Source organism: Pseudopodoces humilis, chromosome 28, assembly GCF_049639895.1.
Source record: "Pseudopodoces humilis isolate 2021_Gansu_Grassland_sample_001 chromosome 28, ASM4963989v1, whole genome shotgun sequence".
In the NCBI taxonomy this organism is placed as follows: Eukaryota; Metazoa; Chordata; class Aves; order Passeriformes; family Paridae; genus Pseudopodoces; species Pseudopodoces humilis.
In genome coordinates this window covers 4,304,060-4,365,007 of record NC_142227.1, presented here as the reverse complement: position 1 = coordinate 4,365,007, position 60,948 = coordinate 4,304,060, and the positions used below count along the sequence as shown (strand labels likewise).

Sequence of the window (60,948 nt, the reverse complement as noted above, 5' to 3'; positions counted from 1 at the left end):
CGCGGGTTTCCATCCCCGTCACCGCTCCCCGTGCCCGGGGATGCTTTTCCTGCGTTCCAAAGCGAGCCGGAGCAAACGGGGTTCGGAAGGAAGGACGCCCCAAGCCCCGGCGGCTCCGCAGCCGCTGCAATCCAATCGCCGAGGGCGAGCAATGCCCGGGCGATGGAAAAGTGGGTCAGGCACATTGGACACCATGTGCTCCTCCTCTCCTTTCACACTCCTTATCGCAGACCCGATGGTAAATAAACCAGCCCGTCGCCCCAGCAACCCAGCCGGGCGCTGGGCTGTGCCGGGAGCGGAGTCCAAGGTGAGCCACGGTGGCAGCCAAGGGAGCCAGCCCGGCCAGCTGGGAGTCAGGGATGAGCAGAACCCCCAGCCCACGGGCACAGAGCGAGAGCAGGGTCTGCCCGGCAGCCGGGGAGCACCGTCCCGCTCTGGTGGGGTGGGAAATGTGCTGAAGGCCCATGTCTTGGTGTGATGCTGCCTCTGCAAAGGGCACCGAGTTCTCCCAAGCCGTTCACTGGTTCTGGCAGAACCCAAGATGAAAAAACCCAAGAAAATGGGAATATTTGCCACCAGGAAGCATAGTGAGGTATTTGAGGCATCTTGTCACCCTTGGGATCTGTCAGCAGGAGCAATGGCTGAGAGCATCAGAGCATCCCTGACCCACTGACCTGCAAAAACGAGGCATCCCACAGGGGCCCCACCCTGCATCATCCCACTGAGCATCCCCCTCCTCAGGTAACCCCAGTGGCTCCCCCGAGGCAGGGCTGGGTTGCTGCCACCCCACCTCCAGCTGCTTAAATCAAGCAGAGCCCTTTGTTTTCTCCTTTCATATTATTTAATTCTCTTCTCCTCACTTGCACTGCAGGGGCAGTGGCTAAGCCCGGGGCTTTGCTAAGCCGGGATCGTATTAAAAGAACAGAGAGGAAGAGAGTTTCTGGTGCTAAGCTGCTTGTGGTAACAAAGATGGATTTAAGGAAACTGCTTCCATAGCGATATTATTGCCCAAAAGCACCCAACCCCAAGGGAAAACAGCTGGGGACACAGGGAAAGGCCCTGGAAGGTTCCTGTTGGGATGCACCAGCAGCAGCACTGGCACTGCAGGGCTGGGAGCCTTGTGTGGGGCCACCGGGTGAAGCCCCTGGAGGCCACAGCTGGAGCTGGGACCCATAACCAGAGCTGAGCCCCATAACCAGAGCTGAGCCCCATAACCAGAGCTGAGCCCCATAACCAGAGCTGAGCCCCATAACCAGAGCTGAGCCCCTCAGCCGGGGCTGGGACCGGCCCGTTGGTGCCAGCGGCGGTGGGTGGCTCACCTGGGCTTTGGCTGTATTAAAAGCTAAGCCCTCGGGCATGGCTTTTTCCAGAGCAGCAGCCAAAAAGGTGCTTACGGGGCCAAGGCGGGCGCCTGCCAAGCCCTAATTAGGGCTGCTCAGCAGCGCAGGCATTAATGCGCAACCTTTCGCCTCTGGAGACCGGGATTTAACGCACCGGGATGGCCTCGGGGATGCGAGGGCTGGGCTTGGGGTGTTTGGTGAGAGGGGAAAAACCTTCCTTCCTTCCCAAAATTGCACCAGACCAGGAGCTGCCAAACCTTCCTGGGCCACCAGTGCTTGGCATCCCCAAAACATCGGGATGCAGAGTGAGCAGAGCCCGGGCACGGGGCGGGCCAGCAGCAGACCGCTGGGCACTTTCCTCTTCCCTGCTCTTCACCTCGCCTCCTCTCTGCATTAACATGTTAACTTTGGCCAAGAGCTTTTCCCACTGACCTACTGATCTTTCCTATTTTGGTCCCTGGAATTAAGAGATTGCTGGGATTAACTTGCACTAAAGCCTCCAGATCAGCTCTGGAACGGGACGCCCAGGTACGGGCACCACGGGCAGCCCGGGGCACCGGGGGCAGGAGGAGGAAGCCCGGCAGTGGCTGCAGCACGGCTGGGATAGGGCAGCACCACACACTCGAGCAGCTCAGGTGCTGTCAGCTCCTCTCCCTCTTCTCCCATTCCCACTGTGGTCAGGGCTGGGCATCCACACAGGTGATGGGGAGGGTGGGTGCCCAGAGCCCCCCAGCAGGGATGAATGGGTGCTCTGAGCACCAGGGTCTGTCCTGGCAGCAGGGATGGTGCTGAGGGGCTGTGCAGCTTCCAAGCCCCTTCCCCAGGGAGCAGCTACAGAGCCCTGAGTGGGCAGCCAGGACAGGACCTCGACCAGCACCATTTTCCTGCCACCAGCCCCAGCCTGGGGTCCCACAGTCATCCCAGCTGAGCCCTGGAGGGGGGGATGCTCCTGACACCCAGTGAGCACCTGCCTGCGCATCCTGCACATCCTCTGCCTCCCCCCAGGGTGACACTCCAGTGTCACCAGCCCCCACAGCCTCACTATTGGTGGTAAAGACAAGGCCACCATCGTGGTGGCCCTGAGCCATGGGCTATCTTTTTGCAGTATTTCCACAATATTCCAATTTGGGGGCAAAATAAAATCTCCAAATAATCCCTTTTCACCCCAGATTGGAGGATCCCCTGAAAGGCAGGTGGCATTTCCACCTGGAGGGACCATCTCACATCCCTGCCCCAGCCCTATGGACTGTGCTGCTGCCAAGTGCCCCCATCTGCCCCGGGACCCCCACGCTCGCCGCCAGGCGCGGGAGAAGCAGCACCACATGAAACTCAGCAATTTTGTGGCTGGGAAGTTCAAAAAGATGGAGGTGAAGGAGGGGCTGGGGGGGGGCAGGAACAACCCAGCTTTGAAGGTGCCTGGAGATTAACTCAAGGCCATGGTTGAGGCTCGGAGACTTTTACAGCAAAACCTCATTAAGGCGGGAGCGGGGGGAACGGGGGGAGTCAGGAAATCTTCTAAGCAGGAGGAAAAATGTTTGATTCAGCAGAAACAAGTGGGAAAAAAGCCCTCTTGAGTCCCCCCACTCCGCTTTTATCTGTCCCGGGGGGATAGGGGCGGAATATGAAATCTGCCCCTTTCCTCTTTCCTGTTTATCTCCTAATTATTACGCTGGAGATTCGGCAGCGCCGCGCGGCGCCCGGGACGGTGCCGAGCGGAGGCTGCGCCGCCCCAGCCGGGGGCGAGTGCCGGGGGGAGCTGCCCGGGGAGCCCCCTGCACCCCACGCTGCCGGGCTGAGCCCCCGCGGCACCAGGGAGGGAGGGGGCGGTGGGAGGGCCAGGATTGTCCTTCAAGTGCCAATTTGGGCATCATTTGTGCAATGAGGTCAGTCGGGGCTCTGCAGTCTGGGCCAGGGAGACGCTACCTTTGCCACCTCCCTGGGGACCACAGAGCCCAGTGGGGTGGGCAGGGGGGTGAAGGCCAAGGCCCAGGGCAAGCAGGGATAAAGGGAGCAAAGCCCCCCAGGGTGGGTGCTGCAGCCACCCACAGTCACCCAACACCGCGGCCCACTGACCTACTTGGAGCATCACTGCACCATGGGAGCACAGGATGGGGATGGAGACAGGGATGGAGATGGGGATGGGGATGCAGGAAGGGATGAGGATGCAGGAAGGGATGAAGGTGCAGGTGGTCAGGGATGCAGGAAGAGACAGGGATGCAAACAGTGATGGGGATGCAGGCAGGGATGGGGATGCAAGCACAGACAGGGATGAAAACAGGGGTGGGGATGTAGGAAGGGATGGGGATGTAGGAAGGGATGGGGATGTAGGAAGGGATGGAGATGCCGAGCTCCACCTCAGTGGACACCCACAGCCGCTGCCAGGGGCACAGTGGGGTCCAGCCCAGCTATGGTTTCTGCCACCCCCAGCCCCTAAGGAAGGCTCAGCAGTCACTAATTGCTTGGGACACCCCTCGGGGTGCAGGGGGAGACTGAATGTTCCTCCCGCGGCAGCTCTGCTGGCCACAGCTCCAATTAGCCTCGTTATCCTGCGTCGCTGCTGATTAGGGGCCGGGTAATTGCCGCGGCGTTGGGTGTCCCTTAGAGCCACATGGCAGCAGCTGTTGCATAAGCACCGGCAGGCGTTGCGTGAGCCGCGAGCGGGTCAGGCCAGCCCGGGGGCTCCGGTTACACCCGGCCCTGCTGCCCCCCAGCCCCCGGCCTCGGGCAGGGACAGGGACAGGCCGGTATGGGCCGCAGGACTCAGGGGTGCAGGACTCAGCACCCCACTGCTGCCTCAGTTTCCCTCTTCTCCATGCTCTGCTTTGCACTCGCAGTGTGCCCAAATGACCCCCACCCTGCACCCAAGGCCCCATGGCCCCATAACCCCATGCCGTGGCCCCTGAACACCACAGCCCCACACCACAGCCCCACACCATCGCCCCACAGCCCCACATCACAACCCCATGGCCCCACAGCCTCACACCACTGTCCCATCCCATGGCCCCACAGCCCCACAGCCATTTTCCATGGCCCCATTACCCATGGCCCCACAGCCCCACGCCACAGCCCGTGCCAGGGTTTGCATAAGCAGCACCGAGGTGCAGTGACTCACAGCATTGCAGCAGGGCCTCGTGCCCAGCACCATGCCCGATCCCACTGGCTGCCAGGACTGGCACAGCTGGCAAAGCCACATCTCCTCCCCATGGTCTGAGGGCACTGCCCCGTTTGGTTTGGCACAGCTCAGGTGGCTCATCCTGCACCTCTGAGGCGCTTCAGCAGCAGGGTAGGAAGGGTGACACTGACACCGTGGAGAGGACAAAGCAGTGGGACCCAGCCCCTGAGCAGGGGGTGTCCCCTTGTATCACCCCCACAGCCGGGGGACACAATAAGGCTCAGTGGTTGCAAGTGCTGCAGGTCCCCTGGAGCCCCTCCGGCCCCCACTGCTGCCCCCGTCCCCAACCCCGTATGGAGGGACATGGATGGATCCCCATCCAGCCCTGGGACGGGGGCACAGGATCCCCATCCAGCCCTGGGACGGGGGCACAGGATCCCCATCCAGCCCTGGGACGGGGGCACAGGATCCCCATCCAGCCCGGGGACTGAGGGACAGGACTCCTGGCCAGTCCTGAGGCTGGGGGCTGCCATGGGGCACATCCCCATAGCAGCACCTGAGCGTCAGATGCGGGGACACCAAGGCTGTGGCCCCTGTCAGTGGGTTCACCCCGTGACCCACTCCCGGCCGGGCAGGTCAGCCATTCCACATGGGAAACTGAGTCACGGCAGGCGCCTGGCAGTGCCCCTGGCAGGGAGCCCACGGCAGAGGCACCGCGGGGTCCGGCTGTGCCAGCCCGGGGCTGGGCGAGCTCGGGGCTGCTGGCACAGCCCTGGCGGTGGTCCCCAAGCTGGGCTGGGGGGCTCTGGGTGTGGGACGGGCGATGCTGGCAGAAGGTTCCCCTCTCGCTGGGTGGGGCACGAGGGAGAGCAAACAGCGATTAAAGCGCGATGGTGTCATCCGGAATTCCTGCTCACCTCCGGGCCAGCCAGGGGCCGCCTGGGCTGCTCCTGGCGGCAGAGCCGTGCCAGCCGTGGCCACTTCAGTGCTGCCACAGGTTGGCAGTGCCCCGCCGCCTGCCCTGGCCCCGATTGCAAAGGTTCGGCAGCGAGGCTGGGCCAGGAGGAGAAGAGCTGGATGGTGGGAAGTGTCAGGTTTTGGTTCCTTATCCCTTCCTGGTGGCCATTTCCTTCCTCTGCCACTGGTGCCACCTGTGCTGGGCTGGACCTGTCCCCCAGCATTGTCCCGGCGGGTGCAGCTCCTGGCACCGAGCCCAAGGCTGGCAGCACCCAGGAACCAGAGGCAGCTCTGGCCCTCCAGCGCCACTGCTTCCCATCACCAGGAGCACCAGCAGACACTGGGGTGAGGGTCTCTGCACCAGCCAGCTGTGAACAGAGCTGCAGCGGCTCCTGTCACAGCGTGGGGATGGGCAGAGCATTTCTAGGGGACGTTCTGTGATCTCCACTGCTGCCACAGCAGAAACAGCCCTGCTCAAGGCCTCTCTTAGGAGCAAATGTTTCTCCAGGGGCTCAGCACCACCAAACTGGCTCCACCTCTCTCTGGTGGGACCAGGACCCCAATTTAAACATAGACAAGTCCATGGGGTGAGACCCCGCTCACGAGAAAAAGGGGTCCTGCTCTGGTAGAGCCTCTCCAACTCCACCCTTGTGGCTCCAAAACCATGGGGCTGTCCCAGAGCTGCAGCACCCAGCACACGCTCAGGTAACCCTGCAGCATCTCCTTCTCCCCTGGGCCTGTCCCCGGGCTGTTCCCGAAGCTGCCGGGGCCGGAGCGGGCTCCGCACGCCAAGGGTTAAGGGGACGGCGGCGGGAGCGGGTGCGTGGATGGTGCGTGGGTCCCGCGTTGCTCACGGCAGGTGTGGCGCCGCTTATGTAACCTCATACTTTTGGGTTGCGCTGAGCACTCGGGAGTATTTTCGCTCTCGCTCTGGCGCGATTCAGCCACGACTGTCCCAACAGCAGCAATCGGCGATCGCCTTTTGGGAGGGGCGAGTTCGCCGGGGCCGGACCCTGCGTGCCACAAAGAGTCACTCCGCTGCTCCCGGTCTCAGTTTCCCCATCTGAAATGGGGCTAATGAGGGTGACCTGCTTCGGGCAGCTGCCGTGACCCCGGGGGACGGCAGCGCTGCCTCCGGCGCGGGGGCTGCCCCCGACCGGGGCCGCTCGGGATGCGCACCGGGCTGGGATCTCTGGCTCCATCCGGGGCTGCGCTCGCAGGAGCCGTGCTGGAAGCAGAGCCTGCGAAGAGCGAGGCGAGATGTCGCCCCGCGTCCCGTCTGCGTGCCCATCCATGCGGAGGAGGCAGGAAAGCCGGGAGGAAGGAGCGAATCCGACCGGCGAGAGCAGCGAACCCGCTCCCAATCGCCATCAGCAAAATCGTGTCAGACAGCAGCGCTGGAGCGCGCTGGGCTGCTCGGCCCCTCCACCCCCACTCCTCCCGCCCCCAGCCCCGGCCCCCTCCCCGCCGCCCTTCTCTGCACATGGGTGGGAGCACACAAAATGCCACCACGGCTCAGCCCCAGCGTCCCTCTGCCACAGCCACCTGCCTGTGCCGGAGTAGGGGGACAGCTCCAGGAACAGCAGGGGAACCCCTCTGCCAGTGGCGCGTTGTCATCTCTGCACCCTCGGCCCAGCTCAGCGTTTGGGATGGGTGCAGGTCAAAATTGCCCCCTTCAGCTGCGATTAAATGGTTTGATTTGATTGTTGGGGGGCTGAGGCGGCCCCCCAGGGCCCAGCTGTGAGGGCAGGAGGCCATCCAGGGAGGAGGCAGTGATGCCACATGTAGTGGTGGTGATGGTGGCTGCACAGTGCCTCTGGTGGATGTTGTCCCCTCATCCGTGGTTGATGTGGCTGTGCCACGCTTGTGACCACGACTGGATGCCACGCTCGCGGCAGACGCCACACTCATGCCTGTGATGATGCCAGCTCCACGCCCATGCTGGGTGCCAGATCCGTGTCTGCAGTGGGAGTTCTGCTCATGCCTATGGCTGATGCCTTCTCCACACACATCGGGTCTCCAGGCCAGTGCCGCTGTCCCCAGACATCTCTGGGCACTGCTGAGCACTGACCCTGGCACCTGAGCCCTGGCCCAGCGTTAGCAGGACCAACCAACGCCTCCACCCCTGTGATGTGGCACCGGGGAGGACTCTGGTGACCCTGTGCACCACAAACCCCAGCCAGGGGACTTTGCCCTGTGCCGACATCTTGAGCTGTGCACGGCAAGGCTGCGTTGCGTGGTCCAGAGCCACCATCCCTTTGCACATCGTGGGCAGAGTCTCCGAGTGTCCCTTTAACTGGGGTACAACCCCGGGACCCAAAACCACCTGTGTGTATGCCAGCATGAAGGACGGGGTGGGAATGCCTCCCTGCCACCTTCAGAGCTTCCCAATATTCCATGACACCATTCCCCACCCGCAGGTCTCCAGGTGGGATGTGCCCCCAGACCTCAGCATCTGCACCCTGGCATGGGCACACTGGGACGCCGCACGGGGGTCCCCGCTCTCCCCACATCCCCCAGTACCGGGTGCCGCCCTTTCGGCAGAGGTCCCCCGCCCCGTCCTGTCCTGCCGGGGGTTTTTTGGGGTCCCCGCGCCGAGCGGGGTCCCTGGCGGGGACAGCGGGGCTGCACGGGAGCGAAGTGAAGCAAGGGAGCAGTGATTCAGCGGGACACGCAGCCGGCCCCGTGCCTGGGCGAGCCGGGGCAGGACGGGCACCGGCACGGCCCTCCCGGGGGCGGGCAGCCCCGGGGGCGGCTCCGAGCGCCCCGCGGCCACAGCCGGGCGGGGGTCGCGCAGACCCCGGTCCCAGGGAGGCGCCGGCAGCGCCGATCACCGGGCGGCGGAGCGGCGGGGATGGGGATGGAGCAGGAGGAGGAGGAGGACGAAGGGCAGGAGGTGGGGCTGGAAGTGAAACCGATTGGGGGGGGCGGGGCGGGCTCGTCATGTGAACGGCCGCATGCTCGGGCAGAAGTGGGTCACGGCGCGGCGGAGGGGCAGGTGCCAGAGCCGCCCGGTGCCGCCCGGTGCTTCCCGGTGCCGCCCGGTGCCTCCCGGTGCCGCCGCTCCCCGAGCCGCTCCGGACCCCCGCGCTGCCCCATGCGCCCCCCGGCGCCCTGACCGCGGCGGACACGATGCGAGGTGGGTCCAGGGGGCTGCGGGGGGCAGCGGCACGAGTTGGTCCCGGTGGGGATCGGGGAGAGCCGCAGCAGCCTGGCAGAGGGGAGCGGGGAGGACCCGACGTCAGCCCGGACGGGGATACGGGGGATCCGCATCAGCCCCGCCGCTGAGGGACGGGGGACTCGGTGTCAGCCCGGACAGTGACAAGGGGGGACCCGCATCGGCTTTGCCGGAGCGGGACGAGGGGAGCCGTGTGAGCCCCGCGGAGGGGATGGGAAGGACCCCGCAGCAGCCCCACTGGGGACACGGGGGGATCCGCATCAGCGTCGCTGGAACGGGACGAGGGGGGCCCGCACCAGCCCCGCGGAGGGGAACAAGGGGGGAACCAGCACCAGCCCCGCCGGGGCCGCTCTGGCTCCTCCAGCTCCCCCTTCGTTAGGAACAAAATTCTTGTTTATTTTGCTTTGCTTTCCGACGCCGGCTTAGACGCACTCTTAAGCTTTTCCCCGCACTAAACCCCTTAATCTCCTCTTCAATATGTTGCTCCCACCAGGGCTGGATTTATTGTAGTTTTTTCCCCCTTTTCCCCCTCCCCACGGCGTGGGGGGCAGTTTGGGAGGCTGCTGTAGGGACGGGCAAGGGATCAGGTGCAATTTTGGGTGCCCCATGTCCAGGGCAGGGGTGAGCTGTGCCAGCACCTGCCTGGTTTTACGCGTTACCGAAGGCAATCCCTACTTTTCACCCCTCTGCCTTGCCAAGCAGGCGGTGGGGAGGAGGAGGATGGAGGGAGGAAGGCTCCAGCGGGACAATCCAGCGGGGCCTGGTGATGGTGACGCAGCGGTGGCCGGACTCAGCTCTGTTCCCAGCGTGCTGGGAGCACCGCTGCACCCTGGGCTGGGATTTTCATCCTCCTTTAAATCATTTTTCCATCATCCCCTGCCTTCCCCCAGCCCTTCACCCTGCCAGGACTCCTTCGTGCCCCTCCATAGGTGTGTTTTGGGGGTGCAGGTCCTTAGGCACATTTTGGGGTGTGGGTACCAGGACGTTCATCCCCGAGCTCCCCAAATCCTGGTTCCTCCTTGCGCCGCGGGTGCTGCGGCTCTGCCCCCGCCGCACTCTTGTGTAACGGTGGGGCCGGGGTGGGTGACGAGGGCGACGTGAGCCCCCCACATCTCCTTCCTGCCCCTCGACATCCTGGATTTTCACCTTTATTAGGACGGAGGAAAGCATTAACGCCTGCCTAATTGCGAACACGCCTGGCTCTTACGTAGCACTTGCACAGCCAGCACCGGCTTAATTAGCAACTGGGCGAACTTTTCCTTTTTAAAAAATATTTTTCCTTTCCCCCGTGAATTACTGGTGTTGACCCTAATTTAGGGCCAAACCCTCCTGATATCTCACTATTCCCCCCGGCCGGGCGTTTTTCCCGCAGTCCCACGTCCTCATCTCTCTCGAAGCCCAAATGCCGCATGGCGACGCCAAATTGATTCAATCTCCATTTTCCTTCCCAAAACCGCCACCGCTCTGCCCCGTTTCCCCGGGGGCCACAGCAGCTCCTCTCCCCTGTCCTTCCCTGCGCCGCGGCTGCGCCGGGGCCGGGGATGAGGCTTTGCCTTGTATAATCCTATACGGTTTCCAGCCCTCCTGCTCACTTGTTTTGCAAGCAGCGTGGCGAGGAGCGTGCGGTGGCTCGGCAGCCTTTGCGACTTGTCCTAGTGACCTAGATCTGTCATTGGAAAAATCAGAGAGGGCGGAGGAGGAGCTTCCCTGCCCGTTTCGGCGGCGTGCACACGCTGGCTCGGCCGAGGGCGGCCGGCACCCACCGGCCCTCCCGCACGACGGCCGCGCCTGCCCCGGGTACCGCAGCCAGGGCACGGCCGTGCCTGTCACTTCCCAAAAAAACAAGCCCGGAGGATAAAGCTGTCCGATGGATTTATGGGGTCCTGAGGGGTCCAGACGGGATCTGGGATCCCCCACTCTGATAACTCCAGGGAGAGTCAGCACCTGGAGAGCCAAGAGCAGGGATGGGGAGCCGGTGGTCCCTGTCCCCAGCCCATCGTCCCCGTCCCTGCTCCCTGTCACGTTTAACTTTGAACTCGCGGCGGCTATTTAAAGAGCTGCTAATGTCTAAATCAGTCCTGTTTATCGGATGTGGTGAGCAGAGCTGCTCTCCTGCCTTTTTTTAGCCCCAGGGAGATAATTCCCCCCGGTTTAGCAGCAGTGCCGGAGGGGTTCTCCCACCTCAGCCCGCTTCGTCCCCACCCCGGGCTGGCAGGTCCCCCTCCCCGCTGCCTCACCTTTGCCACCCTTCTGCAGCAGGCAAAGTGCAAAGGGCTGCGTCCTGCGCCGGCGGGGCCGGCCTTGGCACGGAGCTGCGTGGCACGGGAGCTGCTGAAGCGGAGCTGCTGAAGCGGAGCGGCCCGGGGGGAGCCGCATTTCCCGTCCGGGGCTACGCTCCCCCTGTTGGGGGCACACGCTGCTCCCGGGAAAAACAGCGCTTTGCTGGGGATGGGGAGAATGCAAAACCTCCGTTCGCGTGCCTGCGAGGGAACGTGGCCAGAGGTTGCCCCAGGGCAGGGTGAGAGCAGCCGAGCGCTGTTCTGGCCCAAAGTTTCCAGGAAATCTTTGCTAATCAATTAGGAAAGGAGTTCCCCCTCCAGCATCCCAGCCCGGCACGAGACGTGGTTGTGTCATTTAAATTTTCCCTACTGCCCTCTTGGCCTCGGGTGCTGCCCCCGTGTCTGGAGCCGGGGCTGTGAACACCCGGCACGGGCCTGGATTGTTTGGGGCTCCCCGGGTGCATGGATGGGGATGGATGGGATTTTTTGGCAGCGACGGCCGAAGTGCCGGGAGACCCCGAGGCGCTGCGGCACTGCAGGATATTTAATAGCAAAGCCAACAGCAGATGTAAAGGGGTGATAATTCCCTTTATTTCCGTATTTATTCCTACCCCAACAGCAAAACACAACTGTGGGTGGTGGCTGTGGGGGAGTGCAGTCACTCCTGGGGCTGGAGGTTGCTGCAGGGGATGCAGGAGCACAGCTGGGGTTTAGGACAGGAGTGGGAAATGGGGTGGCATCGTCGGTCCCTGCGTGTCCCCGTGGATCCCTGTGGGTCCCTGTGCAGCCTGGACTCGTGCTCCTCTCCCTGCTCTGGGTGCACCAGGAGGATGCTGAGGCCCCCTGGAAGGGGGGAGGTGGTGGAGGTGAAGCATCCCGGCTGGGGCTGGGGGATCCTGGGGGGCTGCAGGGCCGCTGCCAGGGGTGCCTGTCCTGCGGCATCGATGGAGCCTGGCACAGGGATGGGGCACGGTCCTGCTTTCCCAGCAGCTTCACTGGGTGGCGAGCCAGGGCACTGGGGAAGCGCCGGGGGGTGTTTGGGGCAGGGATGGCCCCAGAGGCACGGAGCCACCTCTGAAATACTCAGAGCTGGGATGCTCGCCCCACTGCCTCCAGCAAGGGCACTGTGGCCCCCCGGGGGAAGGGGTGGCCATATTCTGTCCCTGCGGGGTGACAACTGGGCAGGCTCAGCCTGGGGACCGTGCAGGGATCTGCCAGGGCACCCCAAACACGCCCTCCCAAGAGTCCTCACCCCGCAGCCAGGGGCACCCACCGATGGGAGCGGGGGCAGCTCCAAAAAGCCTCCAGCAGCAATGGGATCACAGCACGTCCCGAGGTTCAATGGGGTGCTGAGGGTTTTGGGGTAATTCCCCCAAAGCAGTGAGATCATACGGCAGAGGGGAGTGATGGGGGGAGGAGGAGGATGGGGCCACCACCCTCTCTGCACCACAGAGGGAGAGTCCGGCCCCCCGTGGCTGCATCCTGCAGGTCCTGCCTTGTTTTGTTTTGGGGTGCAAGAGATGCCCGCCCTTGGGGCGGAGGCGATGGAGAGGAGGGTGTGCCGGCGTGGCACCAGGGCCGATTCCTGCTCCGGGGCGGGCGGTTCTGGCTCTGCCGAAACCACCGGAGCCTCCAGCGTGGTCTGGGGTGGGCGGTGCTGGGCTGGGGGGACACACATGGCTGGGTCTGGGGGCGATCTGGGCGCTGTGCAGGGACAGACCTGCGTCCCTCACCTGGAGCTGCAGCTCAAGGTGACAAATGCGTGTCCCCAGCTGGAGGTATCACCCCAAAACACCCCAAAATCCCCACTCCCGGTGGCGGGAGGTCGGGGTGCCGCCCTGAGCAGCAGCCCGGGCCCGGAGTGGCCGCGGGCCCGGAAGGGTTAACGGCGGTGGTTACACAAGCGCCCGTGGCCACGGGCAGGAATTGTGTCAGTGGGACAGGATGGCTCCGAACGCGGGGCCACGCGCAGCCGCCGCACCGGGGCCATCGCCCCGGGCCCCGGGGCCGGACCGTGCCACAGGGCCACTTACATAAGGGCCGGCCGGTGGCAGCGGGCCGGGAGTTGGGCAAGAAGTGTTTACAGTGGGAGGAGAGCAAATACCACTGCCGGGACATTTTAATTGCCGGCTGGAGATCATTATTACTTATTTTTTTTAACCCTTTTGTTGTTTCTTTTATCCTGATCCCTATTTTAGCCCCGTCGGCCCCAGGGTGGAGTTTCCCTGCTTCCTCCCCCAGAGGGGCAAGAGGTTCACCCCTTCCTAAATGTCCCCCCGTTCGCAGTGTGGCCGATGGTGGCACGGTTGTGGTGGGAGAAGATACCAAACTCTCCGGTGGGGAAACTGAGGCAAGGAAGGGCCGGGGTTGGAGTGGAGGAATATCCGGGGTTTGGGGTCTACTGCGATGCTTTCCCTGATCACAGTGAGATTTGGGGGATGCGGGAGCTGCTGTGGTCACCTCACCCGCACCCACTTTCCTTCTCACCCTTCTGGATTTGCCCCAGGAGCGCCTTTGGGGGTCGCAGGGGAGATGGGGAGATGGGGTCCGGCCGCCTCGGGGGTCCATGGCTGCGGCACGAGGGGACACTGCTGGAGCCGACTCGGTGATTCAGCCGGGTTTACAATCAGAGCAGCAATTAACCGTGCTGGGCTGTAATTGGCATCGCCAGGTTACGGCCGTATCTCCACGTCAGTTATTTGGGGCGAGCGTCTTACGAGCGGGTCAGGTGCCAGTGGCGGGCACGGCCGGGTAATTAGCAGGATGGTAATTAGAGCCCCAAAATGCTGCGGGCACACGGCGGGTGGTCAGGGCTTCTCCTTCACCAGGACAGCATCGTCCCCATCCCCCTCGGCTCCGGGGGGCTCTCGGGGGGCTGCCCTGCGGGGCGGATCTGGCCATGGGCATTGCACGAAGCCTTTGGGATCCTTGGGGCTTTTGGGGTGGCATTGCTGGGCTGTGCTGGGTGGGTGCCGGCGGTACCGGGCCGTGCTCAGCCCCGCTGTTTGCCGGTGCCGGTAATTCCGGGTACCGGAGTATCGGGGCGTGAGGGCGCGGTGCCCGCGATGCATCACCCGCGCTGCCGGCGGCTGCAATTAGCGTTGCATAATGAACCGACGCCGCTTCCTGCCGGGGGTGGCACCCCCTCCCTGTGCCCCCCGCCGTGCCACCACCTCGCTCCCATCCCGGACAGGGCTAGGGTGTTGGAGAGAGGAGCGCTCCCTCCTCTCTCCGGATGGCAGCGAGACCCAGGGAATCGGGGGGTGTCTCGGTCATCGGAGCTGGGTGGTGATTTGGGGGTGGCCACACTTGGCCCTCCTGGTGTGTCCAGTCCCCTGTGAAAGGGGTGGTCCTGGGGCTGCGGTGTTGGTGCAGCTGCGGGGGATGTGAGGATGCTCTGGACATCCCTGCCCTGCCCACCGCAGGGAAATCAGCTCTGCTCTCCCAGGCCCAGAACCACGGCAGAGGAGTAGGCAGAGGATGTGGGGAGGGACAGGGATGGGATGTGACTCCCTCGAGTTGGGGGACAACGCACAGCCCTGGGAGAAGCCCAGCTCAGCAGCCTGGGGAAGGAGGGCTAAGCCCCAAAATCACCTGGTGCATGCGGGACATTGGGTTAATCAGTGAATCAAAGGATGGAGGAGGGATCCATCCCTCTGCTTACACCTGGATTTGGAGTGAGTCCTTCCCCAGAGTGGCTGAAAGCAAATCTGCCCCACTGATGGCATCCCTGGGGGTACCAATGGCATCCCTGGGACATTAAGCATCCCTGGGGGAACTGATGGCTTCCCTGAGGGACTGAGCATCCCTGGGAGGGACCAATGCCATCCCTGAGGGACTGAGCATCCCTGGGAGGGACCAATGCCATCCCTGAGGGACTGAGCATCCCTGGAGGACCAATGGCACCTCGGCTGCCCCTCTGCCCAGTGAGGCTTCACTGCCCCATCCCAGCCTTCCCCAAGCAGCAAGAGATCCCAGGGTGCCGGGGTACAGGTGGCCCTGGCCGAGCACTGGGACTGTCACTCACAGAGGTGGCCCTGCAAAACACATCCCTCAGCCAGAGCCGATGGCTCCCAGGGGAGAAGAGAAGCAGAAGGGAATTACCCGAGCGGGGATTTGCACAGGCCCAGGAGATTGGAAATAACCATAATCTGGCCGTGGGGGTTATTTTGGCGCGGCAGTGGCTGCCCAGCACCCTCGAGAGCAACGCCAGGCTGAGCCTGGCCGGGGGGTGCGGGGGCTGGAGCGGGGATTAGAGGGTGCAGAGATGCCGGGAGGCACGTACGAGTCCCAGGGGTGCCTGGTGTCCCCCCCCCGCACGGGCTGGGAGGGCAGAGCCAGCCCAGATCTGGAGCAGCTGGAAAATGAGGAGGACGAAGCCTATTAGCAGCTCAGTGCCAGCGAAGCAGAAGCGGGGAGGGAAGCGGATTTGTGGGGGGAAGGGGGCCAGGACCTTGAGCTGGGGATGGCTGTATCGGTCCTGGGTTTCAAAGGAGCTGCTGGGGGGGCCCAGACCCTCTGCTTGGGCCAGAGCAGCTGCAGGGATGGGGATGGTCCCTGTGCTAAGGCTGTCCCTGTCCTGGTGCCCACATCAGTTGAAAAGTAAGGGGAATGATTCCAAAACAGAGTCCTGGGCAGGCTGGGGCAGAGACATTCCATGCTCTCCTGGATCCAAGGGCTTTCCTACCCTGTCTCTTGCTGCTGGGGGATGGGGGTACCCCCACGCCCTGTGTGAACCTTTTACGGACCTCTCTGAGGTGCAAGAATCCTTGTGGGGTCTGTGGGAAGGGCTGAGCTGCTGGTGGGTCCAGCTCTCGTGCCTCAGTTTCCCCAAACGCTGAGCCAGCCCGCGGCTGTCATGGACAGGGGGCCATCTCCCTCCCGTTCAGCAGTGACCATTATTAACCCCTTATTCCCTTCCCCTGCAGCCCAAATCGAGGTGATCCCGTGCAAGATCTGCGGAGACAAATCCTCAGGGATCCACTACGGTGTCATCACCTGTGAAGGCTGCAAGGTGAGCCCGGGGGTGCCGGGTGCGGACGGGGGGCAGCCGTGTGAGCCGGCCGGGCACTTCCCCAACTCCTTCCATCCCATCCCGGGCAGGGTTTCTTTCGGAGGAGCCAGCAGAACAACGCCAGCTACTCCTGCTCCCGGCAGAGGAACTGCCTGATCGACCGCACCAACCGCAACCGCTGCCAGCACTGCCGCCTGCAGAAATGCCTGGCCCTGGGCATGTCCCGCGATGGTGAGTGGGGGTCCCCAGGGACCACCCGCTCCTCCTCGGAGCGAGTCGGGCGCTCAGGATGAAGCTGCCTCCCCCTGGGGGCCGGCGCGGTGCAAGGAGGGTTTGGGAAGGCAGAAACGCTTTTGTGTTTTGCGTGGGAAAATCTAAACCGGTTCTGTTTGGTTTGAGCCAGGGTTGGTCTGGGGCCGGGGGGGTGCATCCAGTGGGGTCCCAGACCTGCTTGGGGCTCAGAGACCCCCAAACCAGGCAGTTCCCCGGGAGCCAGGGCGTTTCCCAGGGCAGTGGGTGGTCGTGGCTTTTCCCTGGCGGGTGAAGCTGACGCGGCCGCCGTCTCCCCCCGGGGCAGCGGTGAAGTTCGGCCGCATGTCCAAGAAGCAGCGGGACAGCCTCTACGCCGAGGTGCAGAAGCACCAGCAGAGCCAGGAGCAGAGCGGTGGCACCAAGGATGAGCCCGAGCCCCTGAGCCGCGTCTACACCACGAGCGTCAGCAGCGGCCTCTCGGACCTGGACGACATCTCCACGCTGTCGGACGGGCTCCTCTTCGACTTCCCCCTGACCCCCGATGGCAGCAGCACCTACTACAACCTGGACCTGCTGGCCTCGGCGCAGCCCTCGCCCGACCAGTCCAGCCTGGACGTGGCCGATGCCACGCTCATCAAGCAGGAGTCCATCTACGAGCTGATGCTGGAGCCGGCGCTGTTGGCTCACGGGGCGCTGGAGGGTGCCCAGCTGCCCCCTGACATCTCTGTCCTGGAGATCGGTGAGCGCCGCTGCGGTGCCGGGCACGTGTGGGGTGTGTGTGGCCCCGAGGATGGTGCTTGGGGCCACCTCAGCACCTTGCAGGCCGTACCCAGCTCTGGGGACACACACCTGGTCTAGGGAAGGGTGTCCCTGCCCAGGGGGCTGGAATGAGATTTAAGACAAATAAATGGATGGGATTTAAGCTTCCAACCCAAACCATTCTGGGATTCTAAGATGGTGAGCCCAGCCTCAGCTCTTGGAGCAGCCCCCAGGCTCCCTGATGGAGCTCAGCACACCCAAGGTCATGTGGCACATCGCTGGCTTGCCTTACGCTCAGCCCCTGCTGCCCCACCTGTCCTCACAGCCCAGTGACACCGTGTGAGCCCCATCACCCCTCCAGCCCTCAGCCCCAGCAGCCCCAGAGGAGAGGACGGGGTTGGGGTCCCCAGGTCTCACCTCCCGCTGTCCCCACCTTGCAGACCGGGTGGCCCAGAACGTGGTGAAGTCTCACCTGGAGACGTGCCAGTACACAACGGAGGAGCTCAAGCGCCTGGCCTGGAGCCTCTACTCTCCCGAGGAGGTCCGTGCCCTGCAGAGCAAGGTGAGTGCCGCTGTCACAGCCCCTGCCACACCCACTGTCACCTGGGGATGAAGGTCAGAAGGGTCTGTCAGTGCTTTGGGGGCTGCCCAGAGGGAGAGTTTGTGGTGGCAGCTCACATCCCAGGTGTCCTAATGCCACCGTGGATGGCTCAGCACTGGGGTCTCATCCCCTGGGGGGGTGACAGAGCTGGGGTGTCAGCACACCCTGAGACGCCCCCGCTGTGCCGCAGAGCTGCGAGGCCATGTGGCAGCAGTGCTCGCTGCAGATCTCCAACGCCATCCAGTACGTGGTGGAGTTCGCCAAGCGCATCGACGGCTTCATGGAGCTCTGCCAGAATGACCAGATCATCCTCCTGAAAGCCGGTAAGGGGGGAGCCCCGCCGCCCCCCTCGTGTCCCTGCCACCCCCTTTTGTGTCCCCACTGCCCCCCTCATGTCCCCACCGTCCCCCTCCCATCCCCAACCTCTCCCGAGCGGCAGCCGTGGGGGCCAGGAGCAAATCCCCTTTTTCTCTTGGCTGGTGCTTTCCTTTTGGGGGTCCCTCCCTCGCTGCCCCAGTTCTCCCAGTGCTGGGGAGCAGGTGCTGGGCTGGGAGGAGCTGAAGGTCACGTTTAAGGGCGATGGTGAAGGGGGACACGTGGGGAGTGGCTGCCTTGGGCAGAAGTTTTCTCCATGGCTGCCCTGATCCAAATGTCACCCAGAAACTGGGATGGAAATGAGAACAGAAGGTTTTCCTCTGGGAGTAGGGGTGCCAAACTCAAACAGGAGCAGGGAGGATTGAGAGAAAAGGATTGGCCTCTTCTCCCAGCAAGAGGCTGGGAAGAGGAGGATGATGGCAGTGCACACCCACGTCCCCCACCCTTCCATCTGCCCAAGCTAGCGATGCCCAAAATCCCTAAAACACTGGAAAAACCTCATGGTTTCTAATCTGTCAGAGCTGGGGAGCTGAGATCAGCACCCAGCACTGGGGACACGTGCCAGTGTCCCAGCAGGGTGCTGTACCCCAAAGCCAGAGCTGGCCATGCCTGACATGCTGGAGTTTAACTCATTCTTTCATTTCTTCCTTCCATTCTCTTTTTATTTATTTTGTTTTCACCCTTTCCTCTCTCTCGGTGCTCCACCATGACCTCGGTCTCTCTGTGCCTGGCCGTGAATGACTGGATAATATTTCCCTTTGGTGAAATATTGTGGTCACAATTGGACACCTAAAAACTCCCAACCAATCCCAAAACCCCAAACTGGATTTGTTGAAATACCCATTCTGCTGTTGGAAATGGACAATCTGGACCTCAAACGTGCACTGGGGGCTGTCCTCTTTCTTACATTTGGTCCTGGGCTGATGGAAACCCCCCTGACCTTCCCCACCCTGCCCTGCCCTGCCCTCGTCTGCGCTCTCTCTGCCTACATCAGGTTGCCTCGAGGTGCTCCTGATCCGCATGATCCGTGCGTTCAACCCCTTGAACAACACCATCCTCTTCGAGGGCAAGTTCGGTGGGATGCAGATGTTCAAATCTCTCGGTAAGAGCTGCCCCTCCCTCAGAGCTCCCCCCCTTCTCCCCCCCTTCTCCCCCCCTTCTCCCCCCCTTCTCCCCCCCTTCTCCCCCCTTCTGCCCCCTTCTCCCCCCCTCTCCCCCCCTTCTCCCCCCCTTCTCCCCCCCTTCTCCCCCCCTTCTCCCCCCCTTCTCCCCCCCTTCTCCCCCCCTTCTCCCCCCCTTCTCCCCCCCTTCTCCCCCCTTCTCCCCCCCTTCTCCCCCCCTTCTCTCCCCTTCTCTCCCCTTCTCCCCCCTTCTCCCCCCTTCTCCCTGCCCCTATCCTCTGTTTTCCCTGTCCCTCTCCTCCCCCTGGAGCCCAGACAAGGCTGGGATTTGCAGCCAGGTGAGTGTCCAGGACCTCCCTCCACCCATCTCATCTCCCAGAGCCTTTCCAAGCTCCAGGTTCTGCTGATGGGTGGGTGGAGCAGTGACAGTGACGTGTCCCTGCTGTCCCCTGCCCAGGCTGTGACGACCTCATCGGTGCCGTCTTCGAGCTGGGGAGGACCCTGTGCCGCCTGCAGCTGTCAGACGAGGAGCTCGCCCTCTTCACTGCTGCTGTCCTGCTCTCCCCAGGTACTGGGGGGCTCTGGGGAGGGCCCCATATCCAGGGGTGTCCTGTGGGGACAGCTGACCCCAAAAACCTCAGCACTGCTTCCTTGGTGGATGATTTCAGTTATTCCTGGGAAAGGAACTTGGAGGAAAAGTGTATCTAAAGATGCACAAAACGCATCTGTCAAATCTCCTTGGTGGAACTGTGTCACCCATGGTGGAGAGGGGAGTATAGAGAGGAGCCAAGTGTCCCTAAAATCATTCTGGAGAGCAGGAAGGGTTAAAAGAGCCAGGGGTCACTGCCCTGTGCCTGGGAGAGACCCTGTGGTGACTCGACTCCAACCCTCTGGTGACTCCAACCCTCTGGTGACTTGGTCTTTCCTCTCCCGCAGACCGCCCGTGGCTGACCGAGTCCAAGAAGGTGCAAAAGCTCCAGGACAAGATTTATGTGGCCCTGCAGCACGAGATCCAAAAGAAACACTCCACCGAGGACAAGCTTTCGAAGGTAATGGCACAGGAAACGTGGCCAGGGGTGCAGGGGCTGTCTGAGCTCGGGGACGAGGCTGTGCCAGAGCTCATGAGCCGCACATGGGCATTGTGGAGAGTGAGACCTCAAACCTGTCAAAGGAGGAGAGTTTCTCCTTCCAAGGGCTGTGAATCTCTGTTGTGGTGCAGGCAGAGGCAGCACCGTGCTGCTGAGCCTGGCAGTGCATCAGGAAATGGGGTTTTTTTAAGGCAAAATGAGCTATTTTGGGAATGCTTTGACCTGTGCAGAGCTGGGGTGGGGAGGAGCCCACCTGTGAAAAGGTGTGGGTTTGGGGGTGAGGTTGCTGCCAGGCTGTGCAAAGGTGGGGAGTCTGCTGGTGCCCCAGTGCCAGGCAAAGCCAGTGATCCCCAAACCCACGCGCTGTGCCCAGGGAAGGGGGAACAGCAGTGCAAGGGACACCCAGTGGTCCCCAATCACCCCTGCTTGTCCCCAAGGGAAGGGAAACTGGCATCAGGACCACTACACCCAGTGGTCACCAGCTCCTTCTCTCCCTGCAGATGGTTTCCAAGCTGCCCTTGATGAAGACCATTTGCAACCTGCACTTGGACAAGCTGGAATTTTTCCGTCTCCTGCACCCGGAGACTGCCATGAACTTCCCCCCCCTCTATAAGGAGGTTTTCAACTCGGAGCTTCAGTACAGCGACCCCCGGGAGAGCTAAGGCCGGGAGCCAGCAGCCCCCTTCGAGTTCCCCAAAACTTGGAGATGAACTGCACTTCAGAGGTTTGGGGCAATTTATTTAAATCAAATAATCAAACTCAAGAGAACCCCGGGGGGGCTGCGGTGCCTCCCTGGCCCCATCTCCTCGCTGTGGATTGCAATAGCTCTTGAATGTAAAGCACCTTGAAGGAAAAAGCAAATGGACTTTGCCATACCAGTGAAATGAATGTGAAATCTCTGCTCGGGAGAGGAGATGCTCCTGGCAGCGGTGAGGGACCGGCTGCTCCCCGTGACACGGGAGGAGGGAGTGCCCTTCCCGCTGTCCTGGCTGCACTCTCCACCTCTGATTTTTATTTCTTTATTTTTTAATTATTATTTTTATTTTATTGTTTTTTTAAAACCCAAACACCAGGCATGGGATAAAGAAGGGGCAATGCTGACTCGGCTGGGTCGGGTTGGGGCTGGAACTGAGGAGAGGGAAAAGACAGAGCCTTTGCTTTATTTCATTTCCCATGGGTGCAGCAGGCTCCCAGGAGCTTGGCCAAGAAAGGTCTGGCTGTGGCTGGTGAGGGATTCAGCACAGGATTTTCCTGTGGAGGAGGCTGGTTTGAGGGAAAAGATGCCCAGTGCAGCAGGGGAAAAGTTTTGGAGGGTGTCCATGCCCTCCATCACAGCATTTTCCCAAATTCCCAGCCAGCTCCTCATCTGCCTGACTTTGCAGAGCCGATTCAGCAGGTTCACCTGCCTGGTGCCACCTTTGTGCATCCCAAAAGCTTTTCCAGGCCCATGGGACTTCAGCCAGAGCCCAAATCCTGGCCACCCCACCCCAGAGACACCCATGGCCACTGGAGGGGCTCCAGGGCTGTCCCTGTCCCTGTGGTGGCTGCAGCAGCGGTGCCTCTCTGGGTGCTGCTGTTGTGTGTAGCTCTCTTATCAATCCCATTAAAACTGCCCCATGGGTCAGCACCCAGAGGAGTTTGTGAGCCTTCCTCCAGCTGGTCCAATCCCAGGTTCTCCCTTCCCACACCACACACAGGAGCCCAGATGTGGCTGCCTGCCTCTGCAGGTTGAGTTGGACCCAGGCTTTCCCCTCAATGAGCTCCCTAGAACTGTTATTTTGGGGGTTGTTCTTGAGTTTAGCAGGATTTAGGAGCTTTTTAGGGGGAGAAACTGCCTGTTGTAGTCAAGTGGAAGTGAAAGGCCCTTATTCCTTCCCTTCAAGGAATAAGGGTGGTTGGAAGGAATGTGGTGTTTGGGACCTGCTGCTCCTTTTGGAAGGCTCAAAAGGGGACGAAGGGAAGAATTTCTGGGGTGATGCTGTTCTAGGCCACAGCAGGGGATGCTTGAGAGACTCTGTGGCTCTGCAGATGGATTTTTCTGTTCCTGTTCCTGCTCCCGCTGCAGAAAATGCCAAAAAACTACAAGGGAAAAATCTGCTCCGAGGCAGCCCCAGTTTCTGCTGACAAAGGGCTAAAATCCCAAGCCCTTTCCTGCTTTGTGCTGATTCCTCGTGCACCCAATCCCATCCTCCGGCAGCTTGGATCATCCCCGAGTGTGAGCCAAAACCTTTGGATCCATAACTGCACCCTTTAAACTAAACGAGCTTTCTTAGTGATGTGAGGGATATTCCTGCTTTTATTAAAAGACCTCCCAGGAAAGACCATGGACCAACCTTGATGACGAGGGAAGACTCCCCAGGAAGCTGATGGGATTTCTGCTCCGCTCAAAGGCAGAGGGAAATGTGGGACCGCGTTCCTCCCCGGCAGCTGCAGCCCTGAGCTCCCTGGGTTTGCTGACCACATCCCAACAGCTTCTGGGAGCAGATTGGAGCCCGCCAGCCTTGACTCCCTCTCTGTTGGAGCCAGGTCTCTGGGAAAAGGCCGCCGGCGCTCCCACGGCCCCACGCGACATCCAGTGCCAATGCGTCGCTGTCCAGCGCAGCGTCCACGGGCTGGGGATGTGCCCGGCTCCTCTCCTGCCCTCTCCAAAGCTTGGACAGAAGTGAGAAGTCAGTACTGCCTTTTACGTCCAGAGGGTTGTGCCTTTTTTTTTGGAAGCATCATTTCCGACAGCACCGTTCACTTCCCGGGAAAAGCACCCCCAGAACACGACTCTGCTTCTTGGCAGGGGCGGCCGCGCTGCCGAGCTCGGAGGGAACAGCCCGCGGGTGTCTGGAAACGTTTGGGGAAAAACAAAACAAAACAAAAAAGGAAAAAAAAAAAGCACACACCCTTCTTTTCACCCTCAGTATTCGTCAGCCAACACACAGCAATGGTCAACGCCACCGACTTCACTTCATCCGGCAAAGAACCCAGGAAAGCACCTTAACTTGGGAACGGGGGCGCCTCGCCGCGCTCCTCCGGCTCACGGCACAGCCCCCGTCCCGTGGGGAGAGATTCTGGATTATTCTGAGCAATAAGAGCCCCCCATGGGAACCTAGGGAAGACTGGAAGTATTAAACACGTGTAACTCGACCTGCCAAACTGCGGGAACCTGCACTTTTCAGTTCTCTTTAAAGGAACCGACTTGATTTGATGATTTTTTTTGGGAGGGGATAAAGTGATTCGGTGTCAATTCGGTGATTCCTGGCCTGGGACGGGCGCCACGCATGGAAAGGGAGGGCGAGGGATGGCAGCCCCTGCTTTGGGCTCGCCAGGGCTGTGCCCGGGTCCCTCAGCCCCGCTGGGCCACCCAGAGCTCGCAGGGAAAGGGCGAACGACAGAGCCTGGGCAGAAATGCCCGAGAAAGGGAGAACTCTGCTCTCGCCTGTGGCCGGTGGGGAGGGTGCCCAGGAGCCCCGAGCCCCCCATGGCTCCGCTGCTCTGTGCTCAGCGTCTCTGAGACGTTTCCATCCCAGCGTGGGATGTTCCTTTCCAACAGCCCCGCGCAGCCTCGGCCGCCAGCGATGGCTCTTTTCCAGACCAAGATTAATTTAGTGTTTGTTTGTCTGCTCTGGCAGTTTAGCTGAGTGTCCATTTTCACCCACAGAACCCTCACACTGTGTATAAAGATGGATCAAAAATATATATAATATATATTCTTGTGAATGTTGGTGCAAAAGAGAAAAATATATAAAGTTTCAGTCGGTTTATGTTATTTTTTATCTCTATGAATGAAAGGAAGAAATGGAATACCTTTTATTTCCATTTACCACCCCTCCACACACACCTACCTGTAGATACCAACAGGTTTTATGGAAATGTTTTACTTTTTAGATTTAGGAAAATGCTTCTGTTCTCATTGAATGTTCTGTCTTGTAAGATTGTAATTTCTATTTTTTTAAAGAAAAGAAAATAACTAAATAAAATTTCCTCTTTCAGACCAGTCAGTGTAGGAAGGGAGGGCAGGGGAGGGAGAAATGTTTATTTAAGGACAAAAACTGTTGTTGGAATTTTTCATAACATTAAATAAAAAGTAATATAATGTATGGATGACAACCTTTTTACTGAGGTGTGTTCTATAGGTACATAGATGTATATTGCACAAAATTTACAGGAAGAAAAATAAAGTCTGTTTCACAAGGTAAAAAAAATTATAATGTTGGAAATAGTGATTTTAAATTTTAGCAAAGAGTGAGAGTGAAAGTGAACCCCTCAAAGTGATGGAAAAATATTTCATTTCTTCCTTGGGCTCAGGACGGAGCTGTACCAGAATCCCAGAATGGTTTGGGTTGGAAGGGACACTGAAGCCCCATCCAGTGCCACCTCCTGCCATGGCAGGGACACCTTCCACCATCCCAGGCTGCTCCAAGCCCCGTCCAGCCTGGCCTTGGGCACTGCCAGGGATCCAGGGGCAGCCCCAGCTGCTCTGGGCACCCTGTGCCAGGGCCTGCCCACCCTCCCAGCCAACAATTCCTTCCCAATATCCCATCTATCCTGTGCAGGATTTGGACATAAGGGTAGATTTCAGACACTGGGAGGTGTTCTTGCTTCACTTAATGCCGAGAGCACAACAAAGTGAGCCAGGAGGAGGCTGGATCAGTGCCCTGTGGGTGTGTGTTTGGTTTGGAGTTCCTGGAAGCACTTCCCAGCCCCTCTGTGTCCTCCAGCCTGGGCACTCCAAGGAAGAACAGAGGTTTGGGAAGATTCTTCATCTGGGAATGCAGTTTAAGCACCCCTTGAGGGACAGGGACTGCACCTGGCAGTACTGGGGACAAATTTTGGAGCAGGAGATTGGAGACAGGTCTGAGGGGATTGTGCATCTGTGGGAAGGAATCAGGGACAGCCGAGGAGAATTTGGGAGTCATTTTCAAACAGTTCCCAGTCCTAGGAAGAAAACACCCCAGATATACCAGTGCATTATACACAGATGTTTCTGGGTGTCCTGGATTTAACAAGGATGCAAGGACTTGGATGCCTGGCACCAATCTCTGCTCTGGGACAGGGACAGGAGCCCAGGAAGGGCTGGAGCTGTGCCAGGGCTTGGGATGGATCTCAGGGCAAGGTTCTTCCCCCCGAGGCTGCTGGCACTGCCCAGGCTCCCCAGGGAATGGGCCCGGCCCCAAGGCTGCCAGAGCTCCAGGAGCGTTTGGACAGCGCTCTCAGGGATGCTCAGGGTGGGCTTGTTGGGGGGTCTGGGCAGGGCAGGGGCTGCACTGATCATCCCTGAGGGTCCTTTCCAGCTCTGAATATTCCAGGATTCTTTGAATCTCTGCTCTGGGTTCAGGCAGGTCAAAGGGATCACTGGGTGTGAAACGTGCAAATCTCATCCTGGTTTCCTTCTGCTTCCCCTGTGGATCTCACCTGGGTGTCCATTCCCTGCTGCTGTGCAGATCCAGAGCTGTTTCCCTCAGCAGCACAGCTGGGCTGTCCAGGAGCTGTGGAGCAGAGGGAAACAATGAAAAGGGATTCTTGGAGCAGCAGGGTCAGTCAATGCCAGCTCCCATTACTGCTCCCGCCCATTCCCAGGGAACAACAATTTTCCTCTTCCACCTTCCCACCCATTTGGAGTTCAGATATTGCAGGATGAATCCTGGTTGCTCCCAAGAGCTGGGAACACCCTGAAACAGGGCACAGCTTGTGGAGATGTTGGGAAAGGCCATCACCCACTTTGGGGTTGGAGGGAGTGGAGCTGGGGTGTCCAGGGGTGCGCTGTGTCCCATGTGGGAGCACCAGAGCCGAGGGTGCTGCCCTTGGATTGCTGCACACCGACATTTTTGCTTTCATTTGAAAAAATACGTGTCTTCCCCACCCCCAAAAAATCCTGTTTCTTTGGTGTATTTCGGGAAAATAAAATAATAAATTAAAGCATGGCAAATCCATTTTAAAATTCCTTGTGAAGAGCTGCTCTTTAAACAAACAAACAAAAATATTCGGGAAGAACGGCTCCAAGGGAGAAGCTGGGGATTGTCAAGGAGGTTTCGGACCTGAAGTCCGGGGTCAGGGTGGGCTCTGGAGGGATGGGATCCCATGGGACAGGGGACAGGAGTTTGGGGACCCTCCCCGGGTCCGCGCCCCGCTGTCCCCCAGTAACGCTCCCTCTCTTACTGGTCCAGCCACACTGGATTTACTGGGGCCGAGTGACCTCTGCTGGTTCACACCCAAAATATTCCCTGCATGTCGATGATCCGCATGGATGGGAGCAGACCTGACCCTTCCTTCCCAAAAACACCCTCCCAGCTGGAAAATCCCGGAGCCAGCGGCACTGCCCGGCCCCGCTTTGGGGCAAATCCTCGGCAAAACGGGGCAGCCCAGGCAGGGCAGGGCTGAAACATTTCAGGAGCTGCATTTCAGGGAGTTTGGGTGAGTTTTGGGGGAATTTTAGGGTAAGTTTACAGAGAGACATCTCAGCGTTTGCTCAGCTAAGAGGGATGAGCCTGACACACTCCCTGGAGCTGGGAGAGACAGAAACCGCGGCCCCAGAGCTTGGAAATGGATTTTAAAATTGATTTGGGTTTTTTATACACCCGAATTAACAGGATTTGCAGAGCTGAGATCTTGGAGACGTACCCCATGCCACATTAAGTCTAATGTGGTGAAAATGAGCATTTAATGAGCTCCAGAACCGAACAAAAGTGTTCAGGCTGGAAAAGAGCAGAAAATAAATAAACTGAATAAATTTTCCTCTTTCAGACCAGTCAGCTTAGGAAGGGAGGGCAGGGGACGAAGAAAATACTTATTTAAGGACAAAACTGTTGTAGGAATTTTTCATAATATTAAATAAAAAGTAACGTAATGTATGAATGACAACTTTTTACTGAGGTGTTCTGTGGGTGCATAGATGTATATTGAACAAAATTTACAGAAAGAAAAATAAAGTCCGTTTTACAGAGTAAAAAAAAAATAACTCAAAAAACCAATTAGTGGAAACAGTGATTTTAAAATTTAGCTAAGACTGTGTTAAAAACCCATATTGTGATATTGGCTTTTCACAAGTATTAAGATGAATGTTATATACTTTTACTATGTCTTTTTGTTTTCTCCTGCTAACAAGTTTTAAGCACTAGCTGAAATAGATGTTGAGCCTATAGCCTGTCTGTACAAAGCAAAATAACCTCCAGTAGAGAAATGATGGAGCCCAAGCTGCTATCGACACTGACTGCCTGTAAAAGAAGGAACCCCAACCCAAATAAAAAAATAATAAAGAAAAATTAAACTTCTAACATGCATGCTCTAAAAAAGCAGACCCAAAGCCGAACCATGAAAAATACTTTTTAAAAAAATTTAAATATACATTAAACCCCTACAACAGAATAAGAGTGTTCCAAAGATACCAGGTGTGCTCTTAGCAGCACACCAAGACACCTGGCTGTTACTGTTTATTTTCTGTCTCTTATTGTCTTTATTAAACCTTCTAAAATTTAACAGGAGAGTGAACCTCGTTTTTCACAACTGAGACTGAAAATGAATCCTTTAAAGTCTTTAATTGGAAAAACTTTAATTTCCTCTGTACTCTTGGGACTGAGCTATTCTAGAGTCCCAGAATGGTTTGGGTTGGAAGGGACCTCAAAGCCCATCCAGTGCCACCCCTGCCATGGCAGGGACACCTCCCACCATCCCAGGCTGCTCCAAGCCCCGTCCAGCCTGGCCTTGGGCACTGCCAGGGATCCAGGGGCAGCCACAGCTGCTCTGGGCACCCTGTGCCAGGGCCTGCCCACCCTCCCAGCCAACAATTCCTTCCCAATATCCCATCCAGCCCTGCCCTCTGGCAGTGGGAGCCATTCCCTGTGTCCTGTCCCTCCAGGCCTTGTCCCCAGTCCCTCTCCAGCTCTCCTGGAGCCCCTTTAGGCCCTGCAAGGGGCTCTGAGCTCTCCCTGGAGCCTTCTCTTCTCCAGGTGAGCACCCCCAGCTCTCCCAGCCATGTCCCAGCCCCTGGAGCATCTCCCCGCTCTCCCCCGGCAGAGCCCCGGGCGGGGTCGGTCCCGGTACTTCGGACAATTCTGTCCCTCCCGGCTGCCGTCCCGCGCCACCGCCCCTCCCCTCCGCCCTGCCCCTCACATGACCGCAGCGGGAGTGCGCCGCGAGGCACGCTGGGAGTTGTAGTTTTTGGCGCGGGACGTCCAGCGGCGGCGGCTATTGGCGGGACTCTGTTTCCCAGCGCGCCCCGCGGCGGCCCGGGGGGAGCGGGAGCGGGCGCTCGCTGAGGTGGGCGCGGGGGAATCGGGCTGGGGGCACCGGGCGGGCCAGGGGCGAAATGGGCCGGCGGATGGAGGATACGGGGGTCGGAGAGGGGGAGCGCGAGTGGGGGGAACTGGGGGCCCGGAGCGGGAGCTCGGGGTCGGGGAATTGCCGGGGGAAGGGGAGCTGCGAGTCGGGGGGATGAGGGGGAGCAGGGGGCCACGGAGGAGGGACGGCGGAGCCGGGAGTGGGGGGGAGCTGGGGGTCGGGAGGGGCCGCGGGTGGTCTCGGGGTGTAGCGGGGGTGAGGGGGGTCCGTGACACTCCCTCAGCCCGGGGGTGTAACGGGGCAGCGATGGGGGAGGTATCGGGGACAGGTCTGGGGGGACGGGCCGTGTGTGGGGAGGAATCGGGGACAGCCCGGGCGGGGGAGGGATCGGGGGCGGCCCCGCTGGGAGCCGCTATCGAGGGCAGCGGGCGGGAGGAGCCGGGCCGGGCCGTGTCCCGTGTGCCGCGGCGGGTGAGACCCCCCTGCCCCGGGGGCTGCCGGCTCCATCCGCTCCCGAGGGGCTCTCGGGAATTGCCTCCCCCGGCTCCTTCCCGGCCCGGCCCTGGGGACACGGCTGGCAGCGCTCGGGGGGACGCAGCGGGGACAGGGTGGCACAGCCCAGCGGCCCCTCTCCCGCCTGGGAGGTTCGTGACGGGGATCCTCCAGGGGTTTTAAGGGTGAACTTGTCTGATCTGTGTGGTTCGGGTACCGGAGATGTGTGCGTTGCCCTCGATAGAGAGCACCTGGATGTTGTAGTTTCATTTCTCCTTTTAATTTCTGGTCTCAGCGTTTTGTAACTCTCTCAAGAAACTCATTTGTGGAACCTGTGATGAAGAGAGCAGTGGGTTAGAAATTAAACAATTGGTGGATTGATTTATCTACATTTCAGTATTATTCTGGGCTAATTAATATTTTTGCTGCTGTCTGCAATCCAGTTCTGTGTGAGGCCAGTCTGAGCAGGTGTCAAGGTGTGGAACAGGCTTGTGTCCTAAGCACAGGTATTTCTGTGCTTTCTGTCTTCTTGAGCTGAGTTTCTGTTCCTGAGCAGCCACGCTTCACATCTTGATGCGGTTGTACCAAAATCAGTATTTGTCTGCTGTGTGTTTTGCATAGGCAAATTAAGGCTCCTGCCCACCTACTGAGGCAGCAGGTATAGGGCTGTGTAAACAGGCTGGGGGAGCGCTGAGAGGAATTGTTTCCAATTGTGCTGTCTCCCCAGCTCCAGGCTGGGGGGAGATGGGGCAGCAGAGGCCCCTGCATAGCCAGGCATCCCCACAAGGCTCCTGGAACTTGGACCTGATCTTGGAATGACATGGGAGGGGCATAACCCTTGTAACTTCGCTTTTCCCTGCTCCTTTTCTCAGGGCACTGCTGCCATACAGTTTCCCTATTCTCCCTGGTTGTGCTGGGTGGCTTTTGGAGTTATTTTTTGGCTGCAGGGACAGTGTCCCACCCTGTGAGGGCTGGTGGTGCGTCAGGGAGGGGAAACACCACCAAAGCCAAGCTGTGTCAGCTCTGGGTTCCTAACGCTGAGCTGATTGTTTTGGAGAGGCTGCTGCTGCCTTGGGCTCTCTGGGAAGTTCCTTGTAAGAGCTGGACGTCTGGAAGAGGTTCAAACCCAGCCTTTTGTCTTGAAACCAGTGCAGAGCCGCCACTTTCCACTTTAAATTCAACCACTACTTTAAATTCAACTGGTGAGATTATGAGAAAGGCGTTTGTTTGTGTTGGGAGCACCAGAGGCTGCACTGATTCCCTGCCGAGCTGAGTGATTTCAAATCCAGATCTCTCAGATCCCTGTGGGGGTCTCATTCCTTTTAGGCTCTTCTGAAGGGTCTGGGTGGGTTCTGAAACCCACCTAGTCTGATGGTCCTCCCCAAAGGCTCAGCTTGAACCACTGTCAGGAGATGTGTGCCCAGGTTTCTCATTTCACTTGTGTTCCCATCATTAAATCCGTGCTGATGAGGGAGTGTGGGCAGTTCTGCTCTGTGCTGGGATCCTGCCCCTCAGTTTGCTCTTGTCAAAGTGCTCTGGATGAAACCCTGGAGTACAGGATTGTGTGGAAGCTCTTGGCCTCGCTGCATCGCAGAGTCACAGAGTCCTTAAAGGTGGAAAAGACCTTCAAGGTCATTGAATCCATCTTGTGGCCAGTGCCCACCTTGTCCTCAGCCCAGAGCACTGAGTGCCACATCCTGGCCTTCCTTGGACACCTTCAGGGATGAGGACTTCAAACCTCCCTGGGCAGCCCTTGCCAAGGCCTGACCACCCTTTCCATGGAGAAATTCCTCCTGATGTCCAACCTGAACCTCCCCTGGCAGAATTTGAAGCCATTTCCACTTGTCCTGTCACTTGTTCCCTGGGAGCAGAGTCATCAAATCAGAATGAAAATATAAAGTCAGTACAGAAAATATCCTAAAGCAAGGACTCAGAAACTGGGGGATTTGTTGGATGGAAAGCTTGGGATACTGGGCTTTTCTGAGATTGGCTGCAGGGCACAAGAGGAGCTCATGTCCTGTGAATCTGGCCTTGGAGATGTGCTCCAGGTCACTTGGTGGGTTAATGGCAAAGCAGGAATGAATTCAGCTCTACCACCTCTCTGTCACTGCTACTCTTTGGCCTGGCCTTTGCTTGTTCTCTGCCACCCTTCTGTGGTAATGAAGATAACAGCAGGGAGAAAAAACAAACTTTTAAAACTATTTGATATTGGCAGAATAAAGCAGGGGACTAAGGAGTAGCATTTGCAGTAGCAGGAATGCAGGGGATACTCAGTAAGTTTGCAGATGATACTAAATTGGGAGGAGCTGCTGACCCCCTGGAAGGCAGGGAGGCCCCACAGAGAGTCCTGACAAACGCTGGGGCTGAGAAATCCCCAACCATGTAACAGGGGCAAGTGTCAGATCCTGCCCTGGGATGGGGCAGCCCTGGGTGCAGGGACAGACTGGGAATGAGAGGCTGGAGAGCAGCGCCCTGGGAAGGGACCTGGGGGTCCTGGTTGGTGGCAAGTTGGATCTGAGTCACCAGTGAGTCCTGGCAGCCCAAAGGGCCACCAGGCCCAGGGAGGGATTGTCCCGCTCTGCTCTGCACTGGGGCAGCCTCACCTCCAGTGCTGGGGGCACTTGGGGCACCACAAGATCAGGAGGATCCAAAGCTGTTGGAGAGTGTCCAGAGGAGGGACACGGAGCTGGGGAAGGCTCTGAGGAGCAGCTGAGGGCAACTTGGCTCGTTCAGCTGGAGCAGAGGAGACTGAGGGGAGGCTCCTCGGGGGCTGCAGCTCCTCCCGAGGGGAGGCGGAGGGGCAGGGGCTGAGCTCTGCTCTGGGACAGGGACAGGAGCCCAGGAAGGGCTGGAGCTGTGCCAGGGCTTGGGATGGATCTCAGGGCAAGGTTCTTCCCCCCGAGGCTGCTGGCACTGCCCAGGCTCCCCAGGGAATGGGCCCGGCCCCAAGGCTGCCAGAGCTCCAGGAGCGTTTGGACAGCGCTCTCAGGGATGCTCAGGGTGGGAATGTTGGGGTCTCCTGGTTAATGCCAGGAGTTGGACTGGATGATCCCTGTGGGTCCTTTCCAGCTCAGAATATCCCAGAATTCTGTGATACTCAAAATGTGCCTCAAAGCAGATTCCTATAGGTATTCACAAAATTTTCCCTAGTCTGAGATGGTGCAGTGTTTCACACTGCAGTCACATTCAAAGGAATCGTGTTGTTGTGTGCCTGGAAAAGCAACACTGCTTGTGTTGGTGTTTCGGTCTGAGAGGGAAGTGGTGTCCCTGGAACTGACACAGGGCATTTTGTCTGCGAGATCCTGGTGAAGAAAAGCTCCAACTGTCTCCAGTGGACTCCTGAGTCATGTGCATTGGCCTGTGAACTTCAGAGTTATTCATTGACCATGGATGAGCACAGTGGAAAAAGGAAGTTTACTTCACACTGGAGTTTCCTTAGCATGTGTGGGATTTTCCTCCTGCCACAAGCAGTGGGTTATAGATGAGGAAAATCTCTGCAGTGGATGCAGGGTGTTTGGTTTCACTTATTCCCAATCAAACTGAAAAGATGCAGGTGAATAGAGATCTGATTTACATGTTGGAGAGGGACTGTTTATAAGAGGGTGCAGTGATGGGGCAAGGGGGAATGGCTTCAAATAGACAGAGGGCACAGTTAGATTGGATATTGGGAAGAAATTCTTGGGAAGAAGCTCCCTATCCTTTTACCAGGAGCTGGGAAGGTCAGCACATCTCAGGAAGTGATTCCTCAGTGTAAAACGTGGCCATGTGTGCTTCTCCTTCCTGAAAGAAGTGTTCTTAATGGTGCTTTGTGGATCCAAGCCATATCTTTCTGTGGAAGGGGGTGCATCTGCTTTGTCTGGGGTTTTTATTTATTTATTATTATTTTTTTATTTTATTTTATTTATTTGAGTTAAAGCCTCTCCACAGCACCACGGGTCTCCTTGAGAGGAGGACACAGGAACACCATTGTTTGGCCATTGCAGGAAACCCATTGTCAAGCCAGGAATGTCCCCCTCAGTCTTTTCCTTTCCAGTGGACAGACACCTCTCTGCAGCTGTAGGACACCAACACTGAAGTGCTGTAGCTAAATAACCCTCTTCTGAAGAATGACCTTATTTACAGGCTCATTCTTCAGTAAATGATGCCTCTCTCTTAGTGCTTTAGTGTAGCTGGTGTTCATGGGCCATTTGTTCTTGAAATTCACAGATCTCAACCAGGAGCAGCTGCAGAAGGGTGGGGGGAAGTTTTAACGGTGTTCTTAACTGTGTTCATCCTTTGTTTTCACACATTTGAAAAATGCACAGCAAAAGGCTCCCATTTCCAAACCAGCTGATACAAAACTGTTGGGCAGAGTTGGTGTTGAGGGACAGCTCTGAGGCCTCAGGGATTGATCCCATGGCAGCTCCCAGGGGACGGAGCCTCCTGTCCACACTCTGGGGCTTCCTAGAGCCTGCTCTAGGAAAATAACGTGTTTTCCTCTGTGCAGACATATTTAAGCTTGTACATCTCTGCAGAGGAAGAAGAAGAACAGGCTGCTGGTACAGTCCCAGGTGCTGTTGTCTCCATGGGCTGGGTTAGAGTTGTTTAAATGAAAAGCAAAAGCAACCCAACAAAACAGCTCTGCCAGTGCAAAGCTCTGCAGCCTCCAGACCTTACCTGGGGCACAAGTGAGGACAGCACTGAGGTGCAGCAAAGGGGAACCAGCTGCTGTAAATCCGGAGGGATTTGGATACAAATTTTGTTTTGACCCTGCTGCTGTGTGTGTGCTTTTAGGAGCAGATTTTAGTCTAGACTGCCTTTGTTTCTGTCAGACTCCACAGTGCTGGTTTGCAGGGTTGGTTCGTGTGTTTCCATTCTGGGATTTGCAGGTAGGGACACATGGTGTTTTTATCCTTAAGGTGGAATTAAAACTTAGCAAAGACCTCTCTGTATTTCATTTGTGGGATCAGCTCTGCCAAAATCAGCACCACAGCTGATGCTGGGTAAACTTCCCAGGATTTGCTTCTGCCAGAGTTACAGCTACGCTCAGTGGTGGTAACAGGAAGAATGAATCTGCATTTGTGCAGAATTTCTAAAATAATGGGGGGTGTTGGGTTTGGTTCCAGCTGATTATTTTTTTGTTAAGCAGCAGTTTAGTGCCCAGCTAACAGGGATTATCTGTTTGTTCCAGGAGTTGGGAAGCACCACAGAGAGCCAGGAGCCAACCAATCATCTCAACACCTAAATGAGGCATTAAGTCTGGTGAGCTCTACACATTTCTCTTCCAATGTATGGCTCTGCTGGGTCCCACCCTGACCTGTGTGGCTGTCCCTGGTAGCTGCAGGTGTTCTGGCAGGGGCTCCCTGAGCATCCTCAGCCTTTGCCAGGGGCACATTTGTTTGCTGCTGGATAATACAAACCTTGCAAGTGGCTGAATGAGGTGCTGCCAGAGCTTCCTCTGCACAAGGAGAAATCAGGATCCTTTCTGGAAGGCTCCAGCCTTCCTCCTTTAGGTGATTGACACGAGTAGTTTGTAGTGGGAACCCCGGGCTCTTGTTTGTCACATGCTGGGAACGTTCCCAGTTCTAGGAGGTTTTCTGGGTGCTGGTTAGTCACATGTGCTGACCTGATTTCCTTTCTCCAACAGATCTGTTGCTCTGTCTGAAACCTCACCAGGAAACACAAGTATTAAAAATGGCAGGTAAGAGCACCTCAGACACAGCAGGTAGGGAGAGTGGTTTCAGAGGGTGTTGTTCATGGTGCTGTGGGGGCTGTAACATGTCAGGAATGTGACCTGTGTCCCTTCCCGAGACCTTGGTGATCCCTAAAGCTCTTCAGTTATTTCTCTTGCCGTGGTCACATTCACTTTCCTGCTGTGTCCTGATCTGTCACCTGAGGTTTATGCTCAAGAGGTTTATGCTCAAGTGAAAGGTTCAGATGTGACTTGCTTGAAAGTTTATGAGGATGGAATTTACTAAAAAAAAAAGTACATGAGTACAATTCCTTCTTTCCAGAAGCTTTCCACAGTGTTCCTAGCTGTGCTATTGACATTAATCCATCTGAATTTTGCTTGCAGTGAAATTAGGAACAAAATTCCAACTTCTTTTAAAATAAGAAGTCTGGAATTTGCCTCCAGCTGCAGCTCATGGGTGATGCAGTTTGGTTTTTGATAGCATGGGGTACAATTTGCTGATCTGATATGTTGATCCCAGCCTTGATGGGAGAACTGTAGACTCTGAGCTCTGCAGTCAGACATGAAAGGGGATATTTTAATGTAATTTATTTTGTGTAATCTCGGGAGTAACCCAGAACAGCTGGGAACTGTGGGGTCTCTGGGTGGGAGGAGGTGGGCAGCAGCTGGGTAGCAGCAGAGAAGAGGTGTAATCTCCAGCTTTGTGTACCTAGCAAACAATTGTGAGGGTGTTTGGACCATTTTATGAGCTTGAAAAATGACAAATGGAAAAATGGACAATGCAGTGGCTGCTTGGTTTTGGCCCCACCACATGGGAGCTCTGCACTGGGAGCTGGCAGAAGCTCTGCTGTCCATGACAGAAAATGGGAGAGAGCAGAACCAAAGGAACAATCTCCAGCTTCAGCTGTTGAAGAGGGACAGAACAAGTTTCCTCATCCCTCAGAAAAAAAAATGGTTAGAGAATCTGCTTTTACTGCATTTGATTAATCTTGGTCTTACTGGCTTCCCTAGAGACCTGTCCTTTCAGCTGTGTCCCCTCCCTTTTCCTTGATCCAGCATTGTTAAATCCATTTCTAGGCTGCAGGGACACACTGTGCAGGAGAAATCCCATTAGGTGCTTACAGCAAACAAAAAAATTAATGCAAAGGAATCCAAATTCCTGTGGACTTTGAAAGCATCCATGGGCCATCAGCTCTCCATGGGATGGAGTCAGCAGTGGTGTTAACCAGTAACTCAAACCAGCGTGGAGGGCATCTGAATTAATGTAAAATGGGTTTAAGGGAGATGGGTGAGGAGGGGAAGAAGACTTGATGTTTGTTTTTATCAGGACAAGTCAAATTGGGCTGGTGACTTCAGACATTATTCCATAGCTACTTCTGATGTATTCCCAGTGGGCGTTCTCACCATATTTTCTGTGTGAAAATATGCATGAGGGAAAGCCTTTTTCCTTCCTAAAGCCTGGCTGCAGCTCTAGGCTCTTCCCTGCCAACCTTCAAACAGAGCTGAGGAGCTGCTCCTGCAAAATGTCTCCTCAGCCGGAGATAATGGGAAGAGAAGGGGAACTCTTGTGCTGACAGTTCTTGTTCAGACATTTCCTCTTGTCTCCTGCGCCATTTGGAGGTTTTCCCAGGACATTCTTCATCTCTTCCTCTGGTTGTTTTTAATTCTGTTTACTGGGGCTGAAGGAGGCTAGAGACAATTAGTCACAATGCCCTGGAATCAAACTTTAATCAGCTCTGGAAGGCAAAAGCAAACATTCCCAAACATGTAGGAACACACATCCAGGCACACACACACAGATCTGGGAGCTGACAGCAGCAGAGGATTTAGGCATTTAATTACTTGATTTTAAAACAGAAATTCTTCCCAAGGTAGGGTTTTCTTTACCATATAGCTTTTGGCAGCATTTGCTGATTTATTGTCTCTGAATGCAAAGCATTTGCTTTTTTCCTTTGCTGCTTTTTTTTTTTTTTTTTTTTTTTTCCTAGGGCTTAACCTTGCAGGAAAAACTTGAATGTAGCCTTTTTCCATTAAAAATCATGTGTGTTTTCAAAGCAAGATCATCCCTGACATGGAATCACAAAATGGTTTGGGTTGGGTTGGAAGGGACCTTAAAGCCCATCCAGTGCCACCCCTGCCATGGCAGGGACACCTTCCACCATCCCAGGCTGCTCCAAGCCCCGTCCAGCCTGGCCTTGGGCACTGCCAGGGATCCAGGGGCAGCCACAGCTGCTCTGGGCACCCTGTGCCAGGGCCTGCCCACCCTCCCAGCCAACAATTCCTTCCCAACATCTGACTTATTTCCCAGCACTGGATGATACCTGGGTACAGAATTCCAGTTTGGGGATGCCTTCAGGCACCCTTCCTTATTGTTCCAGGCTACAACAGGTCCTAAGGCCTGACCCTGGCCAGGATAGGCTCCTGCTTACTCAGAGCTGGTGGCTGAAGGTAAATCTGCTTGTCTGGACCCTCCCCAGCCTTTCTTTCTTGCTGTGGATTTCAGAAGGGTTGTAACTGAACACCGCTGTGCAGCTGTTTCCCCCAGATGTTGCTGACACCTCCCCCTTCCTGAGGAAGCTTATCCTGGAGCTTATTTTAAGTTGTTTTTTTCTTTCACACAGCTCCACACGGATGTGTAAAGGTGTTAAATCCATGTGATGTTCATTAGCTTGTTCCTATTCCCCTCTCAGCCTTGTGTGTAGTAGAATAAATGTCCTGTCCACTGCTGAGGAAGAAAACCAATATATTTGTGGTCCAGGGAGAGGGTGAATGTGCAGCACTGTCGGAAAGGTGTGGAGGATACAACACATTTCTGCCCTCAGCTGAAATCTGTGTTCTGTGTTCCAGAAAAGGTGAATAACTTCCCACCGCTCCCCAAGTTCATCCCTCTGAAACCGTGTTTCTACCAGAATTTTGCTGATGAAATTCCCATCGATTACCAGTTCCTGGTGAAGAGAATCTATCATGTGTGGATCTGTAAGTTGAATAAAAACACCTGTGCTGGAAAAAGGTGTTTGTATAGCAAAACCCCATAGATCTCAATGACTAATGTGCTTTAAAGTTTTGATGAGGAGCAATGATCCCCCCTTGGAATACTCTAATATAACTTTATGCCTGAATTTTAAGCTGCTGTACCTTGAATTTTTGAATAATCTTGAAGAAGAGAGGGTGGCAGTGCTGGAAAAGTCTGTTAGTAAATAGCAGACCACCTTTGATACCTTTATTAATATCAAATGATCATAGAATCTCAGACTGGTTTGGGTTGAAAGGGACCTGAAGGATCATCTCATTCTACCCCCTGCCATGGCAGGGACACCTTCCACCATCCCAGGCTGCTCCAAACCCTGTCCAGCCTGGCCTTGGGCACTGCCAGGGATCCAGGGGCAGCCACAGCTGCTCTGGGCACCCTGTGCCAGGGCCTGCCCACCCTCACATGAAAGAATCCCTTCCCAATCTACCCCTGCTCTCTGGCAGTGTCCTGTCCCTCCATCCCTTGTCCAAAGTCCCTCTCCAGCCTTTTTACAAGCCCTGTTTAACTCCCAAAAATAGGTACCTTAAGGAAATTCCCAGTTCCCCTGGGTAAGAGTAAGTAAGAAGGAGAATTTTAGAAAAAATAATTGTAGCCCATTTGCTGCTACCTCTCTCCCCACCTTGGAAGAAGTCTTCCTAGAATTCTAGAAAGGCTGAAATTCCCTCTTATCCTCACATTTCCCTTCCCAATGGAAGCAGTGTCTTCTAGCTGCATGCTGGCTCTGCCTTAGCTATGCAGAGCCCCCCAGACATTCCCCATCCTGCTGGAGTTGGGAGCTGATCCTGTCACAGCTGGTGATGTGCTGATACTCTGTGCTCTGAACAGAGCTCCTGGCCCTGGGCTCCTGTTGTTTCCCTCAGCCATTCAGAAGCCAGGAATAAAAATTGACCATTCTTCTCCAAGGAATGAAATTGGTGTGGCAGGCCTAGGAAACCACAGGGAACGCTTTGGAAGATTAAGAATCTTTTTGCCTTGCTTATCTTTTTTTCCCCAAATGCTTGTCATCCTCTTTACCCTTCTCACTGAAGGAAAGCTTGTTTTCTGCCAGCTCTGCATTTGGTGGCATGGCTTTTATTCCAGATGCACGGGATGTGTGTAGGAGAGAGATTTGTGTGCATAAATAATGGCATAATCCATGGCTCCATTGTTCTTTGGTTATGTGGAGCTGCTGCAATGAGCTCTGTAATTTTCTTGCCTGAAGAAGCTGCCTGTCCCTCCAGACTCACTGGTGCGATGCCGAAGCTGTAAAGCCGCCTTTGTCCTCCCCTCTCCCAAAACAAAGAGTCCCTCAGTCGAGTTAATGGCAGGCTGGAGGAGAGCCAGGGATTTGGGCATGGCCAGGAGAGCTGCCATCTGCACCAGGAGTTTCACATTTCCATCTCCTGCTCTCAGGAGTTTCACATTTCCATCTGCAGAGCACTTCCTTTGGGGGTCTCCCTGATTTTTTTGCGTGGGTTGGAGAGCGACGTGTAAAGGGAAGAAGGTAAACAAGAAAGGGCCAGTTTTGAAAAATAGAAACACACAAGTTTGTTGCTGGAAGGGTGATTGCTCATTAGTTTAATTGGATGTGAGCACTGGATTAAGGCGGAGGGAGGTTTGGGGAAGGTTGTACCAGAGCTCCCACTGCTGGAGAACAAACTCTGACCTGAGCCACAGGGTAGCCAAAAGTTCCTTAAAACTTTGTAGATGCTCTTGGCTTGGTGTTTTGTCAAGTATTTTATAATAAGTAACTTTTGGAGAATAAATTGCTTCTGAAAATGAATATTTGGAGAAGTACAGCTAATTGGTGTGTAAATGAAATATCATAGATTTACGGAATCCCAGAACAGTTTGGGTTGGAAGGACCTTAAAGCCCATCCAGTGCTACCCCCTGCCATGGGCACCTTCCACTATCCCAGGGTGCTCCAAGTCCTGTCCAGCCTGGCCTTGGACACTTCCAGGGATGGGGAATCTACAAACTGTTAGTTTAAATACCTAGATTTAATTAATTTAAATAACTAATGTTCTTCCCCCCAACATTAGGACTCATCCGAACCATTGTGTACAAAGCTTCGATGGCTACTCAGAAGACATTTTCTTTGCAGTAAAACAATGTTTTGTTTTACTCTCAGGCCATGTGTAAGTCAGAAGTAGCAGCTGGGTATAGGTTTCATTCCCCTGATTGTGTTGTCAGTATTATTTTGTGACCATAAAATCTTGCAGCTGTTCAGGACCCCCAGGCTGTGTGAAGGCAGGTGGGTCAGTGCCCAGGAGAAGAGGGAAGAGTCAGAAGGACCAAGGCAGTGATGTGCAGATGAGCTGCAGAGCCATGGCAGGGAGTGAAGTCTGGAATGGGCAGGACACATTCCCTTGGCACAGGTGAAGAGAAATTCAGGGATTTAATTCTGCCTGGATGACTGAGACCAAGGTCCAGAGTGTTCCCATGAGCTCAGCTCATCACCAGGCTGTGCTTGGAGGGTCTTTGGTGTTTGGGCCTTTTTACCTTCTCCTTTCCCTATGCTTGTTGATACAGGTTACCACAAAGGGTTTTAAGAGTCCCCACCAGTTTTCCAAAATAGGAGATTGTAAATTGGCCTCTTTGAGCCTGGCAGAGCCTGGTGGGGATGCTGGGACAGCTGTGGGGTGCCCCTGGTTTGGGGCTGAACCCCCTTTCCAGGGATGTGAGCTCCAGAAAACTGGGGGAACAGCATTCCTTCATATACTACTACGTAGTGCAGCACTGCTGTGCTCTGGGGACCTTTGTCAACTGCTTCTTTTTATCCAAGTGACAGGGACAGGGATGTGAAAAGGCCTCTAAGCCACCCCTGTGGTCCCATATTCTCAGCCTGATTAGAGTTTGTTTATCCCCTTGCTCAAGGCAGCACTGCCAAGCCCCCAAGATATCCAGGCTTCCTCAGAGGCCCAGGGAAGTGGAGAGAGAGCCTGCAAGGCACTGAGCTGGCTCAGAGATAGCTCCTGATGCAGCCCCAGCAAGCACAGAGTCATTCAGAGGCAGGGGCAGGGCTTGGGTTACCCCCCTCTCCTCCCACAAAGGGGTTTTGCTATAAATGGAAATTAGACCTTGTTCATAATTCATAACAACACTGGCCTGAGTATTGGTCACATCAGTTGCTGCTTAGGCTGTCCATGCTTTGACAGGTCGTACAAGAGTTCCCTCATCCCTGTGCTGCAGGATCCAGCTCTGGAGCTGGATGTTCCTGTGCTCCCAGCTCCAGGTCACACAGAAGCCTGTGACTCTCACTCAGAGCAGCTGCCCCAGGGACCCTTCCCATTGCAACCCTGGGAACTTCCTTGGGTCCAGGGATATTCTGAGTTAGCAGGGACCCTCAGGGATGATCAGTGCAGCCCCTGACCCTGCCCAGACCCCCCAACAAGCCCACCCTGAGCATCCCTGAGAGCGCTGTCCAAACGCTCCTGGAGCTCTGGCAGCCTTGGGGCCGGGCCCATTCCCTGGGGAGCCTGGGCAGTGCCAGCAGCCTCGGGGGGAAGAACCTTGCCCTGAGATCCATCCCAAGCCCTGGCACAGCTCCAGCCATTATCTTATTTCCTTTTCTCACAAAGTCCTGAAAGTTCCTCACCCCACATTCTCTCCTCTGCCCTCTCCCCAGTTTACTGCATCACGCTGGCTGCGAACCTCATTGCCTGCCTGGCCTGGTGGATCGGGGGAGGCTACGGGGTCAACTTTGGGCTGGCCATCCTCTGGCTGATCCTCTTCAGCCCCTGTGGCTACGTCTGCTGGTTCCGACCTGCCTACAAAGCCTTTCGGTGAGTACGAGCCCAGGAGGTGCTCCTGGGTCCAGTTTCCTTTGGAGGTTTCCCTGGTTGTTACTGGGGAGTTCTGCTGGGGAGATCTCTCTGGCTGGGATGAAGATTCAGTACCTGATGTCTGAATGTCTTGTTTACTTTCAAAATGAAGAAGAATGTGGCTACTTTTAAGTACTAGATACAGGACTGAGGGTCACATAAGATTGAAGGTGAGCAGCTTGCCACTTCTAAGGAGGTTAAATTCATATTTTACTTAAGTATCTCAAACTTAGCAGCACCCTCATCTCAGTGCAGCATTAAAATAGGTACTAATTTGGTAAAGCTTCATTGAAGCTTATTTTGATGGAAGACTATTAAGTTATTAGTTTTTGAGAACTCTTCTGATTTCTGTCTCCAGCTACTTGAGAGCTTGTCTGCTTAGCTTTTTAGATGAAAGCAGATCCCTGGAGTCAGTCCTTCTGAAACTCCACAAATATTTAAAGCCATGCTACATTTTTGCTTTAATTAATTATCATTTGCATTTGCTGTGGACCACGAGGTATCACTCAAACATTTATGTGTAAAGCCTGGCAGAGCTAGGAGGGTCCTGAGCAGTTCCCAGCCTGACACAGGGAAAGGATGGGCCTCTCCAGTGCCACCACCACACCCCACACAACAATCAGGGGTTTGCCCTCTGAAGGTGAAGCTCTTCCTGGTAGGATGCTCTGGATTTTGATTATTCACCGTGATGGTTTGGATAACAGCAAAAGCAGCTGATGGCAATGGGAGGTGGCAGGTGGGTCCTGCCTAGCACATGATAAATTAATTGTTTAAATGCACTTCTGAGTTGATGCTTTGTGTGCCCTCAGCACTGGGCAGATGCTGTTAAATCACCAGTGGCATCGTGGAGTAGAGGGGAGGGTCATTTCTACAGGAAAGAGGAGGGTTGGATTTGTCTCAAAGTTCCAAATGACATGAAAATCCCAGCTCTGAACTCTTGCCCTCTGGGGCTGGAGTTTGTCCCCATCCCAAGCTCAGAAGCCCCAGGGCCTCCAAGTGCTGGAGCTCTGTTCAAAGAGGATTTTCCATTCTAAAGTCTGGGAAAAATTACTCTTCCCTGCTGACCTCCCCTGAGCTCTGCAAGGGCTGTTTCTCATTATTCCTTGAACGTTGTTTGGATGTGTTTATGCAAGTGAATGCTGAGAGGTCCCTGAGGTTACTCTGTGCAGAGACTTGCAGTTAAAAAAAGACTCAACGCCAGGGACAGCGTGGGGAGCCCAGGGATCACCCCCTGGGACAGCAGTTGGGAAGAGGCACAGAAATCACTGTTGGGATCACAAGTGGTGATTCCAGAGGCAAAATCAGCCCTCCTTTCCCTGGAAGAGGCCACCCTTCAGTGCTGGCACCCTCTCCTGCGAGGATGCTTCTGTAAAACCTCCGTCATCCCGCCGCATCCCAAATTAAATTAGCTGCAGAGCTTTGGTGCTAGGGCAAAGCTGTAGCAAATCTGCACCAGAAAGCTGGATGAGAAATCACCTTTTCTCTGTATCCCCACTAATTCCTGCAGATCCTTTCAAATGAAGACTCCTCCAGCCCCTTCAGGTTGGAGATGCAAGAGTCTGTTTGAAGGCTCAGCCTCGAGCCTAATCCTTGTTAATTGGATTCTGACAGGCACCACTGTCAGCAGGCCCTGCCTAAAGTATTTCTTTCACATTGCTGTACTCGGAGGTGGTATTTGAAGGGTGGGATTGTGAGTATACTCAAGGATGATAAATCTTCCAGAGCCACCATCTGTGACAGACACCCAGACCAACACGGGCAGCTCTGAGGAGCGGGGATCTGACTGGAGGATTTTCCACGTGCCTCACCTCCCTCATCTCTTCCCAAAGCATCAGGGGCTAGAATTATAAAACTAACAATCATTAGCATAATTAAAATAATAAGCATTTAGATACTTTCAGGGTTTAAGCAAGAGCTGGCAGTGATTGGAGCTCTTTTCTTCACTCCCGTTTGCACCAAACTGCCTCACCTGAAAGGTTTTTTGCAGATTTGTAGATAAATCATTGGCCCTTTGAGTTCCTTAGAGTATGGGAATCATTTGTATCATTAAAAATTATAGTTTGAGGAACTTCAGATGTGCCTGATGTGGCTGGTTTGATGGGGTGAAGATGTGTTGTGGCAGAGCCCAGACTTGGGCAGGGCAGTGCCAACCCCCCAGTGTACCCATTACGGAGACTGTGAATGTCCCTGGTCAGCACCTTGCTTGGGGTCATTTTCATGCTAATTATTGTACCTGCATAAACTCAAGGACATCACCTGTACATCCTGAGGATGGGGAGCCTGCAGAGATGGGAAGTGTGCCTCTGCTTTCAGGGGCCCACCCACCTCTCTCATGGCTGTTTTCTCTGCTATGATGTCCCAGTGCTGGATTATTTACCATGGGCGTGGGAACATAATGACAAGCAGACACTGAAACACTCCCAGCTGGAATTCTCATGCTCAGTGATCATTTTTAGTGTATGGACAAGCTCTGCCTGCCAGCATTAGGCCCCTGCATGCCTCCTTGCTGGGGGTGGAGCTGGGCAGGTGTCAGGCTGGGCTGATGTTTGGTCAGAGAATGATTCAGACTCTCTGTGTAGGAGACTCATGTCCCTCAGCCTCTCCTTGTGTGTCATCATACGTGCAATTCCTTGTGGAGAGCGACTGCAGGAGCCAGGTTATTGGGAGCCAATCTGTGCTGCTGAGTCACGGAGCTGTGTGCTCCCACTGCCAGGGAAGGGGGAGAAGCTCCCAGCACACAGCCGTGGGGAGATCCCTATGGAGTGGAACCACCACTCTGGAGGGTTTGAACATGGTGGTGGGGTCAGACAGGGGTGTGGAGCAGCACAAGGTGCCAGTGCCCCTCTGACATCCTCTCTTCCTCCACAGGTCGGACAGTTCCTTTAATTTCATGGCCTTTTTCTTCATCTTTGGGGCGCAGTTCCTCCTCACGGTCCTGCAGGCGATCGGCTTCACCGGATGGGGAGCGTGGTAAGCAGGAATGTTCCAGCAGGCCCAGGAGCTCTGGCTGTGGCTGCTTCCAGGGACTTGGAGAGGCTGATGGGAACCCATACAAGGTGGAGAAGAAGCTTTCTGATTTCCCCAGTGGCAGAGATTATCTGCTCTTGGGGTGCACCATTTGGGTTTCATTGCTGTGTTGGCAGAAATCAAGGCCAAGTTGGATGGAACTTGGAGCTACCTGGTCTAGTGGAAGGTGTCCCTGCCCATGTGGTCTGGCTGGGCTTTAAGGTCCCTTCCAACCTAAACCATTCTGTGATCTTCACCTGGTTACTCTTTGTAGCCTCTTCCCTCAGTGTCCATTTCTTTTACCATTTAAGCAGCCTGTGTCAGGCTCAGCACTGCCCTCAGTGTTGGCAGCACACGGTGAGCTGAGTGTGGTGACTCATTGTTGGCCTATGAGAAGTACTGTGAGAGTTCTCCTAAAATAAATGGGAGCTTGTTAGTGTCTGTCCCTGGTTGTGTTAAAATTGTTTGGCATTTTAACTTCCTGTCTGTAGAGACTTGAGAGCAATTCCTGCTGAAACTACAAGTAATGGAAAGTCTTAGCACTCCATTTAACACTCTGGTTTCAGAATTGCTGAAGCCTCACCTGGTTTTTGCCAGCAAAGGAATGGAGATGGAGTGTAAATCACAGGACCATGGTGTTCCCTGATCCCAATTCTGGTCTCTAGATGCACAACCAAAAGCACTTTGGGAATATGTCTTCTCTTCCCAAACTCCATGCAGCTGGCTGTCCCTTAAAGCTCCCAGACTGGATGAGTGAGGGATGCTGGCAAGTGAGAGTTGAGATCTTGGGGAAATACCTGCATTGAATTCTCGATTTTCCTCATTGTTCATTTCATTTTCAAGAGCTTAAAAGCTGCCTTGTAATTTCTGGGTTATGAATCACAGAAACAGGGAATGGTTTGGTTTGAAAGGGACCTTAAAGCCCATCCTGTTCCACCCCCTGCCATGGGCAGGGACACCTTCCACTATTCCAGGTTGCTCCAAGCCCCCTCCAACCTGGCCTTGGACACTTCCAAGGATCCAGAAGCAGCCACAGCTGCTCTGAGCAACCTCTGATGGGGCCTTACAAGCAAGTAAACAGTTTTTCTGAGAAAAAGGACACTTTGAAAAGCAGATTATAATGATGTTTTGTCTCTTTTTTTGTTTCTTCTAGTGGATGGTTGGCAGCCATCACCTTCTTCAGCACCAACGTGGCAGCTGCTGTGTTCATGCTGTTCCCTGCCATCATGTTCACAATGTCAGCGGTTGCAATGTTCATCTGCATTATAAGGGTAGGTTCTTCTAATGGAAGGTGTCCCTGCCCATGGCAGAGAAGCAGAATGAGATGAGTTTTAAGGTCCCTTCCAGCCCAAACCATTCTGGGATTCTGAGATCCTTCAGATCTCTCTCTCTCTGCCTTGGAGAATCCCCGCTGTGTATCACAATAATGTGAAGAGGCAGCTCAGCAGCCACCACAAGCCATCACTGCTTTGAAAGGTTGCACAGTGCAGTCAGTTGATGTCTCTCAGAATTTCTGGAGGACAAATCTAGACAGCACAAGACAGCTCAGGCTGGAAATTGTCACGGTGTCATGTGGTGATGTTGCTTTATGTCATGCAAAGCAAGCTTCATGTGGAGCAACCTGAGGCTGTGTGAAGTGGGGAGGTTTGGATTGGATATTAGGAAACATTTCACAGGAAGGATTGTAAAGCATTGGAACAGGCAGCCTGGGGTGGTGTCATCATCCCATCATCCCTGGGAGTGTTCAAAAAATGTGTGGATGTAGCTCCTGGGACATGGGTTAGTGGTGAACATGACGGTGGAGCTGGCCTGATGTGAAGCTTTCCCAGCCTCAGCTATCCTGTGATTCCATGATTTGTTGCTCTTTGGGATGGTCAGTGATGAAGCATCTGCAGTGGGGACGAGGTGGCAGGGTGGGAATTGGGTCTCTGCAGAAACAAGGACTTGCAGTAGTACTCTCTGGAAAGCTTTGGCAGACAGGGAAAACAGAAGCTCTGTGGAAGCAGTGGTGCTGGATTCTGTGTTGGAGAGGTTTCAAACCCCTGGCCTGGGCTGGCTGCCTTGCTGTGGGATCCCCCACCTGAATTCTGGGCATGGAGCTGAAATGTGTTCAAGTATTGGATTGATATTCTCTATCTGCATCTCTGTTCACTGTATTACTGCATTTTTTGTGCTTTGTTCCTTGGGAATCCAGCTCTTCACAGAGAGAGGAACAAATCCACAATCCTGTTCCCAAGTGGCTCTGGAGGGGCACAGCTCTGGGCTCCTGGTGCTGACTCTCCTCTTGTCCTCCCTTTTATCCCTTAGGTACATAAAATCTACCGAGGGGCTGGTGGAAGCTTCCAGAAGGCTCAAGACGAATGGAACAGCGGTGCATGGAGGAACCCTCCCAGCAGGGAGGCCCAGTACAGCAATTTTTCTGGGAACAGCCTGCCAGAGTATCCCACAGTGCCCAACTACCCCTCTGGAAACCAATGGCCTTAAGCAGCAACAGCTGCAAACTGCCTGGATTTTCTCCTTTTTGGTCTTTTTATTTTTGTTCTTGGAAAAGATCATTTGCATTCCCCCCCAAGCACCCCACTCATCTCGGGGACCTTTCTGGTTCTTGTCTCCTGATCCCTGCGGAATATCCGTGCTCTCAGTCCTTCCCACCTCCACTGCACTGCACGGCCATGGCAGAAAGCTTTTTGTTTGCCTTGAGTCACCAGTATTTGCCTCGTTGCAGACTGAGAACAAATCCTTCACTGCCCTTGTTTGAGGAAATCCTCTCCTGACCATCCCTGGAAAAGGCTTGGCTTCCCTGTGATGGCAACACTACCACAGCTGTTCCTGCCCCTGCCCCTGCTCAGCTTCCTTGGAATGCCCAGCACAGCACCATGCTGTCTGTAGCAAAAGCAATCAGAGCATTAGTAGCAACTGGTGTTTACCCTCCTATATGAATAATGTGGAATTTTTCACTCTAAGGGAAATGCAGCACTTAAATTATTTGGTACTGGTGACACTGAAGTGATTTGTGAAAGCTCCACCCTCCGTGGGAGGATCCCTGCAGGTAACAGAGCGTGCCCTGGGTGAGTCCTTGGATGTGAAGTCCCCACAAGTCCTCGTTTGCCTGGCTCAGACTGTTGTGATGCTACAAGTCTTGCTTTCCTTGCTGCCAAAACCTCTTGGTGGATCTGTGTGTTCCAAAGGTGCAGATTCATCTCTTAGGTTCATAATTGCTCACTGAAGCCTGAACCAAAGCCCAGTGGAAACCAGTGCAGAGCTGACACTGGGCCTTGGTGATGCTCACCCTGGTACAGGGACTCAGCACGAGATCTCCCCACCATGTAACTTCCAGCCAGGTTTTGTGGTGGCCCAAGGAATGCCCCACTGGACACACCTTGTCCTGTTGGGACACCTTTCTCCTGGGTTCCTAGCCAGGAACCAGATGCAAGATAATGATTGATCTCAGTGCTGGAGCCCCAGGCTGGTTTAGAAATGCTCCTGTTACAATGAATAGTTTAATTCTGCCTTCTGCTGGTGTAGCTGAACTCCAAACATTACAGTGGGGTCTGGGAGACCAAGGGAAGTTTGTTAGTCCTCATGGCTGTTGTTGCCTCTGTGGCTGGCAGAACTTCCATGAGAGATTCCTGCCTTTCTCCAAGGATCAGCTGAAGGGAGGACAAAGCTGTTGGGAGGGATTGTTTTTCCCTGAGATTATCCTCCACCTTGTCATTCATCTCCATTCTGTGCCTGAGCCATCCAATTCCCTGTGTCCTACAGCGATCCAGGCAGCAAAGGCTGCGGTTTCCTCTTCCCCCTCAGCCTGCTGTGAATTTTTTCAAACCTGTCCAAACTGGGAGATCAGTTCCCAGCTCACTGGAGTGAGTGTTCCAAGTCTTTGGCTCTCAAAGTTTTAGCCAATGATCCAGAGTGCTCCATTTAGGAGACCAAGGAAGGGTTGGGCACCCTGGGGGTCAGACCCAGAGCCCGCTGCCTTGGCAAGCTGTTGATGGGGTTATTCCAAATTCCCAAATTCCCACTGAGCAACTGGAAAACAAAACTGGCTCCTGGAAAGGGACAGGGACATGGTCCTAGCTAGGTGGAATTGATTTGCAAGTGGTCTTTTGAAAATTTTTCTCTACATGTGCCTTATCTGATGAAATCACAGTTCACAGAGGAGAGCTCCCGCTTCCCCCTCACCCCTGCAGAATTCCCTGTTTCCCCATTAACTTGTCCTGTGTCATGCTGTAAATAATGAGGGAAGCACAGTCTGGAGTCTGCAGGACCCCTGTGTTACCAGGGCCAAAGCAAAAGCAACCCTGGATGGGAGGGCAGAGCCTCCCTGGATTTCTGTTTACAGCCACACTGACCCCCTGCTGCAGGAGCAACCCTCCCCTTGCTCTGGGACATGGAATGTGCTCCCACCAGCAGGATTTTTTCCTGGAGAGTGTGCAATGTGCTTGGGAGGATGAGCTCTTGGAGCCTTCTTAACAGAACACGACCTGATGGCGTTGTGAAGCTTTTAGGTGCCTTTGTCTAGTGTCAAGTGTAATTTTAAGTGTTCTTTGTCGCTTGCCATCGGAGTGATGAAAGAACCGCCTGGCGTTGACTCCCTGGAAATAGAATGGATGCACCACGGGGTGAGGGTCAACGGGGCTGAAGGAGGGATTGGCCATACTTGGGAGCCAGGACATGGTGCACCCGTGTTCCTCAGTCCTGTCCCTCGCCATCCTCAGCCTCTTGCCAAAATTCTTCAAAACCATTTGATACCTGCCCCATTTCAGTGTGTCAAGTTGGAGGTTTCGAAGGAACCAAGAGGAGAAGCGTGGCTGGGGGCTCCACATCATGCTTCTCTTTGGGATTTTCCCCTTGGAGAATCTGGGGGCTGTGTTGGAGCACCCACCCTCAGTCACACTGGAAGTGCTTGATGCAAGGAGAGAGGGGTGCCTGGGAGCCTGCCCACCAGAATGGTCGGAGCTGGACACCAAAATCACCCCCGTTAGCCTGCACTGCCTGAGATCCCTGTGGAGATCAATGCACCTCCAGGTGGGAACTGCCATCCCCCTCCCTCCTCTTTGATGCCAGAAACCATAATTCCAGAAAGTTGACCCAACATGCTGCCTGAACAACTGTGGCTTATTTTTTTTTCTCTTTTTTTTGGACTCCTCTGTATGTTTTTAAATGTTTACATTAGATTTTTAAAAGTTCTTAACATCATTAACCCGGCCCTGGCTCCTGGTGTTGGTCGGGTGTCATGTGGCGTGTCTGTGTGTGATGTTTCATGTCACCTGTGGAGCTCTGGGTTTTGTTTGTGTTTTTCTCCTGATCACAAGACAATAAATGCTCATCCTGTGCTTGATGAGGAGAACTGGCCGCATCGGAGGAGTGTCTGTTCCTAGGTAACCAGAGTTATCTGGCAGAGGGAAATGGCAAAATCTCTATTTTCCTCCAAAGTCTCCCACTTCACATTGTTTTCTCTGTAAAAGAACACCACGTTGATGGATGAGACTCATCCTCTGTGCTGGGGACTGGTGTGAGTGGCTTCTTGTGGTTTGTACTCCTAGAGATGCCCCATCAGCTTTGACCAAAGGTGCTGCTGTTGTTCCCATCTTCTAACAGTGGGATTGGAGAGTAGAGATGTGGATAAAGTCACATCTCCCAAGCATGGGAGTAATTTCTGTGGCCTTTCCATAGTGCAGAGAGTGGTGTGCTGGTGTCTGCTTTCCCCAGTTATTGCCTGGAAGGAGACTGTTACCCCTGGAGTAAGTGGGCTTGGACAGCGAAGGTGAGTTGAATCCCTTTAGAATGTGGCCCAAAATGTTCTTCCAAAGCTGTCACAGAATCCCAGAATAGACTGGGTTGGAAGGGACCTTAAAGCCCATCCAGTGCCACCCCTGCCATGGCAGGGACACCTTCCACCATCCCAGGCTGCTCCAAGCCCCGTCCAGCCTGGCCTTGGACACTGCCAGGGATCCAGGGGCAGCCACAGCTGCTCTGGGCACCCTGTGCCAGGGCCTGCCCACCCTCCCAGCCAACAATTCCTTCCCAATATCCCATCCAGCCCTGCCCTCTGCCACTGGAAGCCATTCCCTGTGTCCTGTCCCTCCAGGCCTTGTCCCCAGTCCCTCTCCAGCTCTCCTGGAGCCCCTTTAGGCCCTGCAAGGGGCTCTGAGCTCTCCCTGGAGCCTTCTCTTCTCCAGGTGAGCACCCCCAGCTCTCCCAGCCTGGCTCCAGAGCAGAGGGGCTCCAGCCCTTGGAGCAGCTCCGTGGCCTCCTCTGGATTCATTCCCACAGGTCCATGTCTTTCTTGTGTGGGGGCCCTAGAGTTGGATACAACACTCCAGGTGGGAACATGGAAATCACCATATTGTGGTGTCATACCCCAGTTCCACTCCATGGTAGATATTTAGTCCTAGGAGAGGCATTTTCCTCACAGCTGTTGATGTGACATGTGCTGATCTCAGTGTCTTCCCTGTCTCCAAAGCCTTGTGCCAGGCTCTCCCTGCCTGGCCCTCACCATCCTTCTCCCTCTGCCTGTGGTTCCCTACAGCTGCTGCTGTGCCCTGATGTGTTGAGCGTGGGGATGAATTGGATTTTCCTCAAATTCTTGCTCCAGGGCCTCAAAATCTGAGCACAAGGCACATTTTAAGCTCCTGCTCCAGCTGCTGCTTGAGCAGGACCTTGGCACTTGCAGTGAGCGGTCTTTCTGCTTCTGCTGCAGGAGGACAGGGCAGGGATTGTCAGGAATGCACCCAGATTCAGGAATGGAGGTGGTTGTGCAGCCAAGCTCAGCCTCCCACCCTGAGTAGCTCCCAAAAAGCTCTGGATTGCTGACATCAGGGTGTGAGGGACACTGAGGGCCCGGCTTTTCCTTTTCTCTGGTTCTTGCTGTGTTTCCATCACTCCGCAGTTCCCTGGGCCGGGATGTTCCAGCTGGGAAGGTGTTGCCCACCTGCCTGGGAGCAGCTCATTCTCCCATCCTGTGCAGTCACAGTGGTCCTTTGTGTTGTCTGCTTGTGAACGAGCTGAAATGTCTGGTGCCCACAGGAGAGGGACAGGGATCCTGGCTGAATGTTTTCCCAACAGAAATTCCCTGGCTTTTCTTGCTCCCCGTGCTGGTTCTGTGGCATGAGCTGCTCGTGTCTCTGCAGGCCTTTGGCACACCGTGTGCTCACCACTGCAGATTTGCCTTGAAATAAAATCAAAACTCCTTTCTTCCCCACTCTCCTGCTCCAGAGGGTAGTTCAATTCTCCAGCCAAACATCTGAACAACTTGTGAGTTTTCAAAGTGCGTGAAATAGCCACAAAACCGCAGGGGGGGGGGGTGGGGTGGGGCAAATAGGAAAGGGATGGTTCCAGGGTGATTTTATCCTCTCCAGGAGTTATTTTATCTTCCTCAGGGGTGATATTATCCTCTCAAGGGGTGATTTTATCCTCTTCAGGGGCAGGACGTGTGACAGCACCTCACCACCCTCCTGAGCCAGGTCACAGCACAGGAACAGGATGGGAGCAGCTGGAATTCACGCGTTCAGAATTTTCCTGATGTTCTAAAATCAGCGTTTTTTGTAGGAGCAAACACCCACAGGGAAAAGTCCTCTAGCCAAACGTTGTGGGGAGAGCTTTTCCCTGGAACATTTCAGCAACAGCAGAGAGAACCAACTCAAGCAGTTGTAAATGCTGAAATGGGTACTTGGGGTGATGCTGGTGGCTGGAGGCCTGATTGTCCCCCAAACCCACACAAACTCATTTGCCCATTGCCTGAAAATACTTTTGGGGTGCATCTGATCCGTACTGGGGTGAAGATGTGACCAGCAGTGTTGTGCAGGGGTGTCCCCTCCCTCCAGCCTTACCCTGAAAGCCTCAAAGTTAGGAATTGAGAAAAAAGGGGCAAGAAAGAAATTATCTTCTGAAATAGAAAAGTATATAGAAAGTGCCCCCCTTTGCTGAGGGGGTACAGGATGGAGTATTTGTCCCCAGGTGATCAATCAGAAGAAAATGAAAGGCTTTAGGAGGTGGCACTGGGGTCTGTGTCCCTGCTTGGTTCCTGTCCCAGGAGATCCCACAATCCTGGAGTTCTGTTCCCTGCAAGGCAGTGGGATGGCAGTATCTCTGTTTCCCTCAGAGTGGCTTTGCTCAGGGCAGATGTCCCCAAAAAGGTGACAATGCCTGTAAAATCCCACCCCGACTTCCCTCTGTTCCCACGGGATGGGGTGTCACAGCTGTGCCCCCTCTGCAGGAGCCCCAGTCCCCATCCTGAGGTTACCCCAGAGGACCTGGAGTGTGGATGAATGTGGGGATGAGGGAACTGTGCCCCAAAAAGGGGCTGTGCCCCTAAACAGGGCTGTACCCCAAAACAGGAGCTGTATCCCAAAAACAGGGCTGTGCCCCAAAACAGGGGCTGTATCCCAAAACAGGGGCTGTATCCCAAAACAGGGGCTGTATCCCAAAACAGGGGCTGTATCCCAAAAACAGGGGCTGTACCCCAAAACAGGGGCTGTATCCCAAAAACAGGGGCTGTATCCCAAAACAGGGGCTGTATCCCAAAACAGGGCTGTGCCCCTAAACAGGGGCTGTGCCCCGGTGCAGGGCTCTCTCAGGTATTAGGGCCTGTCTCCTACAGCAACAAGCCCGTACCCACCTCCCCCGGAGGACGGAGGCACCCAAGTCGAGACAACGGCGCGACAACACACACCGGAGCTACATCCATCAGTGGGGCCGGACCCTGGAGGACACCCCACAGCGCGGCCTGTTCCCTGTGTGGCAGCTGCGCCCTCCAGCCCTGCAGGGCGCTGAGGCGGCGCGGGCCCTGTCGCGACAGCGGCGCCGGGCAGCGCAGGGTTAACCGGAGCTGCCGTAAAGCGCACGGCGCTGCCGCAAAGCCGCGCCGCCGCCTGCCGGCCGCTATTCCCGAACGCGCTCTACGCCAGCGCCGCTGCGCCGCCACCCTCGCTCCCGCTGCGCTTGCGCCGCGCTCCGCCCCGCGGCCTGTATTCACGAAGCGCGGTTGCGCCGCTGGCGCGCGGGCGCGCACGGGCGCGGCGCGGCTCGTACGCCGTTGGCGCAGCGCGGGCCGTACGCCGTTGGCGCAGCGGCGGAGGGGAGGCGAGCGGGGCCGGGCCGGGGGCGCCGCCATGGGGGAGCGGCCGCGGGGCAGGGGCGCCGCCGCCCGGCGCCGGGGGGCCGCCGAGGGAACACCGGGGGAGCACCGGGGGACGGCGGGGGCCCTGCGGCCTCGGCTTCACGCGGCCGGCACCGGGGAGGGGCGGCCGGGCCGGGCGGGGCCGCGGGCGGGGGCGGCGGGGCCGGGGCGGTGGCGGGGGGGGGGTGGGGACCGGGGGGGGCCCGGCGAGAGGAAGGGGCTGTGGGGGTCGCGGGGGTGCCGGGGGAGGCACCGGTTTGGCCTGGCGAGGTCGCGGGTGGTGGGGCTGAGGTGCGGTCGGTCTGGGCCGGGGGGGGTGGGGGGTTGTGGGGATCAGGTGGGGATGGGGGCGGGGGGAAGGCTTTGGGGTCGCGTTGGGGTCAGGCTGGGCCGGGGTCTGAGGGCCCAGGGCCGCCTCGCCCCGTCCCCTCCCGGCCGTGCCTGTTTTGTGGCCCCCGGGAAGGGCTGCGAGCCCCCCAGTGCCCCCCGAAGCCGGGTGGGCGGCAGGGATGGGGTCGGATCCTCCCCGCCGTGTCCCCTCGGCCCGCACCCTGCCCGGCCTGCCTCAGCCTCGCAGGATGTTGGCTCCTTTGTATGTGGCTTTCCTCTCTCCAGAGGGGTTGGGAAGTGTTTATTTGGGGAAAAGGACTCGGCTGAACCTGGTATTTAAAACGGCTTTTTTTTTCTTCAGCGAAGCGGGTGAGGATGAATGTGAGGAAAGGGAAAAGTGCCCTCCCCCTCCTGCCCCCAGCAGACAGGAGCCGACTTGAGCTGTTCTGAGGTTTGCAGATGAGGAGCAATCTGCCGGGGAGGCCCGTGGCTCCTGTCGCTGGCTGGCAGGAGGGAGCTCAGCCACCGAGCTGGGTCTGGATCTCAGGGAGCAAACAACGGGAAGTTGTAGGGATGGTCAGGAAGGTGCCTTTTGTGCACTGTGCAACATGAAGAATTGCCGTGTTTGTGTATTTTGGAAGTTAAAAAGCAAAGTTTCACAAACCCCTTTTGAGTTGCCGTTATATCAGTCTGTTCTAAACAGTTTGAGTTAGCCTGGATCTGGGTTGAAACGTGTGTAAAACCTTTGAAAGTTGCCTCCTTAACTAATCCACTTGTTTTCCTTCCTCACAACAAGTGGTTGGAGGTGTGGAAGTGCATTCTGAGGAGTGTGTGAGTTCACCTGCCAGCCAGGCTGCCCTGCACAGTGTGCCCCATCTCCCCATGGCCAGCACAAAGGTTTAAAAACTGGGCCTTATGTAACAGATTGGAGCAAACGTTGGGTGTTTGTCAGTGGTCTGACAAAGAATTGCTGCAAATTAGGGCAGGAGGCCTCCATGGGGAGCCTTCGCCGTGGCGGGATAGGCTTGGCTGCTGTGAGGAACTTGCCAAAGATTTGTTGGTTTTGTTTTAATTTGGTACGTTGGAGATAGGAACGTTGTTTGGTCAGTGTTTTATCACTCCTGAGCAGCTTTTGGGTGCTGGGAGGGTTGTGGTGTTGACTGATCCAACACCAGCATGCTCAGGTCTGTGGGAACATGAGATCTAGGGAGCCCCCAGCTTTCCAGGGGTTGTCCCTCAGCCTGGAGAGGTGGCTGCCCTCTTGTGCTTTGGGGTTTGCTCTCCTCCTCGTTAGCTGACAGCTCTGTGAGGCCTTATAAATCACTTAAAAATCACTTGTGTAGCTCCTTTGCCAAAGCAGCAGCTGCTCTGCTTTTCCCCTGCATCCACGGGGTGCAGCTGGTGGTGGTTTGCAGGGCAGACCTCGTGTCCAGCAGCTTCCCCAGGCACACTGGATGGAGCTGTGTGCTCTGCCCTTGCAGCCTGGTGTGTGCTGGCTGCTCTTGGTGCAGCTCCTGAGAGGAGAAAGTGGGTCCTGGCAGCTCAGCAGGTTCCTGGGTGCCGCTCTCTGGAGCGGCTTCGCAGTGCCCCTTGTTTTGTATTCTGTGTCAGAGCTCCTGTGCAGCCCGGGTGTTGTCAAAACTGTTAATACGGGAGTGACTCAGCGGATCAATGGGAGTGACATGAGGGTTGTGCTCATGGACAATCAGTATTTCCCAGCTCCAGCCCCACTGGGCTGGAAGACACAATGTCTGAGAGCAGCTGCCAATAAACATCTTTGCTGGACTTGGGCCTGGCTGTGCTCTGGAGCTGTCTCCCCCTGCCCACCCCCCTCCCTGTGGTTTTCCTAGCTAGGAGCTGGCATGAGCTGTGCTGGAGCAGCACTCCTGTGCTTGGCTGGTCCCTCCAGGTGTGTGCCTGCCCCTTGATCTGGGGCACTGCTGCAAGGCCCAGGCCCTGTGCAAGCCAGGGTGGGTAAGAAGCTGTTTATCTCTGCCTTCAGACAGGAACTGCAGCTCCACAGGCACTAAAGGGTTGGTGGGAGGGGGGAGGGAAGCCTCGGGTGAACAGCAACCCCTGATGTGCTGTTGTGGGGTGTGCAGGAGAGCTGCAGCCCCTGGGCTGGGGAGGAGACCCTCCCCTTGCTCGGCAGGGCCAGGCACTGTGGGGTTTGGTACCAGAGGACAATGGCCTGGTTTGCCCTGTGCTAACTCCTGTGACTTCCCACTGCAGTTTGAGGAGTCAAACCCTCTTCCCTTGTAGTGCTGCTGAGCAGGGACACTCGGGTGCCAGCACAGGAGCTTCCTTCATGTGTTTGCCACGGCTTTTTGCTGAAGGCCTGTGGGAACAGCTCTGCCCACAGCCCTGTAATTGGGCTCTGACTGGGCAGACGTGGCTCGTTGTGGGTGCAGTGAGAAGCTGTGAAGCTGAGCCTCCTTCCTTGGCCCAGACGTGGTGTGACCTGGAGTCTGCTTTGGTCCGGCTGTACTCTGTGAGCTGGGAGGGCAGGGAGGGAGAGCAGATCTCAGCAGCTCTGGGGCTCTGCTGGAGAACAAGTCATCTTCCTGTTAGGAAAGCTGTGTGAATAGTTTTGGGGTTTCATGAGAGGCTGTTTCTACTTCCTGCTGGCAGTTGCTGTCTCTGGTAGGTTTGTCGCTGTAGAGGAGCAGCAGCTTTGGATGTGAGGGAGGTGAAAAGGTGATACTCTGCAGGGGCAGATGAGTGTGGAGCATCAGGCTCCCCAGTTTGTGCCAGCTGCTCTCCTCCTGAAGAATTCTAAATTCCTGCCCAGGCTGTAGCCCTGCAGCCCTTCCTGTGGGCAGCCCCTCCCTTGCGTGTTACATTGATGCATTATTTCTAATAACTGGCTTTGAAAAAGCAGCTTGTGCATCGGGAACTGGAGTGACAGGACAAGGAGGAATGGCTTCACCCTGACAGAGGGCAGGGTTAGATGGATATTGGGGAGAAATTCCTGGTTGTGACAGTGGTCAGGCCCTGGCACAGGTTGCCCAGAGCAGCTGTGGCTGTCGTCTCCCTGGAAGTTCCAAGGCCAGGTTGGATCAAATGAGCACCCTGGACTCTAGTGCAAAGCATCCCTGCCCATGGCGGGGGAAGGAACTACATGAGCTCTAAGGTTCCTTCCAACCCGAACCATCCTGTGATTCCATCCCAAGGTGTTCCAGCACACCCCTGCCTTGCCTGTCCCACCCTGTCAGGTTCCTGGGTGACACCCGTGGTGCTCAGAGCTGTGACCCTCTGCTCACAGGCCCCCATCCCGCTGGGGGCAGGAGGGAGGGTGATGCAGTGGCTGTCAAACCACAGGACGTCCCTGCCTTCTGCTCGCTGTGTTCGGCAGCAGCAGATCAGCACCCACGATGAGCTCTGTGTGCTGTAGGAAATGGTTCTTCAGGTAAGGTGAAACTTCTAGGTAAGGCTTTGCAGGGTGTTTCAAAATGCTACGTGGAGCAAGAAGTCTCCGGTTTCATCCACCGCCCACAGTAAGGAGAGTTTGCTCCCGCAGTAGAGGAATTCAATTGGTTCTATAAAGACTTGGAATTGGCTTCTTTGGCTCCAGCGAGATGGCGGATAGAAGTCCACCATGTCTCCAGGAAGATCTCCCAGTGCCTATGGAGTCTGTGTCCTGCTGGGAGGATGGTGGCCTTTCCAAGCACTGCCCTGCTGACACCTGCCTTCCTCACAGCATCAGGGCCCTGGCACTTTGCAGCAGAAACATCCTCACTCACAGGAAACACAGGTCTCGAGGCCTTGTGGTGACAGTGAAACCAAGTGCTCTCACAGTCCTGTCTGTGAAAAGCTTGCACTGAGATGGTGGCATGGGGGAAACCCAAAGTCCTGTCCAGCTGAGCTGACCCCAGGCTGGGAAAGGGTCCCTGTGCCACAGGCTGAGATCTCAGCTTCCCCCCAGTGTGAGCCATGAGGCAGCAGAAGCACATCCACTGGTGTCTGATGAGTGCTCTGAAAGAGAGCTGGGCAGTGCTGCGTGTTTGGTGTCTGCAGGGCAGGGGTGACAATAAGTTGGATGTGAGAGTGGGATTTGGGATGAGCCAAGACACCGTTGCCTTGGAAATAAGGTGCTCATTGCCCTCCCAGGGTGCTGGAGACACCAGGAGTCTGGAGGAAAGGAGCATTAATTTTTGAGTCATTCATTTTTACATGTCCAACAAGCAAAGAATGTCCTGTAGCCCTTTGTTGCTTAATGTTATGTAATGCTTTTTAATGAGGCAGGCCTGGCCTTTGCTTTCCCAGTGGTGAATGAGACAGTTGGCAGGTGATGCACGGGCTTTGTCACCCTGAGAGGCATGTTCTTAAGTTAATAAACAGGGGTTAAGGTTGAGCTTGAACTTGGATTTTGTGCAGCTTTCCTTTGGAAGAGCTTTGCAGCCCAGCAGCTGAGCAGTTCTGTGCAGCAGGAGCTGTGCTGGGAGGGGTGTGGGGGTTCCCTGGGAGCACAGCCAAGTCTCTGGGGGTTTATTCCTCTTCCCAGGCTGGGGGCTGCAGAGTCTTGCTCAGAGGGGCTGCTTGGGTGTGGGTGGCTCAACGATGGGCTCAAAAAGGTCAGTGGAAATCTAATTTAAACCCGAAAAGAGCTGTGTTTGTGCTACAAAAGCTCCATTCTTGCAGACTCTGTCCTTGCCCAATGTTTTCAGGTAAAAAAATCTTGCTGCTTTTGAGGTAGCACTGAGGTACAAACAACAAAGCAAAAAACCCTTTCTCTCATCCTTTTTTTAGCAGGGGCTGTTGGCAGTGATGAAGTTTATACTCTGCTTGGTTTCCCTGGTTTGATGCGGGGAGAGGATGGTGCTTTCCAGCAACTTCTGTGCTGTGTGTGTGGGCGAGGGGCAAGCTGAGGCTCTCCTGGAATCCCCTCTCCCCCAGCTCTGCCAATCCCTCTCATCCCAAAGGCAATGCTGTTTTGGGTGGAAGTCTGGCTTTGGTGTTGCCAAGTACAGGAAGTATTAAGGAAGGACTGAGGCGCTGGGAGCGGAGGTGGGGTCCCTGTGCTGGAAGGGGCTGCTCAGAGCCGGGAGCTGAAGAGCAGCAGTTGGTTCTGGGAGTGCAGGGCCAGTGTGCCGTGGGGATGAGGAGGTGTCGGTGCTGACAGGTACAGGCTGGTCTCTGCCTTGAGCCTTGGGAATTCCTGCTCAAACTTGCTGAAGCTCGTCGCTCCATGGGCTTCGGTGGCTGGGGAGGGAATAGGAAGTGCTCGGAGCTTTAACATTTCCTCCAGGGTGACTCGCAGCTGGTTTTAAACCCACACGGTTTTCAGAGGGGTGTCTGCATCATCAGGGGATCTCACTGAGAGGTTGTCAGAGCCCCCAGCAGATACCCCAGCTTGATGTGCCATCATAAGTATCTTGGGAAGGAATTAGATAGGAATTCCAGCATTGTAGACCATCAGAGCTCTCCATCTCACACAGCAACAGGGGATGTTGCCAGGGAGCAGCTCTCTACTGCTCAGTTCCTCTCCTGCCTCCCAGGCCTGCTCAGAGCAGGCAGAGCTGAGCAAGGGGCTCCTGGGCTTAGAGGGTCCACAGGAGAGCAAAAGGGAAGCTCATTTAACACACTCCATGCTGAACTTAGCAGGACAAACCCTGTGAGTGTGAGTTGGTGTGTAGCACATTGGTACAATGTAAGCTTGCTCAGGGTGACTGTTGGGGTGTTTTCTGGAGAAGCAGTGGGCAGACCCCTGGTGTTGGAGCAGATTCTGGTTTGGGGTGGTTTTGGCAAGGGCTCTTTGGGACCTTCCTGCAGTGGGGGTGATGGAGCAGCCCCTCTGCTCAAGCTTGGATCAGCAGCATCTGGACATGACAGAGCTGTTCTGGGGTGCAACAGACCTGGCTCTGCAGGGCTCTGGCTGCAGAGTCACGACAGCAGCTCTGCTCCCCTGATCTGTGTGGAAAATGCCCATGACATCCCAGGACCTGAGTGCTGCCAGGCTTCAGGTGTACTGACCTCAGTGCAGCTTTCCTTTTCCTCCTCACCTTTCCCTCTCCCTTTTATTGTGCTGCCATCTCTCTGACTGCTCTCCTACCTTGCTGGGATGTTTTCTTACAAGAGCCAGCACACCCGTCGGGAGCTGAGCTGCCTGCGGAGCAGGAACAGCCTGGAGCATCTTCTGCACTCAAGAGCTGGGCATGGCTGGGTGGAGAGGTGGGAACCTTTGGGAATGCTGGTGGTGGAGCCAGAGGCAGGGAGGACAAGGTGTGTAAATGCCCTGCATGGCACCCATGGTTCCCAGCAGGTCTTCTCCAGTGTCTCTCTGAGGATATATAATCACAGAAATGAGACTCAGACTGATGCTGTGCCCGGTGCAGAGGATGCACTGCAGCAGCCTTGGCTGGGTGACAGCAGACACCCGAGGTGTGAGAAAGCACGAGCAGGGACAGTTCCCACTGCTGGTTGTGGTCCTGGCAGGGGACTTGCAGAGCCTGAAATCTGACTTCTCCCAGGAGAAGAGTGTAACCTTCAGTGCTTTGCTCCTATTTTTGTTCAGAGCCAGAAATCAAAGTCCAGAGCGGTGCTTCTCCAGCCAGAATCATTGAAAGGCACTTGTTGTTGTTTTAGGGCCAATATTTAACTTGTGCCTTCCATGAGGAATGTCTGTTAGACTCCAAATATTTGCCTTAAGGAAGAAGTTTGGGAGAAGAATGTCCACTGCCGGCAGGGAAAAAGGAGGGATTCAGGAAATGAGTTTAGGGCTGTGCATGTCCAGGTGTGTGTGGCACAGCCTGTGTTCCCTCTGGCACAGCCCTGGCAGGTACGAGGCAGCTCTGGCTGAGCCACAGCGAGGGAATGGCTGGGAGGAAATGTTTGTGTGCTCCAGCGCTGGAGCAGCACAGGGCGTGTCTGCTCCAGTCCTGCGCTGCCAAGGGGATTTAAAGGCATAGGTTGGGAACTGCTCTCCAGCTGGGGCTGGTGTGGGCAGCCAGGCTGAACTTCCCGATAAAAGCAGCTTATCAGAAAAGAAATGTCCTGCTGCTTTTGCTTTCGCTGTGTCTGTGGTGGCAAGGGTTCATTAGCTGTGAAATCCTCTGCACTGGATCCTGCTAATGGTAGGATTTCCCCTTCCCTGGGCTGGTTTGATGAGGTGCTCATGGCTTCTCCTCACCTTTCAGTGTGATCCTTCACCTT

General features: G+C 55.8%; 2 protein-coding genes across 3 annotated transcripts; both read left to right on the top strand.

The window, feature by feature from the left end:
- The first annotated feature begins 8,376 nt into the window (after positions 1-8,376).
- On the top strand, positions 8,377-23,828 carry LOC102101365 (nuclear receptor ROR-beta-like). The gene is made up of 10 exons (XM_014260100.2): positions 8,377-8,548; positions 15,795-15,880; positions 15,970-16,111; positions 16,458-16,871; positions 17,332-17,453; positions 17,683-17,815; positions 18,862-18,969; positions 19,446-19,556; positions 19,925-20,037; positions 20,577-23,828. The coding sequence occupies exons 1-10, from the start codon at positions 8,542-8,544 to the stop codon at positions 20,736-20,738; spliced, it is 1,398 nt and encodes a 465-aa protein (XP_014115575.1). The 5' UTR covers positions 8,377-8,541; the 3' UTR covers positions 20,739-23,828.
- Positions 23,829-28,212: 4,384 nt separating this feature from the next.
- On the top strand, positions 28,213-46,849 carry SCAMP4 (secretory carrier membrane protein 4). Of its 2 annotated transcripts, none has more exons than XM_014260115.2 (8): positions 28,213-28,320; positions 34,004-34,074; positions 34,460-34,513; positions 37,352-37,480; positions 41,144-41,300; positions 44,208-44,309; positions 45,499-45,616; positions 46,653-46,849. In XM_014260115.2, exons 3-8 carry the CDS (start codon positions 34,507-34,509, stop codon positions 46,827-46,829), a joined length of 690 nt encoding a protein of 229 aa, XP_014115590.1. In that variant the 5' UTR covers positions 28,213-28,320; positions 34,004-34,074; positions 34,460-34,506; the 3' UTR covers positions 46,830-46,849. The 2 variants fall into 2 exon arrangements, with proteins under 2 accessions (XP_014115590.1, XP_014115591.1); XM_014260116.2 differs by lacking the exon at positions 28,213-28,320 and adding an exon at positions 28,815-28,985.
- The last annotated feature ends 14,099 nt before the right edge of the window (positions 46,850-60,948 follow it).

What these genes read in the sequence shown, in the direction of transcription:
- LOC102101365 (XM_014260100.2), top strand. An exon ending in GCAGATGTTCAAATCTCTCG is followed by an intron (nt 18,970 to 19,445) that starts GTAAGAGCTGCC and finishes TCCCCTGCCCAG; the next exon opens with GCTGTGACGACCTCATCGGT. An exon ending in TGCTGTCCTGCTCTCCCCAG is followed by an intron (nt 19,557 to 19,924) that starts GTACTGGGGGGC and finishes CCTCTCCCGCAG; the next exon opens with ACCGCCCGTGGCTGACCGAG.
- SCAMP4 (XM_014260115.2), top strand. An exon ending in AATCTATCATGTGTGGATCT is followed by an intron (nt 37,481 to 41,143) that starts GTAAGTTGAATA and finishes CCCTCTCCCCAG; the next exon opens with TTTACTGCATCACGCTGGCT. An exon ending in TTCACCGGATGGGGAGCGTG is followed by an intron (nt 44,310 to 45,498) that starts GTAAGCAGGAAT and finishes TGTTTCTTCTAG; the next exon opens with TGGATGGTTGGCAGCCATCA.